General features: G+C 51.6%; 4 protein-coding genes across 4 annotated transcripts; 3 read left to right on the top strand and 1 right to left on the bottom strand.

Moving 5' to 3' along the window:
* The first annotated feature begins 18,619 nt into the window (after positions 1-18,619).
* LOC128274674 (dachshund homolog 2) lies at positions 18,620-36,847 on the top strand. The gene is made up of 12 exons (XM_053012943.1): positions 18,620-19,554; positions 25,838-25,864; positions 28,598-28,728; positions 30,763-30,979; positions 31,099-31,134; positions 31,369-31,445; positions 31,531-31,767; positions 31,839-32,102; positions 33,246-33,329; positions 33,766-33,912; positions 34,031-34,465; positions 36,717-36,847. Exons 1-12 carry the CDS (start codon positions 18,620-18,622, stop codon positions 36,845-36,847), a joined length of 2,721 nt encoding a protein of 906 aa, XP_052868903.1.
* A 2,803-nt stretch (positions 36,848-39,650) lies between these two features.
* LOC128271072 (transmembrane protein 87A) lies at positions 39,651-42,737 on the top strand. Its single transcript, XM_053008506.1, has 9 exons — positions 39,651-39,761; positions 39,902-39,962; positions 40,025-40,134; positions 40,200-40,373; positions 40,434-40,643; positions 40,710-40,993; positions 41,059-41,277; positions 41,346-41,617; positions 41,683-42,737. The coding sequence occupies exons 1-9, from the start codon at positions 39,651-39,653 to the stop codon at positions 41,901-41,903; spliced, it is 1,662 nt and encodes a 553-aa protein (XP_052864466.1). The 3' UTR covers positions 41,904-42,737.
* Positions 42,738-43,714: 977 nt separating this feature from the next.
* Positions 43,715-45,948, bottom strand: LOC128272384 (uncharacterized). The gene is made up of 6 exons (XM_053010185.1): positions 45,685-45,948; positions 45,396-45,607; positions 45,190-45,325; positions 44,849-45,111; positions 44,625-44,760; positions 43,715-44,557 (listed from the first exon to the last, which is right to left on the bottom strand). The coding sequence occupies exons 1-6, from the start codon at positions 45,764-45,766 to the stop codon at positions 44,466-44,468; spliced, it is 921 nt and encodes a 306-aa protein (XP_052866145.1). The 5' UTR covers positions 45,767-45,948; the 3' UTR covers positions 43,715-44,465.
* Positions 45,949-53,817: 7,869 nt separating this feature from the next.
* LOC128275764 (uncharacterized) lies at positions 53,818-57,357 on the top strand. The gene is made up of 6 exons (XM_053014378.1): positions 53,818-53,929; positions 54,508-54,716; positions 54,820-54,955; positions 55,060-55,325; positions 55,501-55,633; positions 55,728-57,357. The coding sequence occupies exons 1-6, from the start codon at positions 53,818-53,820 to the stop codon at positions 55,889-55,891; spliced, it is 1,020 nt and encodes a 339-aa protein (XP_052870338.1). The 3' UTR covers positions 55,892-57,357.
* Positions 57,358-70,240: the final 12,883 nt, after the last annotated feature.

Here is a 70,240-nt window from a genome sequence, read left to right on the forward strand (position 1 = left end):
AGAAGGCGGTTCCCGCCAGCGAAAGGATTGGCCCGCCTAATGCCTGGGTTGGCGTCTGTCGCCCCCCCACCGGCCGCACCCGACCGTTTGATCGCGCGTTGGGACACGCGGAACTGACACGCGGATATCAAAGGCGGCAGCCGAGTGGCATCATCCTCCTCTGCAAATCGAAATAATAACAAATTAAAGAAAGTCAAGAACCTTTAATCATGCTCTAGGGAGGCAGGGAGGGAGGGCGGGCGGCCTAGGTCTGGTCGGGCCACGAAGAAGAAATTCGAACATGCCGCTCGCTCCCCGCGTGCGCCTGGTGCTGATTCATTTGCTTCCTGGCGCCACCGGTGCCGGCTCCGAGGGTAATAAAAAGAAGTCTAAAATCAATCTCGCCGACTGCCGCCGGATCCCGCCAGAAGCCGTCCCGACCCGCCAGGCCGTCCGCCCCACCGACTGTGGCATTCCGTCAACATAGCTCAGCTTCCATAGGCCACACTGTGTGGGGGGAGAGTGGGGCAGCTCCGGTCCCCGAACCGGATGGCGTCGGCAGCCACCCGCGCAACAAAGTTAAAGATTTAATTTATGTTTGCTTTTAAATATTTAATCCGAATCATTGATTTTCTGATTTAGATTGAGGAAGATGTGTTTTTTCGACATCCCTTCCGCGTGCCTGCCCCGCCGCGCCGCCGGCCGCGTTTGTTGCGCTTTTAATTTTGATTGATAGTGCCAGGAATCGAATTAGTAGAAGAATGTTTTCGAAGACATTCGCTACATTTAGCAACCAATTTTCCGTACGTCCCAGGCCAGGGCTCTCGCTTAAGGGAACCCGGCTTCCGGTGATGGTGGGTGATGGCTTTCCTTTTGATGCTTCCGAGGGCTCCCGGGCCAGTCGGATCCGGATTGGGTCGCCGTGAGAGAAAGAGAGAGAGAGAGCAAGAGCCACCGCAGCAGCATGGCAGTAACATGGCTGCTGCCAGTGTGTGTTAACCCTTGAGTGTTGGTCGGGCCTGGGGAGAATGTGGTGTCCTCTCTGTGATGTTGCTGTGAGGCTTTTGATGTCGGCATTTTTACGTACGAAATATAAAAACCGTAAATACCGTGCCTGTCGGAGCCACTCGAAGGTAAGACAGTTTGGAAAACATGCCAAAAGTGCAGCGATTGCGAAGGACGTTTGCTCGTTCGTTGTTTCTGAGCCAACACAGCACAATAGGAGTCTAATAACTGAGATGAAACCCTCCTTTTTTCGCTTATCAGTAAGTAATTAAAAGGTTAAGCGAAAATAAAGCTTAAAAATAATTAACTGAACTGTTAACTCTAAGCCTTGAAATAATCCGATATCTATACAATTATAACTTTTATACATTTGGGAATGTTGTACCGAATTCTGTCTCTCAAACCCGCCTATTTAAATAGAAAGATAAGAAATGTAATTAAAAATAAAAGACTTTATGCAAAATAAAGTTCCTCATACTCCGTTGGTGAGTTGGTTCTCAATCTCATTCTCATTACCGCTCATCTCATCAGCATTCAGCAGCGATCAGAGCCTTCTTCAATTACCTGAGAATCGATCCAAATGCCGGACGGGTGCCGCAGCCGCCGGAGGAGACTGGTTACTGGACTGTCAATGAGCGTCTGTTTAGCTCTAAATGGCCTGCCCGTTACCATAATTGCTACGGGCAGAGCCGAGATTGCTCTGACCTGGGGTGGCTCTACGCGAAAGGCATGTAATCGTGGGGCACGGCGACGGACGCGGTTCGAATGCCGTACTCTACTTGGGCGCGTTTATCGAGCAATGATTGGCGATGTGTTTTGTGTTGCTTCGGTGACGTTAAGCGGCCGACGCATTTTGTTGATGTAACAAAGTCCATTTTTGCCAGCTGTAGAGGCTGCCGGATGTCATCTGAGAATTCTTCGAGGCGTCTTCGAGGGCTCAGGCAGTTTTATGCGCTCTGTGAACGCTTTACTTCAACAAAATGAGTTGCCGAGAGCGGCGAACAGCTGAAGAGGCTGTTGAACTATCCGCAACATCGAGAGCAGCGCATCCTCTCACCTGGACCGTGATTTTAACATCGTTTCACACTCCTTCCCACACACACACACACGCCCGTGTGTGTGTGTGCGCCCGCGCAATGCTTCTGCGGGTTTTGCCGCCGGAACCCCGATAACCTGGAGGTGCGCACCGCCATCGTCTCGAGAGTCTCCATAGTGTTCCGGGCATGGGCAAATAAATGGATACTGATAGTGAACCGCAACCGCAACGTCCCGCAAAGGCGCAGCACCCAACAACCCGCCGGAGAGGATTCCGTGGCCGGCGCATCAGGGCGCAAAACGGTGAAATTGATTTTCGATGTAGCATTGTAAGAATGCTTATGTTTGATTATAAATCGATTATTGCTTTCCCGGGATGTTTTGCGCCCGTCGGGACCGGGTCGTTTTTTAAAAGCCTTCCTCCAAAGCCTTCCCGTGTGTCCGTGTGGAATGCAGAATCCTGCGCTGCGTTAGGTGCCGGTATTATCATTTACCGGCTGACACCCGACGGCGAAGGAGAGCCCACCTGAGGCCGATTCCGCACAGGCGAAGCGGCGCAAATACATTCTCCACTTACCACCGGGGTCGGGGTTTTTTTGCGCTGCGGTGTTGGCGGCGCAACAACAACATGCAACAAATATGGCCGAGAAATGGTTCCAGAGTTCCCCGCCGCTCGCTGGCCGGGATTCGGTCTGCAGCGCCCGGGCCAGCGGCAAAAGGGTGTATTACGCATCGCCAAGATTTCCGAGCTCCGATCACAGAAACACAGCTCCGGGCGTAATGTGAACCTCTTCAGTTTTTGGGTTATTATTTTCCTAGCCAGAAGGAGCCGCACCACCCCGTGCCCGAGACGCAACTGTTGCCGCCGTAAGCGGGACCGGGGTAGACTTTTGCCGCAACCCGCGCCCGTTCCTGGGCCCCGTAATTCCAAAGTAAATAAACAACGCAGCGCAACAGCCAGCGAGCCAGAGAGCCGGCCGGAGTAGCGCAAGTACACTTCTTAACCCCTTGATATTTATTATGTTCACGCTTGGTGAAATAATTGAATTATAGAATTTTACCTGCAGGCCATCTTTAGCGTCGCGCGGTGGCCGGAGAGCCGGGGCCCAGGATCCGCGGCCATAGGAACCACCTCGGGGGCTCGGAGAACAAAATTGTAATTGAAGCCGAAAACCCCGGCTCCGTCCTTCGGACGCTCCGACGCATAACGAGCTGGGCCCAGGCCGGGCGCGAATTCGTTAAGGAAGCTCCCGCGCTGGAATGTCTTGTCACATGAGCGAGAGAGAGAGAGAGCGACAGGACGAGACGATGTCCCGATTTAGTTGGCCCGCAACGATGTTAAGAAAATAATCGATCTAGAGATCGTCGTCGTCGTCCAGCCCCGGCACCGGGGACTGGCCAAGAGTTATCGCATTTAATTACTTTAGGACAACTGTCCAACAAGACAATACCGTACCGTGCCACCGTGTCGCCGCCACCACCGCAGCCTCCGCCGCCACCACTGACCATGGGAGCTCCGGTCTTGTCGCCGGTCTTGTTTAACAACTTAATAAAGTCGAATGCGCGTGATTTCGGTTCTTCGGGTGTTGTTCCCGCAAACATAGCGTTGCGGAGCACACGCGTGGCCAGGGAAAAAAACGCAGGAGAACGGAGAACAATGCCCCAGAGTGGGACGACGACGACGACCGGGCCGTCGGGGCGTGTGCATTCTTGTGGTGCGATCATTAAAATTGTTCCGTTTGTTTATCTTGTCTTTCGAAGACCGGGCCAAGAACTACGCCACGGCCCACGGAGAGGTAGCCTTTTATCCGATTATAAAGGTGGCTTACCGTGTGGCTGCAGCGGCGGCCGAGATACGGAAGATGTCTTGTCTCGTGGGCGCCCGCGAAAGGCGCACGAGGCGCGACAAACTGAACTCGTATCGTCCGCGCCGGGCTGTGTCCGCGCGCCCGGGTCCTTATCGCGCATCGCCCGAGCGTCCGCGAATTCCGCGATACGTTCGTTTGATTATTTAAATTAGCCCCCCAGAGTCCAGTTCGCGACGGCGGTCAACTTCTGCATAAGTCGCCCGGCCAAGCCGGTCAAGGATCGATATATCGATACATGTAGATGACATTGGCGAGTTTTGAGGTCCGCGATCTGGGTTCAGCGGGGAGGGGTGTACCTGGAACCGGGGGACCTGGATAATTATGTCACATGTGGTGCCTGCCTGCGCTCCCTCGCTGCGTGCCCGCCGCACAGTGACCGCAAAATAGCACTAATTTAGTCAAACGGTGTCCTAGCTGCCGACGGGCTGACCGGGACCCCGGGTGACCATTTATCACATGTACTGCGGGCGGGCAGGCGGACCGGGGTGGACCGCAAGCGTTAATCGCATCGGAAAACCGCAAGAACGTAAAATGTGTTCCGGCCCAAAGTGACCGAGAAATGTTTTACGGTGGATTTTATTTACACACACCCGCGCGGCGGCGGCCGCGTCCTCGCAAACAGGTTCGCTGCGCGTTTCCCCGGGCAGCGGAATTCGGAAATTCGGAGGGGACCGAACCGGGCATCGGTTACGGGAGGCACTCCCTCGCACGGCACACGCTTCGGACGGACGGACACACAAAAACTGGTCCCTTGGTCCCGGACCGGGGCCGGGCTGGTTAACATTTGATTTGTTGCACAATGTCCGGATGATGATACTCATTTAGTGCCTGTCTTGTCTATTTGGTGCGCCTTCCGCAAACACACACACACGGGGGCGCGAAGCGAGACAGAAAACGGAAGAATAATAAACACACGGTGAAGTTCATCACGGCAATCCGCCATTGTGGCCATCCCCATCCCGGGCCGCGTGGTGTAATTAATAAGAGAGTGTTTAACACGTGCGCCACCCTGTGGCCAAGACACGCCGGGGCCGGGACCGGGCCGGGGGCCGACCGCAAAAGCCTACTGAGAGAGCTTAAAAAAAGCCGACCCCAGGGTAACCCGATAGTGTTCGGAAAGACGCGCGCGGCAAACGGCGGTGGCCAGTCTGTGGTTCCTTGCGGGGGAGGGCATGCAGGGACGCTGGTTGGAGCGGTTTGACAAAGGTGCGAAAGGTGCGAAAGGTGGCCGAATATCTCGCCAGTGTGAACCGCGATCGCCCCCCTTTAAGGTGCCGCGTAACAGGTGGGATAATAAGCCGTTAAGCTAAGCTCCGGTGTTAATAGCATGTGGACTTTGTGGGAATCGAACGTCAGGCGGGGCAGTCCTGGTCAGTGGTGGAGTTAAGGGGTTCTTGTGCCTCAAGAAACTGGCTGGCCAGCATTTAGAGCATCATCGGTGCTCATCGTCCAGTTGAAATAGCTCGACGGAACGCACGGACACGAAACACAACTCCGCGAACGGCCAAGTGGATGTGATAAGCAAACGGGGCCACATGTAATCTGTAACTTCATCTGAGGTGCGATTTGTTGCTGACGGGTTTTACACGTAGGGTTCTATACAAGCCTCACATCAATAGGTTGCTGAGTGTTGTGTCAAAAATACTTTTTCACTGAATGATTATGGACTCCAATATAACCCACAACAAAGAATTGTGCTACCAAACGTTTCTTTCTCTCCTTTCTGATGGTAACAAATGTGGAAACAGTAGATTAAATCCTTGTGGAAAACTGTAAACAGTACAGATATACAGCATAAGCCTTTTTATATGCTCAAGAGACAAGCCTACTAGACCAAAGCGTTCTTGCGAATTGTCGTTTGATAATTTTGTCATACTACAGGGTGAGCAAATTAAACATTGTTTCCCATAAAAAATGTAGTGAATTAGCATTTCAAATAAAAGTTCAAGCATCGCAAAATATTCAGCCCTTTTTATTATAACCAAATGAAAAAGTACATGTGAATTTGCTCACCCTGTACTTTGGCTGGCGGTTTGGTGCATCATGAATTCCCTCCAAACCGACCGAACTGGTAAACAAAGAATACTCTTTTTTAGTGTGGTGAAGATTTCTTTTTCTTGGTCCACCTTCCTCGTGATGGTCAGTCAATAGTTGTAATATTAGTCAATAGTTGTAACATTTTGCCGATTCGACCTTTGAGGTCACACTATCCCATTCTAGTCGTTTTATGGTCAAAGCTTTGCTTCAAATGCATTAATTGTTGTCGATGGGATTGTCTATTAATAATTTCATTAGCTTTTAAAAGCTCACAGAACACCAAACCTTTCGTATCCCACCATATGCACAGCACAACCTTTGCGCAGTGAATATTTCGTTTTGGTTGTGATGGACCTGGTTCACCAAGCTGTATCTAGGCCTTTTCGGGTTTAGAGTTCTTGTGATAACTCCTCTTTTCATCACCGGTGACGATTCGGTACAAGAGCTCCTTTCTATCCTGCCATGCCAGCAGTAATGAAGTAGTACGCTTCGCAAAAACACTTTATCAGGAATAAAACATTTTCCGACATTTTCAGATGCTTAAAACAGGTGTTTTTACTCTGTGAGCAAACAATCTATACTGCGTTAGATGCGTAATGATAGTAGGTGTCAAACACATATTTTACAATAAAAGATTTGTGACATTTGTGAAGAATATATTGAAGGCTATTCTTGAAAACAACTTAGCCACAGGTCTATTGCTCAGAGTAGGAATAGCTTAAAGGGTGATGACATAGATTTAGAAGAATAAAAAAAGAATTTTCGAGTAATAAGCGAACTACCGATATTTTCTGGCCACAGTAGTAGACCATCGGGATCAAAAGCCGTTGGTTGTTAAAAAAACTAAAACAAAGCGCCATGCAGAAAGTATGCTTCAGTCCATATGCCGAAGGATGTGACGAGAGATGACAGATACCGTCCTTGACGCCACCGCCACCGCCGGCTTCGATGGGCGCAGAGCTTCCTTGCTGGTGCCCGAGTGCTTCAATACAAACGAATAATGGAGTGCCAACGCCAACCCCGTAGGATGTGTAGAGTTCCCCGTAGTGCTGCCTGCTTATCTACTTATTGACCGGCCTGTTATTGGTTCGCGCGGGCCCGGTACATTTGGCACACAATATCACGGTCAAACGCAATCATCACCACGGACCGGGACCGGGAACCCTTCGCGTAAAAAGGCGTCGTCGTCCCCCGCATTTCGTCGAGAGCGTTGATTGCCGGGCCGGGGCTCTAAACGGTTCGGTTCGGTGGCGGCCCCTCTTCATTTCTAGAGCAATTTGAATATTTGTAAACGCAGCAAACCCCCGGCGGATTGCCGGCGGCATGTTTGGGCATGAAGCAGCGTTTTAAAAATCGCTCAGTAGTCGGCGGATACACTCTCTCGTCACACTTGATCGCCGGGGCGTCTGGACCGGGACGTGGGCCACCGTATGCATGACCTTGTTTTGTTTCCATTTTATTCCCTCCCTCCCTCACCGGGTGGGGTGGTGGGCGCTGCGTCACCGCCGGCGCCGCGCGCTATCAACTCCAAAACAGTTGGCTTTTTGTTGACTTGTTGTTTGCGCACTTTTCCCGGCGCCCCACGCGACATACGACGGCGACTTGCGACACACGACGGCTGTCCTCCGCAGCTCCCGACCCGGCCAACAATAGGCCAACACCGCGTCCGTGCGTGTGTGTGTATATGTGTGTGTGGCTGTCCACCGAAGAAGAAAGGGTTTTAAAAGGTTTTAATTAAATACTCATTGGGCGATTGTTACACGAAGTCGCCGGAGTGCCGGTTTTTAAATCCCCATTTATGCAAATGTAGTTCGAAATGACTTTTGAGTTGCCACTTTCAGGACATCTTTTCCAGGGGGTGGGGGAGGGAAACAATCCCTCCTGGTTTCCGGTGTCGACACCGCAACAAAGAGAGCGCTCGCCGAGAGAGTGTTGTGTTACCGGCTGACATGCCACGTGGTGGTCAGTGTGTGTGGACGGACGTGTCATCCGAGGAAGATCCGAGATCAAAGAGCGCCTTTTCGGGGCGATTTCGGACGAAAATATCAAATGCAGATTTTGATTGTTACAGTTCCCTTGCGTCAAACACACACAGTGAGCGTGGAATGGGCGGCCCATTAACACCCAGAGCCTGGTGCTGGTGTCGATGGGAGTATATGTTTTGTTTGCAATCATAAACGGAACGATCGCTTCGGTTGGGGCCCCGTGAGAGAGTGAGAGAGTCGGGGCCGGTGAAAAGTCCACCCGAAGAAGAAGGTGTTGGCTGCTTAGGTGTGTAGATTGAGCGCCGGCGCCGTAAGGAGGGACAGCGCCCGTCACGGTGAACTATCTTGATGATGGTGGACCCGCCAACGCCAACCTCCGCCCCGCCGCCGTCGTCGTGCATACGTGATAAGGACACGGGAACAAGCGACCGTAATAAAATCAAATAAAAGGATCACTCGCTCGAGATAGTGTGTGGCGCTCGTTCGCGTGACAATCCTTTCTCCTTCGGTTAGCTCTTCCAAGGATCTTCCGGGCGAAGAAACGGTGCCGTGGCGTGTTTGTCGGAATAAATTAAAATCTTGTCCCGAGATCTTATTAAAGATTCAATCTTGCTCGCTCATGCACACACACACCCACACACAGAGAGCGACATTAACCGAAGCCAGCAAAGTGTAAAATATTGTTTGGAATTATTATTACATTCTCAGGGACGATTATTTTCTTGAATGCTCGCTTTCCGGGGCCGCGCCCCGCGCACACGCAGGACACGGTCGGTCGGTCGGCCGGTCGGGCCGGGTCCGGGGCGCGGCGCAAATGGAGAAACTTCAGATTTGTGTGTAATAAAAACATGAAACAAAAAGGGCACACGCACACGCGCGGCCGGGCGGCCCACGGATGGCGGGCCCTTCCCGTTTATTAGGTATTCAAATAATTTATATCCGCTCCGCCGCCAACGCCCGCCATGGGCCTCGGGCCCCGGGCCCAGAAAAAGGGGTGAACGTTTCGATTTTCGGCGAAGAAAGTTGGGAAAGGATTATTTCACGATTTTTCGGGGCCCGGGCCTCGGGGTAGGGGGGCGGCCCAAGAAGAAGTTTTGCGGACCAAAACCGAACGTCGACGGAAAATTGGGGTGTTCCGGCCGTTCCGGTTCCGGGGGTGGTAGGAAACGTAAAACCAGAACACCGCACGGTTGTACGCATTCATTGTAAAAACACGGGCGGCTCCGGGAAGTGTCCTGTCGGGGAAGCGGCGGCAAGAGTTGGAAATAGAAATAATATTATCTAACGCCCAAAACCTTAACCTGTTGATGATGGTTGTGCGGTGTGTATTTGCGAGTGGTTTTCCCGAAGGCGAAGGCCGAAGTAGGCATCTCCCGTCTAATACCCATCACGGGGGCGCACTGGATCTAAGGCTACTTGGGCCTTGTGTATTAAGGAGCAACAGGCTTTAGCCGTGCCGTAAGACAGCGCTGCGAAGGGACAGGACCGGGCCTATTAGGGAGCGTGAGGGATGTTTTAAGCGTGTCCGAATACCAGATTTTACGGATTGCGGGTTGGGCCACGCTGGGAAGAGGTTAGGCAACCCGTTTGCGGGATGTTGCTGTGGCGGCCGGGTTACCTGGGCCCGTGGCCAAGGAGCAGAAAATTGAAATACTCTTTCTTCCCGGCAGCAAACGCTCGGCCGCTCGGTCCCCTTGCGGAATGAATTATTAATTGCTGAGCTGAGCTACAGGTTTTCGCTGGACCGGGTCGGGGACGGGTCGAAGCGGGGGCCCCCCACCCGCTGGTTGCGCCGTTTGCGAAATGTCATTTGAATTTTTGCCAACGATTTGCAAATGTAATCATACTTTGCATACTTCACAAAACGAGACGCCAGACGGGAGTAAACACCACATTTGAATTCCTCCGTGTCCTCCGCGAGGGATCCCTTCTCACAAACGCGGTTGGCAAATCAAATAGTGTTTTTTCAATTACCCGGTCCACACGGCGGCGGCACGTGGTCCGGAGCGCGGTGGTTCCTCAAAAATGCATGGATATGAATCTTTTCAAGTATTTCTATTTGCACACGAAGCATAAAGGGCCACCCAGCGCCCCCGGGGGCGATTGCATTGCAGGATTCGGTTATGAATTGCATGCGTAGAAGGGAGAGACCGGGACACTCGGTGAAGAATTCAATTCCGAAGTTTATTTTTCATCAAATCCAGGGGAGCGTTGATGACGGTGGCCGGCCCTCTTGGCCGGTGTTTCGGTTAATTTTACGACGCCCGAGCAGGAAACCCAGACCCGGCCGGAAATATTGATTTTCGCCCCCCTCCACGGGGGTGCGCGGGGTGCATTATGATGAAAACAAAAACGGCCAACAACTTGTCGGGCGAAAAAAAAACCCAGGAAACTCGAGATAAAAAAGACAGCCTCTTCGTTGGAGGTATGACGCCCGGCCGAAGTGTGTGTGTGTGTGTGTGTGTCGTGGTCAGTGTAAGTGGGCCGATGAAACAGAAGAAGAACAACAGAAGCAAAGTAAAATACGGTCCAATACGGGAAAGAAAATCCATTCAGGGCCAGGGCCCCCCAGCAGAAGGAAAAAATCCGGCGTGGGGATCGGAAATTTAATCTAACATTATTGGTTAAGCAACAAGAGAAGAGAGGAGCGAACGGGGGGCAAAAAAAGCTGCCAACCACCGAAAAAAAGAGGCTCAAAAAGAACCACATTGAAGCTACTTTTTTTTGCCTCCTTCGATCGGTCGCCTCTATCGACAATGCACAGAATGACAACATCGCCCGTCCGCCCCATCCACCGTCGCCTCCTAAGAAAAGACGGCGGCCGAAACGTCATTGATGCGGGCGCCCCGGGTCCTGCGTGTGTGTGTGTGTGCTAGTTATTAAATGACAGGTAGCCCGCGTTTTTTTGTTTTCACCGGGATGTGGGCCTCCCGAAGATTATTTTTCAGTTCGTCCGGCCCGCTCCAGATCCAGGTCCCCCGGCTCCGTGCCTGCCAGGGCCTGTGGTAATGCGTCCTGACAGATGCACGGCGGGCGCTGTCGACTGCCTGCTAAGAAGATGCTGCCCGGGCCGGGCCGGTGGTCCCGTACCGCGTAAGAGTATACCAGCCCCGAACCTCTTTTTTTTGCCTTCCGTTCAAACGATTTCCGGCGCCCCGGTGCCTAATTCGGCGGGCAAATTTGAATATCGGCTTTCATTCGAATGAATTTCTGGAGTGTGATATTTGATCTCATCAAACATATACCTCGGGACGGTTGGCAGGCTGGCTGGCTGGCGGTACTGTATCCTGTGCCCAATATCTTACCGGACAGGTTCTTGAATTAGCCGGCAGGTTTACAGTCGCATCCGTCTGTCGCTCCTGGTGGCCCCGCTAATTGGGAGATGGACGCCTCCTCTCATCGATTGCGCAGTACCGAGTGCCGTTATTGTTTGTTGTTTTTTGTCTCAGATGTGGTTCTCTCTCGGGGGGGACTTGTCGGTGGACGATTGCATAATTAGACCGAGGGGAATTGATTGCAACACTTGCAAAGGCGCCAAAGTCGCAGCCACTAATGGGCAAGACGCTGTCTGTTGTGTTCTCTAGTTACCCTCTAGCCGGGTCTTCCTAGTGTCTAGTGACCGAAGACGGACCGAAGAATTAGGAGGCCATTTGCATCCTAAAACTTAGCCCCAGCATGTACCGGGCATCCGGCTTCCCGGAGTGTGGCGCATGCTAATTCGGCGGGGATTCTAATAATGCCGGACCATATGTTGAGGCTTGGCCCCGATGAGTTATTGAACTAATAAACTTGTGCATACAAAACTTCACCAGGGCAGGGACGGGGCCTTTTGTGCCGGATGGCCGGAATCCTCGGCAGTGCTGAGAAAGAGATTGGAAATAAGAAGAATTTAATTTGCATTTAACATCGGCTAACAGGAAGGCAGGTGGGCCCAGAGAACGGGACGCATATGGGAGTGTGTGTGTGTGGTCAGGATTGTGTCTATTGTTGTGTCCGGATAAGAACCATAAGCCCAGGTCGGGCGGGGTGGGGTTGGGGCCGTAAAAAGTCGCAGACCAAGATTGCCCGTAAGATGCACGAGAGAAGAGAGCGGGTTCGAGCGGGTCCATCCGGGGGTATCGGGGGTCGGGTCCGGATCCGGTGATTCTGATTCTGCGCACCGGACGCCTCGTCATCACGCTGTAAGGCGTGTTTTTGCAATGTGACGCACACGTACATATACCTGGCGGGGAGCCCGTTTGGGGATGACGACGACGCCCGGGCGGCTGCTTCCGGAGCTCGCGAGCTATGTTGTGCTGATTCGCATACATAGATTAGAGGGCCATCGAGGTGACGACGACGACGGACGACTTGTGCATTCCCGGTGAGTTGCCGGTGTAAAGATTCGGCGCCCCCCAGAAGAGCTGCATCCTTCGGCGATAGCGTGTGCCACGCGGGAGTTCTCCCGCCCCACAAAAGTAATCCTCTGCCGAATCGGGGGGTGCACTGTGACTTCATATACCGCACCGGGTGAGGGTGAGGGTGATAATCGATTGATTTCCTTCGGAAATGAACACCCGCACCCGCACCCTTCTGGGGCCGCGCGCGTTCGAGCGATTCCGAACTGATCCTTTATTATTGCGCTTTTATTGCAGTTGTGAGGCACCGGGAGATAATAAAGTGGCCGGGGCCGCAGTGGACCCTGTGCTGTGAGTAGTACACGGGCGAGGATGATAAAACATAAAATATGTGGATGATACGACGGCAATTCGGGCCACTACTTCGGGGGTATAATAACCGCCGCCCCGTGGGAGAGAGAGATTACGCAACAACCTTTGTCGAATTATTTGATTCGAGGCACTTCATCATAAATTGGCACGCGATAAGCAGTAACGGAATCGACGGTACACACGTTTGATTACGCCCAGCCTGACAACGGCGACGACGACGACGAGTAGCAATCAAAACTTTGATCCTTACGCAATTTTTCTTCTAAGCTCCCCGGCTTAGAGTGTGCCCGAGCTGGCTGATGGCTTATGCCTGCCTGCCGAAGGTGTTGCCGCTGTATTAGCCGGCAATAAGCATAACGCTTCTCGCATACATAAGCAGCCGAACGGACGGACAGCAGCTTTTACGATCTCATCTTGCCCCGTTGCCATCTTGCAGAGCCATATTGGCGCGCGCTTTTTTTTTGTTTTTTGGGGAGCCGTGGAAAACATGGAAACTGTGCGTGTTTTTCTCGGTGCGAACGAGCGTGATTCCCACACCGAACGAAAAATGGCTTATCATCGTTTGCATCGCTGGCCACTTCACCAGATCCGGACCAGATCTCTTTCGCTCTCCCCGGGCAAGAGATATCAATTTAAGGAATCTGACAGATCGGTTAGTTCAACGGCAGCGCCACGCATCCGAAAGGCTTCGTCATTGTATAGACAATTAAATCGCCGGCACCGATTTCGGTCCAAATTGAATTACATTACATCACGCGCGGGGTTGCCAGTCGCCGGGGGCCGAGGGTTTTAAAATCCTTCCCCCGGGGGCCGCCCGGGTGCGCTTTGAATGATAAAAATGGCCTCAGATAAGGGACGAGTATGTGCAATAAAAAATAATAAATAGTCATCGTTTCCTTCTGCTCCGATCCGGTTGCTTGCGGTGTGTGCCGGCCAAGAAGCCGCTCGCTCGGTGCCGTGTGAAAGGATAATGGTAAAACGGATAACGGTTCCATCATTACGGTGGTGACATACGAAAAGCGATATTAAATTTATGTTTCAGCCGAGGGCCGAAAGGGAGCCGAGAGCCGAAGAAAGCGCTGAAGCGCTGAAAAGCCATCGAACGGCATCGGCATCGGCGGGAAATATGAATATTGCGACATTTTACCCGCCAGCCAGCCAGCCAGCGCAATGGTTTGATAAATATCGGTGGCGACGGTGACACACAACAAAGGGCAGGACAACGGCAACGCCAAACGGCGCAGAAAGAAGAAAAAAACGGGCAATCCTGTAGGCCATCAAGAGACCGTGACGGGCCACGCGGGAAGGTGATCGGAAAATGGGAAATCGTTCACGCGCGCACCCTTTTCTATTATTTTTCTGCCCCGGCTCCCAAAAAATGGTGAAGAAAACCGAGAATCGAGAATGACATTTCACATTTTTGGCTTTTATGGCCCTTGATGGTGGCCGCGGTGGTGGCGGCGGTGGCGGTGGCGGCGACCTGGGGAATGAGTATTGACAAAAGCATTTTGAAATAACATTTATCACACGCGGGCCACACGACACGATGAGGTTGCAAATGCACCCAGATATCAGATACAGATATCCTGTTACACTTGGTGGGCGCCCCTCGGTCGGTTGGTGGCGCGCGCGGTCCGCGGTCCACGGATTCGCACCAGCTTCACTTTACGGCACTCCGGTTTTTTTATGCGCAATCGCAAACGTTTCAATCACGGTCCGGAGAGAGGGGCAGCGAGCGGGCGACCCGCGAAATGAAAATTGGATAAATTAAGACTTCTTAAAAGCGCGATGACACAAAATTGAGGCTAAACATAATCGAGTTGGGGTTTCATTATGGGATCTTCTTTTTTTCCCGTGGTTTTTCGCTGCGCATAAATAACATTACTGCTCCGGCCCGGCCAGTGGGTCCGGCGGGAGCGCCTATTAAACAAAGTGATGGATTTAAATTGCGAGCGGTATTTTGTGCACCGGGCACACGGGTTGCCACTTTTAGGTGAAGTTTTGGGGAAAAGATATTCAGCCGGAACAAATACAGAGTTATTTATTTTCTAGTTTCACAAAGAACTTTAAAATGCACATGAACAATTAGTTATCAATATCAGTACAATATCGTTCATATGGCTCGGGATCCTAGCCTTAACTCCCGATACTGTAACAGATAGCTACGTGTAATTTTGGTTTCGTTGAAACGTTTCGGTTATTTTTTAGGTTAAAGATGCACCTCGCACAGACAAACCCGTTATCGAAAACGTCGATAAAATCACAGAAATAATCAAAGCATCGGCCAGGAGCTCAAGATTAACCATCAAACAGTTTTAAGTCATTTGCGCAAAGCTGGATTCACAAAGAAGCTCGATGTTTGGGCGCCTCATCAATTGACACCAAAAACATGATGGCTCGAATTTCCATCTACAAAGTTGTGGCCAAATGGAACGAAATCGACCCATTTCTTTAACGGATGGGTACTGGGGATGAGAAATGGGATAAATACGACAATACTGTGTGAAAATGATCGTGGTCTAAGCGTGGTGAAGCAGCTTAACCGGTGATCAAACCAGGACTAGGGCGGCTAGGAAGGTTCTACTGGGTATAGGGTGGGACTTGAAAGGAACTGTTTATTATGAGTTGCTTCCGTGTAGCCAAACACTAAATTCAGATCTCTACTGTCAACAATTGCACTGTTCGAAGCTAGCAATTGACCAGAAACGGCCAGAATCAGCCAACGGAAGAGGTTTTGTGTTCCACCAGGACAACAAACACGTTTTTAGTGACTCGCCAGACAGTCCGGGAGCTTGGTTGGGATGTTTTAATGCATCCATCGTATAGTCCGGACCTAGCACCAAGCGATGCGATTGTGAGAAAAGATTGCTAGAATGTTTCGCCAATAACGACCAAGACTTTTATGAGACAGGCGTTCTGAAGGTTACCTTTAAAAAGGCAACACATTTTCCAACAAAACGTTGCATGTTTGACATAAATCGGACCATTGAAAGTATGTTAAATATAATTTTGACGCAAACACGCAAAAATAATGAATTTCTTTTTAGACTAGCTTATATACCGGCCTCTTTTCAATCGATGGAGAGTTTTCAGTGCCCGATGCGGCAATTTTGCTGCAAAAATTAGCATTTGTGGCCTGTTGCTCAGCAACCCAATTTTCATATTGTCTTCATTGTTGATGCTCAGTAGGCGTTTCATTTTCTAAAATAGTAACTTTAGACTTCGAATTTATTGCTCTATAAATTCATATTTTTTTGTGAGATCATATAAAATAGCACGAGACGAACATTATTTACAATTAATTCAGGGCCCTTTTTAAGCTCGGCCTTTAACGTTTTTAAAATCGTTTGTTCACCTTTCCTTTGCCCAAATCCTTTAAAAAGCCTCTGCATGTTTTTTTGGGCACGGCCTCGTCACCAACGATCACATTTCGCTCGTTCGCTTTTCGAAATGATCAATCCCAAATTTGGTGACCGTTTGTGAACAATCCTTACGGCCAAACTATGTTAATTTGCAATCGATTAAACGTTTCGAAACGTTTCGAATCACATTCACAAAATGGGCACCATTCCTAAGGCATTTAGGAGCCAAACTGGGCAAATTATAGCCCCCTTGTGCGGGTCGTAAGTGAATCAAACACACGCATCATTAGCAGTGCGTTATTTGGTGGGCCAATCTCTGTGTCGCTCCGTCGAAACATACGTTTTACGCTGTATGATTTCTCGGATGTATAATTTCCGTTTTGCTTTTGCTGATAACTGATCGCGCAAACCGATCGCCGAATTCGCAGCGTTAATCAAACAGCGAATCCGAAGGACACGCCACGGCCGCGGATCGCGTGTTGGCTGCGGGGGGCGCGATGGCTTTCTCGGGACAGAGATCCCGGGAACCGTTTTGTAGCAATTACGCGATACTTTTGTAATTTTGACATTTTGTTGACTGAAATCGTCGCTCTTCGCGCACCATCATTGCTGCTCCGGGTGTTGCTCGGCCGATTATGGCCGGTTGTGTTTATATACATTCACATGTAGATACATAAAGAAAGGGCCTGCAGCAGGCTCCATCGGTAGATGGCCGATTGCGCGTGGACTGGTGTTTCATTTTATTTTTCATCGTGTAAACCGAACGGATAGATGCACACGGTAAAGTGGCAAATAGTGTCCGGGAAGCCGTCTGTGGGAAGCCCGATCTTTTCCCCCGGGGTTCCCGAGCGAGTTCCAGATCGCGGGCACTGGGAATGTAATAAATGTAAAATAAACATTAAATATGCACACATCGCGAGAGGTGCACAATGGCGATTGCGAACTATTTTTGCCGGGTTCGTTCGTTTGCCGATAATAATTTTTCGGATTCGGATTCGGATTTTCGGAACCCGGGAACATTTTCCGTCCGTTGTGCGCGGTAGGTGTGTCTTAGCGTATGCTCCGCCCCCCCGAGGAGTCGTCGTTATGTTTTTATTTACACTCACACACAGAGCGAGCGCACACACAGGCACACGCACACGAATGACGGCGGGAAACATTTAACAACAATTCTTTCGCCCCAACATTTACAGAACCACCTGATGGGGGGAGGGGACAGGAAGGGAAGGGGGCCACATGGGGGGCTGAACTGAGGGCACAAATAAAATATATCCTCCGTTTGTTGTGCGCCAATTCGAATAGTAAACGAAACGGCGGCGGGACCCTTGCCGTGTGTTGCCCCCCAGCCCCCACCAACCGCCCCATCATCATCATCATCACCATCATCATCTGCGTGATCTGGAAGCAGCGACATCGTCAGTAAGCAACAGTAGCAATCGAACGAATACATATCATTTCCTTCGGGGCCATGCTTTGTGAGTGTGGATGTGTTCGGCTAGGTTCGTGGTTCGTTCGGCTCCGATTTGTCGTCCTGCTCGCACCTCTGCGACTGCCGTTTCCCTGCACCCTGGTGCGTACTCTTTCGCGCTTCCATCACCCCCCAGGATGTGTGTGTTAGTGCGCCCGCTAGGAAATGTGCTGTACATATGTATTGACAGTACACGTGTGCGCGTGTGTCTGTGTGTGGGTAATGGAAACACAGCTACAGAAGTTGGCGAGTTGAATTGGAATTGAAAATACAGTTGAAATGAAAACACAGCCCACCTATTTTTGTTTCATTTCAATGCCGTGCCCGATTAAGTGATTCGTTCTTTAATATATATTTTTAAACTGTTATTTATTATTCGTTGTGACTGCGGCCCGTGCACCAGGGGGTCGCCGCCGTTTCTCGCTCGCTCTTCGGGCACACGGACGGACGGACGGGCGTGTGTATCACTCGGAGTGGCCTTTCGGTGGCAGCAACAGCAGCAGCCAGCATAAGCAATCCGATTATAGAATACAGTCGTAACGAGCGTGCGGCAGCAGTCCTGCTGCACACACGGTACTCCGGCCGAGGAGAGAGACAGCATTGGGAATCCGGATTCGGATCCGGATCCGGAGTCGAGTCGTCGTCGTTGGTTGCCGATTGCCGTGTGCCGATTGTGACTGTTGTGTGGTGCTTGCTTCTCGGGAAATAAAATCCGGGCGCCGCGGACGGCAATCAGTCGCTTGGTTGTTGCCGATTGCGCTCGTCGTCGGGCGTTCCGCGCGTTGGAGTGTGGAAGGGCACGGTGTGTGAGAAGTGAACCAGATAACAGAGAACGGGAATTAACGGCCCCGTTCCGAGTGGGGCGATCGGTTCTCAGGTGCAGTTGCGTTCAGGAATCGCGGATCGCGCGCGCGGTGTGAAGGTACTTTTCGTGAGGTGAGTGAGGTGTCCGTCAAGTGATCAGTGAGCTGTCAGCCGGTCTGTTTTTTGAGTGAGTACAAAGTGAAAACAATATCGATCGAAGATGACGCTCGTCGGAAGATCCTAGTTCCGGTGGCTCCTAGTTGGGGCGCAAAAGTGTGTGCGTGTGCGTGTGTGTGTGCGCGATCAGAAGAGATTCGAGATCAGTGAGCAGTGTCAGTGCAGTGAGCAGTGATCGCTGGTGAGAATGATGGATTCCGCGATGGATACGGCCTCGACGGCCAGTGATCACAGTATCGCATCGTCGAACGATTCCCGGGGCGGCCGGGGTGGCGGCAATGTGTCGCCGCCGATTCCGCACAACGGCGGTGGCCATCTGCATCATCAGCACCACCAGCACCACCACCAGCACCCGCTCCACCACCAACAGCAGCAGCAGCATCCTCATCAGCAGGACAAAACGCGTACACCGACCCCGGTCAGCCCGGTGCACAATAGTCACGGGAGCAGCAGTAGTACTGCCACCCCCAGCAACAACAACGGCAACAACGGCAGCAACGGGAGCAGCGCCCTGAACAATCACACTGGCCCCGGACGCGGCCTTTCGACTAGTCCGCTGAGTGCCGGGGCCCAGATGATGGGCCACCTGACCGGTGGCCACCCGCTCAGCCCACCGCACGTGTCCACACCGACCAGCATGGGGATGGTCGTGGGGATGGGCCCCCGCGGGATGGCCCAGAACCTGTCGCACATCCCGCCACATGGTCTGGGGCTGCTAAACTCGTTCATGCACCACGCCAGCCCGCTCGATCTGATGGCCGCGGCGCACCATCACGTGCCGCCCCGATCGTACAACAGTCCCCCGCCGATCTCCAGCTCCGATCCGACGGCCAACGAGTGCAAGCTGGTCGATTACCGGGGCCAGAAGGTGGCCGCGTTCATGATCCAGGGCGAAACGATGCTGTGTCTTCCGCAGGCGTTCGAACTGTTCCTGAAGCACCTGGTCGGGGGTCTGCACACCGTGTACACCAAGTTGAAGCGGCTCGACATTGTGCCGCTCGTTTGCAACGTCGAGCAGGTCCGGATACTGCGTGGGCTCGGTGCCATCCAACCCGGCGTCAACCGCTGCAAGCTGCTGTCCTGCAAGGACTTCGACGTGCTGTACCGGGATTGCACCACGGCTAGGTGAGTGCTTTGGGGCTTTGGGGCTATACTCTGATGTACACGCATATATATACACGTCGGGGGAGAGAGCAATCAATTGTTGCGTGGGATAAGCGTGTCCTTGCACTGCATCGTATGTGTTGTAGTTCTTTGTTTGGTCGTATTTGTTTGTTGTGTGTTTACTCTGCATGCATCTGCATCTGTGTGTTGTGTTGCTGTAGAATTGCCGTATTTACCCCCTTCAGATCTGTGTCCTGGCATTGTCATTTCCCCGGTCTAATGCCACCACAAACCAACGCACTCACTGCCTACTTAGATGCCATCGGGATCTGGATGGGCCGCTCCGATATGTCCGCTATTAAACCTCAGGCGCCCGAACATTCCGCTTTTTTTCGCGCCCGCGGCCCGCTCTACAAACGGTTATTGGCAATTAAACTTTCGTCTTTTTTGTGCTGTGGCCAGAGGCAGCCCTCCGCAGCGGCAGTACTTTCACGAGATGCATCTGTCGTTTGCCGTGAGCGTTTACAGGACGAACGGCGGGCACCAAACAAAAAAAAAACCCACCAACATCAAATTACTATGGAGGCTCAAAACTCATTGAAGCGCAAAATCTTCCTATCTTTTAATCCCTTGTTTATGCCCGGCAGGAAGCCATTGCTCCGAACCGGTTGCCGCACCGCGCCGATCCGGGGTTCGTGTTTAGGAGGGAAAAAGGAAACAGTTGCCAAGCGCCGTTGCCATCGAGTGGTTTGGGAACCGATTTTCAAACCCACAAAATAGTTTTTGTGTGGTTATGACAGCGGTCCCTCTAATGCACCACCGCACCGTCCGTCGTCCGCCGCCGCCGGAGAAGATTGGATTTCGATGAACCGGGGGAACCCGGGGATGCTCGGGAATGTTGGCAATGGGCTGGCCAACAATGTTCTCTGGCCAAATACTTGTAATTCCTATTTCGCCCCCCGCCCATGATTGTGTGTGTGTGTCGTCAGCAATCAGCGTCACTGGCACGATAAGGAAGATGATCAACGGATCGCCGATAGCGACCGATCACAATGGGCGTTGGTGGCCATGAGGCGGCGTTGGGGAGGGAGGCGGCGGGGCCGTTATAGAGCGTGAACCCCTCGGGGCGGCGGCTCTACTCGGGCTGAAGTGTAATTTCAATCCAATCCCGGGCTCGCCCGGTAACTGATACTGAGCGTATATAGTTGCTCCGGTGCTCTGGTTTGATCGATCGAGAGGAGTCCCGACGAGGACGCAGGAAGTGGCGTTTTGTTCTTCGGTGCGATTTAGGTGGCACCCGAGCAGACAGAAGCCCTCACGGGAACCGGGGAAGATGCGAGATCCCTCCATACACTCCATTCGATGTGGCTCATCTCCAGCGTTGGCCGCGCTGGGCATACATTGTGTAATTATCGTTAACCTGCGCGTTAAGAAACGCGCAGATATGATTGATGGATTTTCCTCTGAATCGACACTGTAATGAACAGCGGCGGCAGCGGCGGCAGCGGCGGCAGCGGCGGCAGCGGCGGCAGCGGCGGCGATCGGCAGCGATCGGTCCTAAATTACGACTACTGTCAGAGTCGTAAATCAGTGGCTAGAGGAGCCCGACAGAGAGAGAGTGGGGAGAGTCTAAAAGGGCAAAAACGGGTGTTCTTGTGTGCGCGCAATAACAGTGCTGATTGAAATCTTCGTTTCGAATTTAGGCATTAGTTCCAGTTAATTTAAAAGGTTCGGATTGTAATTAAATCGCAGGCAAGAAATGGTAATCAGTGAGTTTGAGTCCACCGACGACTCCTAAGCCCCTTTTCCAAGCCTGCATGCGCCGGGGAATGCGTTATTTTAATGATGTTCGAACACGGCGGATCGTAATGGATGTTTTTGTGTGTCTGTCGATGGCGTCGATGGATAGTTAATTGCCGCCGGAGTCGCCACCCCCGGCCGCCACCCGCCCGGGCCGCCCAGGCCGCGGGCGCATCGTTAGTGTCTACCCTTCTGGTCGTAATGTGTGATACATTGTGCGGCCCCAGTGTTTGGATGAATGCCGAGGAGAATTTGAATACAGCAGCAGCAGGCACCGTGCAGCAGCAGCACCGTGAACCGTGCGAAACGGAAAATTGGAAACATTCGATTCCTGCTCCTTGTGGCTCCGTTTGATGTGGCGTAAACTCCCGCCTCGCGGGAAGACAGGCAACGTAAACGAAAATATTAACCCCCCGCTGGGAACTGTACTGGGAAGGTGTAAAGAGGGTCATTTAGAGCGCCACCGCCGAATGGCGTTCTTCGGTTTGGCGCTTCACCCCTCTCCCGGGGATGAGTGTGAATTATCGGAATAGCCACCAGGGCGAGAAGAAAGTTCCGCGATCGAACCGTTACGCACTCATTCTGTATTGCTATATTGAGGAGTCTTGTGATCCACGAGATGCCGTTGCATGATAGCCCTTTTTTTGGTTAAATGTCCCTATGTTCTTTAAAATTTTTTCTTTTCACGAAACAGTGCCACGGTCACGTGGCGGCGAGACTATTTAAACGCAAGCATAATTTACTGATAAAAATTCGGAGCATAAATTCGGAGCCTCGATAAGAAAAACACACTTGTTCCAAGGAGACTCCAATTTATAAATTCCATCCCTGAAGTGAAAAACTGGTGAAAAAATACGCTTCCGCAGCTGTTATGAAGTCATCAGTTGATGGTCTAGAGTATTTTATGATTTTTAAATGCTCTTCTGATGCATTGCCCTGATGAAAAAGGATGTTTTTCTTCTTTAAACCGGATCGGTTTTTTTCACGAATTTTCTCTTTCAATTGGTCCAAAAGGTTACAACAGTAATCAAAATTTATTGTTTTATCGGTTTGCAAGTAATCCTCTAACAACATTCCATTCGCATCCCAAAAAACTAATGCTTACACCGTTTTGGGCGATTTCTGGACACGAGCTCGTTTCGGAACCGAAAAACCAGGTTCACACCACTGTTTAGCCACTTGTTTTGATTCAGGATCACAGTGATAGACGCAAGTCTCATCCACAGTGACGATTCGATGCACAAAATCCACTTTATCCTATTGAAAACACTCTAAATGTTGCGAAGAAAGTTGCATTCGAATGCGTTTTTGTTCCATTTTTAGAGAATGCGGCAACCATTCTGCAAACAGCTTTCTGAAACCCAATACTTCAGTCAAAATATTGGTTATATTGCTCAATGAGATGGCTTGGCCTTATACTAAATTTCGTTCAGTCATTCGACGACTTTCCAATACGATATTGTGTATTTTTTCTACGATTTCAGGTGTTGTGTCTGTTTTTGGACGTTTTTGACGTGGATCGCCTTGAAGGCGTGTACGACCACGTTTAAATTCAGAAACCTCCCTTTTAATGTATTAATTGAAGGCGAAGAGTCCTTTTACACTTTCATCATTCGTTCAAAAATGTCCTTTCAAATCTTCCAAAAATAAAAATTCAATCACTGCAGGATACTAGATTTTTTCCGTTGTAAAAATACTGTGACACGTCGATACTAAATGGCTTGTACAAAAGGAGCACCCCGTTGTTATCGAGGCTCCGAATTTAATGAACAATCCAGTATTCGATCCTTCTAGAGCAAACAAATATATATAAAAATATCTAACCATATTCTGTTGCCAAAATTAACGACATGTTATTCTGTTCACTATCTGGACCACCAACAACCTTGTAGTTTTGTGGCTCGTTCGTAGATCATCCGTCTCGCTGCACCGATTAAACGGTTTCTATGCCAAAGGCGACTTAAGAACTTAAGAGCAAACCTTTAAGTTGATGTTTAATATTATCGGTTCTAATAATAATAAAAAATAAAATAATAATAACCATGTTGTTTCGAAGAAACCTTTGCTTTTACTCTCGTACAGACTCTTCTTCTTCGATGTTGAATTGCATTGCGATCTGTGGATTCGAATTATTTTCCATTCTTTTGCATTAAACTCTGCCTCTGCTCGAAGTCGGCTTTAGTTTACGAAATTGATCATCGTCCAATTCTTGAACGATAAAAATCCCGCATAGATATCGCTACTCGTTACTGCGAAACAACGATCCGATTTCGGAACCTTACGGGACCCACTTGTCTAGTACGCTTGCCGAAGACCAACCCATGGCCATGGAAATGGAAATTTTCTTCGCAGTCACTGCAAAAGTTTGATATGTTGCCTAATAAGGGTGATATCTATTTTATATATCTATAGCTCCCCAGCAGACGAACTAATTCCGGCCCAAACATGCATCACCGTCTCGTGGTGGTGTTGAAAGAATGCAAAAAAACATTAAAAACATGGGGGCTGATGGCGCCCCAGGGACGAACATTTACATGCACTTTGTCTCTACCATCCCCCAGGCCCCCCCGCAGTGTGCCCGGGTGTGGTGTTGATAGGGCCGCTCTAGTTTCCCGCTGGAGGTTTCTTTTTGCATAATTGGTCAGCGGAGTAATTTATTCTTAAAATCCGGGGATGAACGCGAGCGCAAGAATCGCAAGGCGATTATGACCGGAGAACGGATACGGAAAAACAGTGGCTTGACGACGATGACGACGACGACGACGCAACGACGGGTTGCAGTGTTTCGAGTGCGGATCGCAGTGTGCCTTTTTTCTTTCGCCTGCTTGTGCTTTAGATTTATGATTGAATGCATGAAACTCTCATTACATTCGCACCATTCCGAGAGAGTGTAATTCGAAGTGGCCGCCCGGCACGTCAGGTAGCCGCACCGGCAGCAGCAGGATTGGTGGTAGAAATTTGTTTCCCAATTGATATGGAATGAAATTATTCATAATAACTCCAAGGGCCCCCGGCCCGTGTACGTACATAAACATTGTTGGTCGTTGCGCATGTTGCTCGTAGTTTGGCCGGCAAGCGGGCGATAAAATGTGCAACGTGAAACCGGGTTGTTACCGAGGCCCCGCGTGAGGCCGTTCATTAAGGGACGCAGAACGATCAAATTTTCGTAGCGTGTCTAGCGGGGCTTTAATTCCCCCGGCCAGGCCGAGCCGAGCTGCGGTAGTAATGTGTCGCGAAAGTGCACGACCAACCGGAAGGAACCCGGACCACTATCGCCGGGTGGCACTAGAATTCGTTCGAGTGTGCCGTGGCCGTAACATGGCCCAAAAACCGGGGGGCTAGGCGATTGTCTGGCGATTCGTATGATGGCTTTTGATGTTACCATTCACCACAGTGTGTGACTTGTGTGTTTCGGCAGGACTTTTCTCCGTCCCGCCGGGACATTAGTAGCTAATTCTATTAGGGAGAGACTCCGCAAAACACACCGGCAACGGGCGCCTGAGACCGGGAGGGGTGGAAACCGAAATCACGGGGAAGGCGCCGAACCTGACAAAGAATCGTTTAACATCCTGGTGTCTGGCTGGTTCCCCCTCGGCCGGCGATTTCGGCGTGTTTTATTGCGAATTGATATTGAGGCAACAAAAGCAACAGCCCGGGATTGGTGTCCCGGGCCCGGCCACATAACCTGTTTGGCGAACACGAGCCAAAGAACAGGACGCGAAAGGGAAGAAAAGGGGCCCGCAACGGAGCGGAGGGCTGCTGCTACTCACTGACAGCAGGGCTAAGCGACGCCGACTTGGACCGACACCACCAGCGACGGCACCGCCAGCAAAAGGACGACCGGCGCGGCCAAGGATCCACCGCATCGCATCGTGCTGTCACCGGCACGCTCTGCGCGCTCTGCCCTGGGAAAGCGGCTCCGTTTCTACGCAACAACCACAGCCTACGCCGCCCGCTTTGTGGTTTTACACCTTCCACCCGGCGTAGGGCCCCGGCTTCGGTTGGCTTCTTCTTGGCGTCGCCAAAGCTTTCGGAGCGGATTACGGCAGCCGGCGAGCCGATAGCAATTGATATGCATTTATGATCCTAATAATCAACCAGCGTGCGTGCGTGCGTGCGTGCGTGCGCTGTGCCCGTTGTAGCGCCCGTGTTCGTGTTATTATGTTTTTGTAGCAAAGTACAGCATAACATCGCCCTCGGTCCCAGTTGCGTGATGTGCGCATTCGTTTCGTGTGATGTGCCTGTAACCTTTGCCTGCGTTCTCTGTTCAGCTTTTGTTGTTTTTTCGGAATGTTATGTGTGTTTATATGATATATGTGACTGTGTGTTGCGTTCCCCTTCTCTCTCTCTCTCTCTGCCTGATCTGATTGTTTTTCCGTATCCGTATGACCAATTGTATGACCACCATTTACCATCCCCAAAACAACCAACACACAACTCCCTTAGCTAGTTTGCCTAACAACTTCACTCAATGAATGGATGATTTTTCTTTTTTTACTTTCAGATGCTTGTCCATAAAGCCACCTGAGAGGTATGCCTTCCGAAAGTGTGTGTGTGTGTGTGTGTGATTGTGTGCCTCTAATTGTAGTGCCGCTAGAACTAGAGAGTCAGAGAGTCAGAAACATTAACCCGGGGAAACAGAACAAGCAAGGACGAGAGTGCAACCAGGGGGCCTGGCTTCTTCGGAGGCGCCTACTGTATTGCGGGTCCGTGTGTGTAGGTATCCTGCCACACTTATGCACCGACACGAAGTGTGCATTCCGCACCTTGACGGTGGAGCCCAGCTAGGACTCCGGGAGGAATTTTACACTCTCAAGCACACACTTTGATGGTTGCACCGCCGCCGAGGTTGTCCCCCCGGCGGAGTATGGCAGCGCAGCGCATGGGAATCATCCATTCGACAGTGGCATATTTTGTGGTTGGCAACAAAATCCCGGGAGAAGTTGCCATTCCCTCGGTTGCAGCACAACTTCCCTCGGTATCTCTGCACCACTTGTGCGCGCGCGACGAAGCTCAAAGACACACGCCCGTACTTTGCTAACATTCTGCCTCAGGGGGAAATAGAACTTTATGGCCATAACTTCATCGCGAATCTATCGAAAGCGAATCCTTTGTGAAAGTTAATATTATTCTTTGTTTAAATGTTTGATTCCTTTTGTTAAATTTCTTTTATTGAAAGGCTCAACATACCGACCGATTGTCGATTACAATTGGCTTCAAATAAAAATCGGAAATGAATGAAAAGCTTAAAAATTAAATTTCCTGGCTTAAAAAGCTGAAGGAAACGGTTCTTTTATGTTTTATGATTATTATGTTTTTGTCTTAATTAGCGTTGAAAGTCTACGGTATTTCTCCCCCATACGCACTGTTTATTGGTTCTAAAACATAAAACTATCTTAAGGTTTACCCCTTCGCGCAAGAAGCCTCATTCTGATGGCACTGGCTCAACTTGCTGGGGAACTGCTAAATCTTATCCCGGACTTATTCGGTTGATTTATGCATAAGGACATATAAATTGGAACATAGTTTTCAACATTATTCCAAGATGTTTAATCCACAAAAATGTTGCGATGGGCGATAAAACAGTTGAACTTGAAAGCTATGCAATTATTAGCATAGTTTATGGACCTTGCTATCTATTTCGTCTCGAACTCACCCAAACGATCTGGTAGCTCCTTTGAAATGGGCCATCTTTCATCGGACGAGGATTTATTTAATTGACATCATTGTTTACGATTGTGCTGCGCAACGAAAGTCTATTGTACAGTGTACCGTAATTGTTTTGATTTGGTACGCATTAAACATGTCACCTCAAACACGACAGGCACCGGGTAAGAGATTCCTCCGCCAGATTTCTATAATGACGGTGATTGATCTCTCAATTAGAGAAGCAAGACTTCGGTGCTCCGGCATTCTGCTGCATCATCGTCCGGGGCAAACCTTCGTCGACCGCGTCGGGTTATAGGTTTACCGGCTTACCTCTCACATACGCCCACAGCAGCGGTGAAATGAGAAAAATCCTGCCACCATCAAAGGGATACTCAGCCGGGCTTCGGCTGGGTTCCGGCTCGCTAGCCACCATTTGACGGGAGAGGCCTTCGCCTGCCTTCTTCGCCAAACTTCTGGGCCGACGGGACCGACGGTTCGTACGCCGCACGTCATTAGCGCGATCTTATCGGAGCAAAAGTATGTTTAATTCGTTTACATTTGGCTTCCATTTGGCAACATCGATCTGTGCTCGGCTTCGCGAGGGCGCGAGGGCGCGAGGGGCCTGTGGGGGAGCTACCGAGAGGGAGTGTAATGGAAAATTTATGCTCGAAAATTAATTTGTAGAAAATATAATTATTATTTTACTGAAACCTCGCGATATAAATCACGACTATCACTGGAGTGAGCGCATTCTTCGCAATACGATAAGTTACGGATAATGCCCCGACTCTGGCCGGGGGAACTCCCGGTCCCGGTCCCGGTACCCCAGGCCTGGACTTTTCTTCGTCTTGGCCAACCCGGCCGAAGAAAGAAAGGCATCGGAAGGCAATCTGTGTAATAAAAATAAAGATAATAAAATGCATAAATCAATTTTCAACCTACAATTACAAGTACTTGCCAGGCTCTCGGCCAACGGCAACACTAGCGCCCCGTTCCCGTTCCCCGTTCCATCACTGGTGGCATGGCACGGCGCAAACGAGGACCGCACACTCCGCGCACTCCTCGAAATCATAAATCGTTCCCGGATGTTAGTGGTCCCGCTGTTTTAGAGAAAGAAGGCTCCCGCTTCTTAATGCCCGTTTCACGAATGCTCATGCGAGGAAGCGAGAAACACCGGTCTTTTTTAATTTAAACTTGCGCAAACTGAAAAAAGCGGTTCCGCAAACCACAAACCGGGCGTTGGAGGCGCCCGAAATCGCCGAGGACGGGGGGGGTCGGCATGCCAGAATGTGTACATCACTCCGCCCGGCCCGGCCTAGAGCTCCGTATCCGGAGCGCATCTGCGTGGTTCGGCGAAGTTTTGAGATTTATTTTGCCAGGCACCGCATCGATGGTGCCGTGGCCGGGGATTTCTGTGTGGCCGATGTGCATGTGCGATAGTCGGCACTGTCGTTAACGCCTGTGCCTTGGCAAGTCTAGGATGCGAGACGGCACGGCCTACTACCTAACTACTGACGAGGCTGACCAAATAAGCGCATAAAAACCACCGCCAAATTTCTTACTAACAAACTCCCAGTCTTAACTCCAGTAACTCTCTGCTATCGCACAGTTCCAGACCTGGACGGCCACCGAAGCGAGGTCCGGTAGGACTTTCCATGCCAGCGTCCCACATGCCGCATCACGCGCAGCTGAAGAAGCACCGCCTGGACAACGGAGAGTTCGTGTACGAGAATGGGCATCTAAGCGGTAAGTCACCCTTGATAATAATGCTGCGGGAGATACACCGACGCTCCCAGCAGGACCTGCCCCGGAACTATACATGTACATTTATCTTACTGCCCATCGGGAAGCGCATAGCCCTCGCAATTTGCCTCGTATGGGATAGGCTGAGGCAATGATTATTTATTATATGTGTACAATTATTTAACATATCATACTTTAACATATTATAAAAAAACGGTCAGAATTTAGCATCCGATTGCCATTATTTACGCCGATTATGTCTTTCGAATTCTATTTCGAATTTCGAAAGCATCAAACCGTGAGTAGTCTCAAAGACTACTTTGTTGTTGAAAAATACCGATACGATACGCTATCAATACGTTTAAAAATCTTCCTATTTCAAACCCTGTTCAAAATTACTGTTGAGCGCCTATTTTATGGGAAAATTTATGTTTTTAACGAGTATTTTCAGGAGCATAACGATCGGTCTGAAGGGTTGAATTCAATTGGTTTTTGAATATGAATTAGAATGCATATACCACAAAGAGGGGTTTGCTGTGCAAACACTAGCCTAGTGATGCAGCATAATGAAACATAATCCTTATCGTTATGGATAAAACAATAGATATAGCACACAATGATGCAAACGGAATGCGGAAAACAACCCGATAGAATGTATGCGCTTATTCGAATGTGATTATTTTCCAATATTCCAATTTTCCAATTACAAATGCATAAGCCGATCGTTGTGTTTATGCATCGGAGATCGTAATCATCATCGTAATAAACCAGTTCATAATAGAATAGGCGCTCTTCGTTTGAAATCATTATGTCGAAGGCAATAGGGCTCCCTTCAGACTGGAAAATCTGGATAGCAACCAAAATGGAGTGCAGAAGAACCAAGAGTGAGTCCAAATGCACTATACTCAAATTGGAATAACTTGAACGGCCAGAATCGGAAGGATTATGCGGTGCTCTGGATACAGGATTAGGAGGAGCTGGTCCCAGTAGCGTTTGCAGGGGAACGATATGGGAACCGCTGAAATGAAATCGATTAGAGCAGCTTACGGGAACATACTATTAACACAAAAAGGGCCTCGATTTTCGCAACCCAAAAAATTCACAACTGTCGAAGGCAAAGAAATCGTTCGCTCGCTTTGAAAGAGTGTGTAATAACAGTGCATTAATGAATTATGTATGTCGTAGTTCGAATGCATCAGCGATTGATAATGGCCGCTGCCCGGTCTGCCCTGTGCGGTCCTGGCCTTTAGGCCAACTGTTTGCCTGCCCCACAACATTGTCTGGTCTTGTCAGACGGAGCGACTCACAGTTTGTGAAATATGTGCCTGGCCCCGAAAGCGCCCAAAGTGATGCGGGATGTTGAGACCCCGTCAGTGATCGGTACGCATATATTTTATTTATGCGTGGTATACTTATAATTTGCATAATCAAAAAAAAAGAGTCGTTTTTATCGTGTCCCGAGCTCCGGGGAGTGGGGGTTGGAAAAACGAAAACAAAAATCCCCGTAATAATTATCCGTGCGATGAGGCATGGCCGTCGTCGTCGTCCTTTTCGATCACCTATTCTTTTAGATGGTGTGGTGGTGCAAAATATTTATGTTAATAGATTTGGGTGCGCGGAGGGGCCAGGGCAGACACACATCAATCGCACGCATTCCGTGGCAGTGGCCGGACAGCGATCGGACTCATATGGATCCCGCGTCCGGGCGGTTTAGAGGCCGCGCACACACACACCTCTTGGTGCAGCGCGCGAAAGCGAAAGAAAGCGATGCGATCCGCGCTGCAGATGCAGGGCAAAAGGAAGCACGTAATAATAAATAACAGCTGGAACCGTTTAAAATGATTATACATGGAATATGGAGAGCAGAAAGGAGGAGAGCGCAGATCCGAGCCGTGCAGAATGTGTGTCCGGGGCATCCGCGCGCGATCCGCGGTTTAGCGAGCGAGCGCCGCGGCTTGGGATTTGGGCGCGGTGTGTGCACATTTTATTAAATGGTCCTGGTTGGCCCCGTTTTTTCCCGTCTCCCCATTCCTGCAGACCTGCCGCGGCTAGACAAGTCACCCCTGCTGGCGAACGGGTACAATGCACCGCCGACGCACCTGAACCACATACCGTTCATGCAGATGAATCCGCACCCGGGCGCCGGCCACCACCCGCTGATGAGCCCGGGCGTCGTCAACCCGCACGGCATCCCGCGGCCGGACGGGTCCATCATCAAGGGCCAGAACATCCCGGGCATGGAGGCGATCGCAAGGTGCGTTGTGTCGTATTTAGCTCTCGCCCCGTAGCGCCCCGGCGCGTCAAAAAGCCCGTTGAACCCAGTCCCCGGTTGCTCATCCACAGGTCTCACTCCGGTATTTGGGCAAATTGCAGAGCCGCGTACGAGGATATCGTGAAGCACCTCGAACGGTGAGTAGTGGTAGTGCGGTAGTGCGACCCCATCTTTCGGACCCTCACCCCTTGTTGCCCTTTCGGGTGACGCGATAAACATCAAAACGCATGGACGGACGCATCGACGGACGGACGGACGAACTGAATGTGTCTCTTTTGCTGTTGCTGCTGCGTCTCGGACCGGAGCAGTTGCTGTTGTTGCAGTTGCAGAGTATAATTTAAGGGCCCCCCTTTTTTCTCTCCCGTCCGCAGACTGCGCGAGGAGCGGGGTGATGACAGGACACCGGGCGTGGACCACAAGCCGCGCGATCTGAGCTCCCAGGGCAGCGGTAAGTGTACGACCGACTACTCTTTCGCCCGACATTTTCCCGAAGCCACCGCTCACCGGGAACCGGGGGTCCTCCTCCTCCGTAGGTCCACCGCTGGCCGAATCGCCGAACGGGCAGAGCCCGGCACTGAACCTGTCCAAGTCGTCGGTCACCGACCACCACGCGGGTGGCGGGGCCGGTTGCGTCGGTGGGGCAGCGAGCAGCGTGGCGCTGAGTGAACGGAGCAACCCGATTTCACCGGAACCGTCCGTGCACGAGGAGGACGAAAACATGAGCGAAGCCAACATATCGGACACGGAAGAGCCGAACGAGAAGGACGAAGGTATGTGCCGTCCGGTGGACCTTTCGTCCCTCACCTCCATTGCTAATTCTTGCTCTCCCCCCACCGGACAGATATCAGCGACTGTGAGAGAGACATTAGCTCACCGGTGCCGGTGTCCGGCCCGGGTGGTGTCGGTGGGCCGCAGGACCTCGAGAGCCGGGCGCAGGCGTTGAACTACTCCAGTCTAGCGGCCGTCGCGGTCGGTGGTGTCCCGCCCGGCCAGGACCCGACCATCATCTCGTCCACGGAGACGCTACTGCGGAACATCCAGGGTCTGCTGAAGGTGGCCGCCGACAATGCCCGCCAGCAGGAACGGCAAACGTCGTACGAAAAAGGTAAGCCGAGCGAGAGACCCGGGACAAATCCGCGGACTTATCGATCGATTGATCTCTCTCGGGCAATCCCCTTCGGCGGCGGTCGGGCGATCCCTCCGTCACTTCTATCACTTCTGGAAATCGACCCCAAAACAGACAAACGGACACACCGAAAAATGATTCGCGGGGCTCCCCCATTTCGGGAACGCGGGGCCCCATCAATCCGTTGATTACGTCGTCGTCCTGGCGTCCTGACGTCCATGATGCCCGGGATGCCGTTCTCGTCCCGTCTGTCCGTCTGCATTAATATGAATGTAGATAAACGATTTCACTTTGCAGGTCCATAATTAAAGATAATTGTTATCGATTTTGCGCCTTCCCGTGGACCGGGGCCACATTCTCGGCGCAGCCCGGTTTTCGAGGAAACGCATTCCGAGCGCTTGCCTCTCTCTGTCCGGCTCTTTACATGTTTGATTTCAATTCCACTTGTGCCCGGCCCTGTGTGCACTTTTCCATACGGTTTCGGAATCCGGCCAACCGACCGACCGATCGGTGTCGGTCTTAGAATGGCCATGGCCGTGGCCGCGCGGACATGTTGCACGTATAAGTGGTTGTTTCGGAAATTTTCATCAATTTATTATTTTTATTCGCATCCTCCAGGGTGCCAGGCCCCCGTCTCGGCCTTAGCCTCAGCCTCGGCCAGGATCGGACACACGGTAATAATGATCTTTGCCCGGGTGTGTTATTCGTAAAAAGCAATGTTTACGTGAATTAACCTATCATTTCGGTTCGGGCGGACGGCAGTTTTTTTCTTGGCCCCTTTGCCCCCTTTTCGATTATGCTTTGGACCGGCCTTACGGAACGCTCTCCCCGGCCGGTGGATCGAGTCCGGGTGATGATCGATATGATATTCCGATTAGTGTTTGAATTTGATTTTCAGAACCCATACCATAAAAGCATATTGATGGATGGGCGACGAGAGAGAGACGAATTGCCCGGCGCAATCGTACAGCCTTCGGGGCTTCGGAGTTTTCCAGGGAAAATGGGCAACGACGATCTTGGCGGCCGTCATTTTTCGGGGAGGATTTTAATTATATTTCACTCACATAAAATGCATATATTTTTCCGTTTCCGAAACTCGCCCCGCCGTGCCGCCGACCGCAGCCGAGCTGAAGATGGACGTCATCCGCGAACGGGAGGTGAAGGACTCCTTCGAACGTCAGTTGGCCGACGAAAAGCGACTGCGAGGTAAGTGGTGCTCGACTGCGCGGCTCAAGAGGACTCTCTCGTCGTCCAGTGCACTCCACACAGAGAGAGAGAGGCGCGATACATGTCCGGGCCCGGGCCCGAAGCTGCGTTCTTTCGCGCCGTCCCTTGTCGGGGTGTCTTCTGCCCGGGTCCGGGCCCGGGCGTTTATCCACCGAGAGATCTCGTTTAGAGATTATAGGACCGTTCGCTAAATTAGTCCGGCCGAAGACGTTTTGTGTGAAATCGATACGCCGCGGCCCTCCACACGTTCTGTGGTTTTTTTTTTCTGGTGACCGCCAAACGCGCCTTGTGGCAGCCAAAGAAAAAACAAAAAATGATTGATGAAATTCGTCAACGATTTAGCATCATAAATCACGTAATTGTGGAGTTTGGGACTTAATCAAATTGTAACCCTCTGTCTGTAATCTCGGCGCAGCCCTGTACCAGAAGCGGCTCAAGAAGGAGCGCCGATTGCGGATCCAGATCCAGGAGCGGCTCGACGGGGAGCGCAAGCGGCGGGTGCAGCTGGAGGACATCATCAAGGCATCGGGTGCGCCGGCCGAAGCGCTGCGGATCATAGCAGGTACGCGGTGCGCTGAGAATCTCTCGAGCCAGGACTTGGGTTTGGTTTGTGGTTCTGTCTCCTTATCTGCTGCTTTGTTTCGGCCTCGTTCCGTTGTTTTGTTTTTTTTGCACAATAGAAAACATAAGTAGCGAACAGCAGCAGCGCGAGAAGGAACGCGAGCGGGACGCGGAGAAGGAGCGCGAAAAGGACGCCCGGCACCCGGGACGTGATAAAGGACAGGAACGTGAACGAGAGCCGTTGGATCGTAATCGGGATCGGATCGGCATCGGGGGCGGTGCCGGCGGCGGCGGCGGTGTCCTCGGGGAACCGGACGCGATCCACCAACACCGGCCGGACCGGCACCGGGAGATCGAGCGCGAACGGAGGGCATCCTCGTCCGAGCGCTACTCGAAGGAGGGCAGCCCGGTGCCGACGCTCGTCGCCGGCCCGGCACGGCCCGGAAGCCAGGAAGTGTCACCTCAGTCGCAGCCCCAAATTAGCGACGGCAAAACGTGGAACTACCCCGGGCTCGACCTCATGGCCACCGGAGCCTTCTGGCAGAATTACTCCGGTAAGTACCCTCCGCGTGGGGCGTAATGTGACATTCGATATGCAAATGTTGCACGAAGCCGAGAGCGAGCGAGCGAAGAAGAAGATGAAACCACCGCCGAAATTGCATTATCAGCGCTATTGAAAACCGGTGAAGCCTGCAATTGGCTGCGAACAGTCGGCCAAACCGAACCGAGGGTTGAGCACGGCAAATGGCCCATTTCATGACAATTCCAAGACGGTCGCCCGTGCCCGGGGACGGCGCACGCAATAATGATGTCAATCGTGACGTGTAACGAAGTTAGATCCATTTTCATAATCATTTTGCAATTTTACATCAATCTATTTATTTTATTTCGCTTCGGTTCCGACGGTTGCTCGTCGGAGTGAAGTGGCCCGGAGCGTCGCCCCGGACACTAATCGCTTTTCTTTGGGGGCGTTTGGTGCGTACTTTTCCGGACGTAAAAAAAGAAAGTCCTCTCCCGGTTCCGTCTCGTTTGTCATTCGAGGACCCGGCAGCCCATTGCTGGCAAAAGCATTGTGAGCGATGAGCATTTTTAGTCGATGAAAAATTTAAATATATATTAAAAGTAAAACAAAAGCAAATTGGTGTTTCCTGTTTCCTGCCTTTTCTGCTGTGTTCGGGGCCCCCTTTTTCTAAGGCTCCGGCGCTTCCGCTAGCCGCCATTGTTGGGCGCGTAATGCGTAGGCCCCATAAATGGTTCTCCGCGGGTACTTTCCGGGCCCGGGCTCTACTTGTATTTGTATTAAATGTTTTTCATAAACATAATCCAATTTATTCCCATCTTCTCTCTCGGTCACCGGCTTCGGCACCGGGGCCAACGTTATTATATTCAGATAATGGTTATGGTTTCTCTCTCTCTCTCTCTATCGCTTTCGCCGAAAATGGCTCGCTTTCGGGCAAATAATTTTCCCTAAGGGGTGGCTAACGGCGGGGGGTGGAAAGCAGGTCAAAGGGAACCGGGAGAAACCCTGGCGTGGAAGAAGTGAAAAGCCGGCCCGGAGTGTACGCACCGAGTAAATTCATGCATTTCTAAGTGCTTCGCCCGCGTCCGCGCGTGTATCCTTTTTTATTTTCCGTGGATAAGTTGAAAATCTCCGAAAATCACATGCCAAGACGACGGTGCCGTCGTGCAGGTGCCGTAAGGAGCGTAGCATAGCTAATCCCGGGCCCCGAGAGGGGAGGCCCGACGGCGTTGAAGTGTGGCAGAGCCACCGGCGGAAAGAAAAGGCGGCCGAGGACTTTCTTTCATTTTTGACGTTTTATGCAAACCTTTCACATTGCGGTGATGGCGGTAGGCCGCGCGGTGGTGGGGCTACGGAGCAGCAGCAGCAGCAGGCTATGATATGGCAAGTGAGACATCATAAACACGGAACAAAAAGTTGATTCAATTTCACGCTACGCGCGCGCCCGCTCCGGGATGATCCATTTACTTTTGCTGGGCTGCTACAGTCCACGTCAGCGAATTGTGTGGCCCCCCCCGCCCGGATTATGCTTCACCCGGGGGGTGGCGAGGGTCGGCGTGTTTTTTTTTGCCCCGGTGTGCCTTAGTTTCTTTTTTATCGCTATCTGTTGCCCCGGAGTGTTGACGGTGCTGCCGACGACTTGCTTGCTCTGTCCCTACTTTTAATTTCTTAATACACGTGGCCCGGGCCAGTAGCACAGAGAGACACATCTTTTTCTTTTTGTGACTGCCAAGGGGCACCTTCACGGTTTCTGCGCTATCACCTGCCCGTCCCGGGCGCACCGGGCGAAAATCCTTGGTGAGCTTATTTCGGATTTACAAGAGGATTTTCCGCACAATGTCGCCGTTCCCGGGGGCGGAACGACCTGGTGGGGGAGAGGAAAAATGACTCTCCCTCCGGGGCCTCCTCCGTGGCGGGTGTATGTAGCAAATCAGTTTAATTCTCTAGGCGATAATCGTCTCGCAGAAGCGTTTAAAATCGTACCACATTCCGGATTCCATTCCGCCGTCGACACCGCCACACGCCACTCGGATATAAAGAATTCATGGCCATAGGGGATGGTTGGGCGGGGAGGAAATTTATAAAAAGGACACACCGAAAAAAATTGCCGAACCCGCGGTTTGCCTGAGGGTGCCCGCGGAAGGACCTGATCCCCCCTGGACCCGGTGAAACTAATTTTGCATGCTTTCTTTTCTACATCGAACCCCGACGACTTTCTTTTGTGACGCATTTTGCGGCCAACGATTGTTTGCGTTTAACAATACGTTTCCCCTTCGTTCGGACAGAATCACTCGCCCAGGAGCTGGAGCTGGAACGGAAGGCGCGCCAGCAGGCGGTGGAAGGGGATGTGAAGGGGCCGCTCCAGGACCGCTCGAACTACTACAAAAACTCCGTACTGTACACTAGTGCCACTTAGTTCAAATTAATGCTAATCTGCTGCAGACCCGGCGAAGACCGAGTGCGACATGACGGGCGGACGGGCGGTGTATAGCGTATAACACATGTGCAATTATACTTAACACACACACATACATACACACACACACACTCACGAAACATTCAAATCACGGCGCATCAACGCATCATCAAGTATTATAAACCACAAGAAATGGATCGGAGCCGGACCCGGGCCGCATGGCTCGGTTAGTGTAAATTAAATTGGTAGAGGGCAGCCTTGCGAGGAGGTGGCCTTTACGCACAAGAACGCATACGGACACAAACACACGCGCAACTACATTTTACTACAAAATAAACCTTTTTATAGAGTTTCACTCATAATACATTAATACATACCTGTATGAAGCCGCGGACACACACAGACAGTATTCGCAATAGTAAGAAACGATTCAAATGGCGCCGGCCAGAAGGTGTCCTTCTCGTTTAAACTCGATCACGGTGTGATCTCAATTCGGTTCCGGACACAAAACACTATCAACACCTATGCATCGAATGGGTCGACTTTGGGGGGAAGGAGCCACACGCCAAGTAGGCCACGGAATAGTTTCTCCCGGAAGCAGATTAATTTCCTTTGGTGCTGTCCATTTGAGGCTCATTTGAGTTCAACTGCAACCCCCTTTTAATCAAACTACTGGCAGAGTGTAGATCATTCGTCCGGAAGGGCCATAGGACGCGCCATGGAGGGTTGCCGGCGGTCGATTTCGCACCACGTGTCCGTTAACGTGGTATTGTACGTTCCACAGAAGTGTCCACTGTGAGGGTAAAAATCATTAAACAATAAACAGGCGCACACACACAGAGAGAGACAGGTACACCGCACTTGATACTGTATAGGGGACTAGGTGTTTTTTCCAAGGCCGTATGTGTAGGCGAGTGTGTAGCGTAATTTGCAGATACTGGGAGTACGGCAGAGGCTAAACCAGAACAAACAGAAAAAATCATACATGTACGAATGATAGCGGTGGGCTTAATAATAGTATTTATTAAGAATTTCGAATTTCTGAAGCATAATATTTAGATCTGTAAAAAGGAGCAGCCGGATGGAGCAGGTGACTACGAATGGGGCACGCTGTAGTAACCCAAGCCACATGGAGCACTAGATTGTGGCAGTAATTGCCGCAGCAGCAGCAGCCAACATCTTATCGCGCGCCGCAGGGAAGTTACACAAGATCAGCAGAAAAATACATTTTTATAAGCGTAAATGTTTGTGTTTCGGGAGGCTGGCTTCGAACGAAGAAGAGGGTCTAAGGGCGCAGGGTAAGTTTAGGAACAACCCACAGTTTTTGAGGAGGTGTACAAAACACGCGGCCAGGGGAACAACATTGGTGAGCAACCTTTTCTCTTCGTTTTTGTTGCGTGTGCAGGACTTAGTTTGCATTTAACAAAAAAAAAGGAACGCGTACGACTGTCGGAGGTCGGGTCGGTGGTGGCCAACCTGCCGCCCGAGCTAAATGAGTTCACAGATTATTTATTTTAAAGTGACGTTTTATTTATCATTTTTAGCCGATTCAATGCGCTCCGCGGGTGATGAGACACAAAAAAACACACACACACTGTTAGTATTGTTCGTAACGAATGATTTTACGTCTAAATTATGCTTTACAGTTTATTGTTATGAGCTAGGTTTAACTGACTGTATTTTAATGACACAATATGAACATGTGGTATGTGCTACAAACACAAAATAAACCTGTATCAATTAGCATCCCGGTCGTTTGGCTTGCATTTCCATCCGTCTGTTCCGAAATGCATCCTGCATTATAGCGCAAGTTGGTGAGAGGTAAGTAGAAAAACAGAGCAAATACGCGAGAAAATATGCTAATTTATTGATTAATTTATTATGACGATTTGTTTATTGATTCGAACGAAAATATCTTGATCAATGCGGGTTTCCCGTTGCACAATAACGCGTTATTCGTTCTCTGTAGCCGATTGAGGTGAAACTGTACAGTTAGACTAGACTCTTTTAATGCCCGCGAAGAGATGACGAAAGAAATAGTCCGTTTCTAATAGTTGAGGTGACGAGATACTTAATACATTTACAACTTTTAACATACACATTGTAAAGATGGGCTATAAAGCATTTAAATGATTTATGTTTTCCAGCCATAAATGTATGGTAAGTAGTTTTTTACATTCAGATAAGGTTTCTACACAAGTAAAAACGTTTCAGAAGGACGGCTGAAGACGGTGTTTTAAAATTAATAATGGTCATGTTTGTTTGTTACTCGTGCTCCGAGAAGGCCATGTGGGTTCTTTTTATTGGAACAAAAAAAATATTATTTTCTTTTTTTCTATTTACAATTGTAGTGGTTTGTATTGTATTGTAGCAATTGTATTGTAGTGGTTTTTATGAGATTATCAGCGCTACCCGCTACCCGTCAAACGGCTTTTTTGAAATTTAACTGTGTATCGCTTACTGACAGCATTACAGGGTTGCTGAACACTTGTGACAGCGCGTGCTGGCAGTTTTGACAGCAGCTTGCTTTTTTCTCATTTGCTCATGCAAGAAAATATGGCTAATTCTGCTCATGCATAATATGGCTCTTTCTGCTCATGCAAAATATGGCTAATATTTCTGGATAGTGGACTTTTTGGTTTGGTGCAAGGTTCAGTTTCGTTTCAATCGCAACGTTCAATTTGAATCTTTTGAATTTAGTTGATGAAACGTCAAACGTCAAACGTCAAAGTACGAGTGCGTGCTAAAAAAAAACAAAAAAAGGTTTGTTATTTATTTAGTTGTGCCGTAGTCGAACCCGAAAATGAGTGATCCGAAATTGGCGAAATATTTGCGAATATTCTGTGCAATACTCTGTTCCACCGGTGTATTGGCCTTCCCGGAGCAGGGAAAATGGGATTTTGTGCTAACGAAGGTATGCACTGGCGGAGGGGCGCAAATCTGGGTGGCTAGGTGCCAGCTGGTCACAAAACTCCCCCACACTAAAAAGCTGCGTACCGAACGGCTGTTAAAACAAATGACCAAATAGGTGTTACTCATTTCTTATCGCTTCAGCGGAATACGTATATTCCCATTCCCAAGTCCCTTTACGATGGCTTTAGCATCTACGTTCAGGGTGAGTAGTGCGTCATGCGGTGTGTGTTCGGTCCCTATCACGCCACGCTCCCTTCGTTTCAGTAACATGCGAACCGGCCCAAGCGCAGCCACCGGCCAGCAACCACGATGTGCATGTGAACATTTCCTGGACGCTGCGAGAGCTAAAGTGTTGGCAAGAGTATGTCAGCTATGTGAGTATGGCTTCCTTGTTTGCGGTCCACTCCGACCGTACTGACCGAGTCCGGTCCGGTTTTAGTCTTACTTTCTGCAAGACGAACGCTTTCCCGTGAGGAACAACATTACCCAGATTGAGTCCGGCGTGTACCCGAACGTGTGCAGCAACGATCGTCACATCATCATTCCGGAACTCAAGTTCGTTGCCCCCAGAACGGAGCCTCCAAAACTTCCCGCAACGAGAAGCGTTGCATCGGTAAGCCGTTGGACACGGATTCGAGTTGCAACGCAGATTACCTATTGGATTGAATTCCAGATTTCTGGTGGAGAGCAGCAGCAACCAGTCTTTACGGTGACCAAGGATGGGCTGTACATTTTCATCATCCGCATCGAACCGGGAGGCAAGGAACCGCTACGCGCGAGTGACAGCGACCTGGACACTCTGGGCGATTACATAGCGAACGTGCACGTCGAAATACGGCGAGATAATGGCTACCTGTCGGCCGTCGATTGGCCACTGCTTCCGGTAAGAACCGGGGAATTCGAGCTGCAGCTTCAAGTATTTACCATCCGATCGATTCTAATTTTCCAGTTCTACGGAGCGATGTGTCTGGTGTACGTTTTGCTCGGGATCGTCTGGCTCACGGTTTCGTTTCTGCAGTGGCGTGATTTGCTGCGAATCCAGTTCTGGATTGGTGGCGTAATCCTGCTCGGGATGCTGGAGAAGGCCATGTTCTACGGCGAGTACCAGAGCATCAATTCAACCGGTGTGTCCGTCAAGGGTATGGTGCTACTGGCCGAATGGGTTTCGTGTGGCAAAAGAACCCTCGCCCGGATGCTCGTCATAATTGTGTCGCTCGGCTTCGGTATCGTTAAGTAAGTGGTAACTGGGTTATTGGCCGTTTGGTTATGCGAATTAACACCACTCTGCCCTCTTGTAGACCCCGGCTAGGACCAATGTTGCACCGCGTGGTAGGAACCGGGGTGCTGTACCTTGTGTTGGCCTGCGTGGAGAGCTTCCTGCGTATCATGCACACGAAGAACGATCCGAGCAATCAGATTCTGGTTGCCAGCATACCACTGGCCGTGCTCGATTCGGCCATTTGCTGGTGGATTTTCACGTCCCTCGTGCAAACGACGCGCACCCTGCGCCTGCGAAGGTTCGTTCCAGTGTGTGTGACCGGAACGTGGACACCGTGTCGCTAAATTGAGCTTTCTATTTCCCCAGAAACATGGTCAAGTTGTCGCTGTACCGACATTTTACGAACACGCTCATATTTGCGGTGCTTGCATCGGTTGTGTTCATGCTGTACTCGATCAAGGTCCATCGTTTCGCCGACTGTCTGACGGATTGGAGGGAGCTGTGGGTCGATGATGCTTTCTGGCACGTCCTCTTCTCGACCCTGCTGCTGGTCATTATGATCCTGTGGCGGCCTACGAACAACAACCAACGCTATGCGTTCACTCCGCTGCTCGATAACCCGGAGGACGAGGACGACGGTACGTTGGAGAACAATAGGCTGGTACCTCCGTGACTAACACTTCATGTGGTTACACTTTTACAGAGGAAGAGGAACAGTTTGTGTCGGATGCGTACGGAGTGAAGATGCGAGGCGCCAGGAGCGGCTCACCGAAACCGTCCGCCAAGAGTGTGACCACCGACGAGGACAACCTCAAGTGGGTCGAGGATAATATTCCTGCCGCCATCGCTGACGCGGCCCTTCCCGTGCTAGACTCGGACGAGGAAATTATTAACACCAAGTTCGAGGTCTCCAAGATGCAGTAGGGAGCCACTCGCGCGTATGTCCTACACTATACATTATTTAACTAACAGAAGATTGCCCGCACGCGCACGCACGTCCGCGCAGTATCGTATTCTGATCGGTTCCTGACCGTGTTCCGGTCCATCCACGCGCTCGCTTTCGTCCACTGCACTGCGCAACGGGTGGGAGCTGGTCGTTGATAACAAGTGATAGTACTATTTCGAACGGCACTAGTCAAACGTTATAATTTACTCTAACGGCCTGATCGATCAGGGCAATGGAATGAAACTATTTGTGCGACGGTACCGTTCAGTAAGACCGTTGGGTGGCGAGTGTTGACTGGATTATTTGTTTGCGATGTGATTTCGGTATGTGTTTTAATTCTAGTATATAGCAATCTTCTTCCTGGTTCCGCACCAAAAGCCTCCAGGACACCACAGCCTCCAGGGGTCACAATCCGCTCACAAAATTCGACCCACTTTACAGACAACGAGCTGGATGGCAAAGTTGCGAATGGTGCGTCACTTTTCTTTGCCATTGCTGGCCATCCTTCTTCCTATTGCTAGCGAATGTGCACACCGTAAGCTAGAAACGTATCGCACGTTTCCGGACCAGTTTATGATAGTAGCTCTTCTATGGTACACTAGAAATAGGTAAACACGGAAACAAAACCATTGACACCATGAATGACCATGAACAGAGGATTGAGAGGAGCGGGGAGGTAAACTAAGATAGTCCTTATATATTAGAGACGGTTCGCGCTATGAGTACTTCTAGTATATAGACCCAAAAAAGCTACAAATATGAATTGTAAAATTTTGAATTCAAAAGCTTTCGAAATAAAGTTCGAAATTGGAAGCCGAGAGCGGAGACAAACACCTTTAGTCTTGCAACCAACCAAGGATATGCTGCCGGAAACGAAAGGACCTAGCTTTTCGGATGACGCTTTCTTGCATGAAATTAATTCACAAAAACCCGTAAACAAGTTGCATTTTAAACTTTCTGTTTCTGTTTCCAATTTAACGGTTTTTGGTTGTAACCCCAATTTGCTCGGCAGCGTTGAAACAGTGAGCAAAGACGAAGGGGGTCCAAAACGCATCCGAAACCGAACAAGTGCTTCTTTTCCTTCAGCTTCAATTTCTTTTAGCGTAAGCGTTTATTTCTATAGCGCAGCCCCTTCTTAATCGTTTCCGTTTAATTTCTCTTCCTGTTGTGGTTTGATGCTCTTTTGCTGGGAACTATTATGGTTGTATCACTTAACGGCATGAAGGGGTTTGCCATGGAGTAGTATTAAGTTACAACTTCTACTTCACCCTTTAAAGCACAACAATATGGCGCAAACTAAGTAAAAGAAGGTAAACACGGACCAAAGAACGAAATATTATTTGTTTCTATTGCTTTCTGTGTGAGCCACAATGGACACATCAGCTGCATATTGTTCTGTTTCTTATCCTTACTCGCTAATACGAGGGAAAGAGAAGGAAAAGTGTAGCTATTCGCCACCTTGATGCGATGCGCCCTCTAGTGGCGGGTGATGGTAAGTAATTTTTGAATTTTACAACCGGAAGCGCCCGTTTTTTCTACTCAACAGCTCACACAGTTGGCCTTGATGGAAGATTTAAAACCGTAACAACATAACGTTGATAAGGAGCACCTTCATTTGAAGATGTTAAGAGAAGTGTTGGACCATTACCTACCCGTCAAACGCGTGGTCAATTGGAGAAAAACAGCCGAAAAAACAAAAACCACTGGATTGGATTGAAATTTATTATTAGAACTATTCCTGTAGCGTTGTATAACAAATTTGGATTTTGATTTGGAGCTTCTGCCAGCTTTCTCTCTTACACGGTTTTGTTTTACAAAATCTACGAGTGCTATACAGTCAATAAATGTGTGGGAATGGAGGGGCATAACTGTTTTTGTGTACAAATTGTGTTGGCAATTTGATGTAAGGCTCGAACCGAACAGCTTCATGTTGTGTGGTGCTGATTTTGTATTTATTTGCTCGACGATAAAGACGATAAACAACAACAGACGGTTGGTTTATGTAATGTACATAGCTTCAACGTCTCGTTCATTAAAATACTATACTCTTATGCGTGTAAATTTTGCTTTTTTGGCATTGTGATGGCAAGTTTTAAGTCTCGCTTGTGTGAAGCCTTTGAATTGTTCTCAGTCCATCTTAGTATTTACTTTTAACGTGTGACACAACCAAAGTATCCTTCTTCAACAATCGCGCTCCCTTCGACGGAACGTCTGAAGCTTCCCGTGCGCTGCTCTCCACAGCTTACGTATCGTTTGATCGTTTGATCGATCGTTTGATCTTCCGTTTAACCTACAAACCAATATGGTACACGTTCATATATACAAATTCTGTGTGAGAAGCTATAGATATGTGCTTTTCTCGTTCCCTTTTGCTACACATTTTAATTTAAAAACAGACTCAAAAGATTTACAAAAATCGTTGCTTCGCATCTCTGCTAAGAAGGAACTGCCCCCGATCGGTCGTCGGTGTCGGTGATACCGAATCTTCTCAACCAGGAGCCGCAGTTTGTGCTGGTTTGTGGTGCGTGCCATCGGTACAGTTACCGCAGTGAAAGGATGATTCGAAGGGCGAGGGCGAAGAGAAGGACAAGATGCGGCACACCGGAGACGACACTGCGGGCACCGCTCTCTGCTGCAATAGAGGGAATATTTATCACAAAACGGTTGTCCTTGGACCCGGGGGTGCGAGGATGCCGTACCGTGTACCCGGTCCGCTCGCGTAACCGACGATAGTCCTGATTTGCGTGACTCAAGTATTGGCGCTTTTTGAGGTTTGTCAAGCTCCACGCTCTCCTCGTTGCTCTTCCAGTACACGGTCGAGATGGTGGCCAGGCACTGGTTGGGGAGGGGGGACGAAAGAATGATTCGGTATTCGCTACAAAAAAAATTTCCGGTTGTTGGGTTGACATTCCACTGGCCGTACCTTGAGTTTCATATCGCCCCGCCGGAAGTGCTTCGGTTTGACACGAAACTCTAGCCCCAGAATGGACGTTTCGAGCTGATCGGGCATCGAGACGATCGTAGGATAGCGGCGCACCAGCATCGGATCGGCCAGTTCGCTGTTGATGTACCACGTGAGTTGTGCGGCTGGCCGAGCTCTCACAGAAGTGCAGTTTACGCGCACGTGGTCATTTATCTGATACCGCGGTTTGCCCCCCGTAATAATGGGATCTTCCTCCGGAAGAACTGACGGTTGAAGAAAGCGAAATTCCAAGACGTTTGTGAACGAACGTTCGACCACCACGAGAACTCCTTGTGGCTTACCGACAACCAGCATCATATCGTGTTGCGAAACGGTCTGGAAGTAGGGTGCTTCACCCGACACTTCACAGATGTACTTCCCGCTCGAGCCGGGGCCAATAGAATCCAGCGTGATGTGATTGTTGGACGAGTTGTGCACCTGCCAGAAGGATGGGATGGGATGTGAATGGCCGGTGGGGCGACAAAAGGGCGATCGTCGCCGCACTTACGTTCACCGAGACACCTCGCAGCTCAAGGACTTGCACTTCCGGTTTGTCGCGCGGCACGTACCGGTAAAATTCGTGCCCGTCCTTGTACCAGCGGACCGAGTACAGCTCATCGCCCTCCATTTCGTACGGACATTCCAGTCGCACCGATTGCCCCTGAATGGCGTGCTTTGGGACGACCACTTCCTTGAGCTTGACGGCGCCGCCCGCGGGGACTAGAAGAACACAGAATTGTTGAGCTCCATTTCACACTTTTCTTCACCACACACACGTCGCCGATCGCCAAGCTCACCTTGTACGAACGAAAGCAGCAGCGGAAGTAGCAACAGAATCAACATGGCATGTTTTCTTCGATCACCCACCACGAGAACCATTTGGCGACGGGACACACGGGACGAATCCGCGAAGGGACACCAGCAAGTACACACCGTATCACCACCACACCATCCGACAGACCGTGGCCGGGTGATCCATCACTTTCGAAGCGCACATCCCCCGCGGTACTTATCGCACACGCTGCTGGCCGGCCTCGCTTATCACTAATCCGCGCCCGACACTTGGCCTCCCCAAACGCCAAACGGCCACGGCCAAATTCAAAAGCATAATACAGGGCCGCCTCCGTCTATTTAATGGCCGGTTTTTGTGTTCCTAACTCCTAAAGGAACGATGCGGTGGTTGGTCCCGGCACACTTCACTCTCTATTGAGGGCCGCAGTAATTAAAAGCGCAACCTGCGGACAGGATGCACACGATGCACGATGGTACATACACACACCCCAGAAGGGACACGATGAGAAACTGGAGACCCCGAACCGGAACCGTGTGGACGTGCGTTCGGATCCAGCGCCGATGGTGGACTGCCGCAGTCGGGCTGGAAGTGAGCATGGGATTGCCGTGAACTCCCACATCCACGCACAACAACATGCTGCGCGCGGCGGCGGCAGCTGACGGCGAGCGGCGACGGCAGGGTGAGTGCTCCGTCGCGGTCCCTTTCGGTCGGAACCGTTCGTGCGATCGTGTGTCAGCCGAAGCGGAACAAGCGCGTCCGTCGTGCCCGTGCCGGGACCGGGGCTTACACGGATAACGACGACGATTCGACGTTCGACGCTCGGCGAAGCCACGCAAAGGCGCGACACAAACACAAAGTGTAGCCGCAACCACCCTGCTTCCCTTCCCACCGAAAGGATGCATCCGGGGCCGGACCACTTTTTGCGGGGACTTCACGAGGGCTCAGCTTATGATTCACTAAATTATGTATTTTTGACAAATACGCGGACATAACCCCGGGGAGCATGCGTCATGCGGCGCGGCGCGGCTCGGTGGTGGGGAACGCGAGCGCCATCGGAACGCCTAGTGGTCGGAAGTGGCAGATCGAACCGAGAACTTCGTCTTCGACTACATAGTCGCCGCCGACGGCAGTACGTCATCGCCGGGGGGCAAAACTTGACTCCATTTATGGCCCTGCTGAGCTCTGAGCTGAGCTGAGCCGAGCAGTCGTTGGCGAGAGAAGCGCAAATAATCGATTAGACACGCATTATGCGACCATGTGAGGGCGGCGGCCACCCAATTATGTCCGCTAGAGGGTGGCCACTCTATTTTTACTACACACTCCCGACGACGCGACGATCGAGCTGCTGCTGCCGCCGATGATGATGATGATGTCATCGACCTTCGGACGAGTCCCAAAACACGAGCACGCACTTCGATGACGCCTCAAGGGTTGACCTCCCGGCTCACGCGAATGGATTAATATCCCGGTCGTAGGGGACCAAACAGCATTCAAATATCGGCCCCGTCGTCGGGGGCCAATGTTGCGCGGGTGCGTTAGGGCGTGTAAAACATTGTAAACAACGGCCCCAATCAATGGCCAAAGTACTCCAGCACGATCGACGGGGCGGGTCGTCAACAATGGTCAGTGCGACGGGCGTCAAGCGGCCTACTTGATCGGGTTGTCGGTTCGCTCTGAGTGCGCAATTAATTATGCACCGGTTCTCTAAGCACCAAGTAGGCTTCGCTTTGCAATTCGTTATGTTTTGTTGCGCTCCGTGGCGTATCAACATCACACACCCGGCCGGGCCGGCCGCCCTTTTTGCATACACCCGGCCAAGGCGGGCCAAGGAACGGTGGAACTGCCAGTGCGCAAACACAGCGTCGTGTGCAGCGTCGTCGGGGGCGCGTCATGTAAACAGGGATATTTTCAATTACCAACAACAGCCGACCAGCCGACCCGGAGAAGGAACCGCCGAAAAAGAAACCCTCGGCGTTGAAAGCCGCGTCGGGCGGGAAAATGTTATTTATGGCCAATTCCTCGCCCATACGGCACGGCGCACATTTGGCGACCCACCACCACCAATCCGTGCGGTAAATCAATAACCCGAGGAACCAGAAGGATGCGGCCGGCCGGCCGCCCGGGGGTTCGTCACAAGAGGTGGTACTTCTGGTAACGTGAGTGGCCGCCGCCTTTCTGGAGCTCCGGAGAAAACAAAGCAAAGCGTTTTCAAATTGTGGTTCTTTCTAACCCGGGCGGGGGTTCTTCGTTTCAGGAAGAACATCTCGGTGGAATGGAAATAAATTTCCGAGAACGGAACACGCATGAAGGAACGTACTCTACAATGTCTCACTGGATGGTGCGGCCTCTATCGCGTGTGTGGCGGATTGAACACAGGGTCACTGCGGCACTAATCCGGTAATCGAAAACGATTAGCGGATGGCCGCCCGAGCGCAGTTCGAGACCAATCATCGATTAATCGTCACCGCGTCCGCTGAAGGGTGTAACGTTACACTTTTACTCGGGGCGGCGGGGATGACTGACGTGACCCCGGAGCCGGCTCCGGGAGTGCTGTTTTCTCGATTCCGAGAGATAAAAAACCGGGCGTCGGCGGCGAGGGGCGAACGACATCTGCGAAGCGTTAAGTGGTCGTGGGACACACTCTCTTCGGGTGTGGGAGCGCAAGACCCATTTTCGGTCGCACTTGGCCGGGTATGGTGAACGCATCTCGAGCCGGCAAGTTGAGAGGAAATAATAAGGAGAACAAATTGCTGCTTCCCGGGCGCGAGGGTGCGCGCAATAATCGATGGTGATTGGATTGGTGCAGCCGCCGCCGCCGCCGAGTGCGTCGTAATTCCCTTTTTCCGGGGACTTTGGGCCTGATATTCAATCTACCGATTTGACTCCCGACGGCAGCGGCAGCGGCGTAGGGTTCGCTGGATCGCGCCGGGCATCATAAAGAAGCTGTTCTTTAGCTCACGGAACACGGGCCGGCCCCGGAGTGAAGTGCCCAAAAGACATTATTTCATTTTATGAAGTGTTTGAAGCGGCGCACTGCTTGCGACGTAGATCGTAGATCGTACTCACGATCGCGGGCGTAAATGGATCGCGCGTCAGTGAAATGCATTAGCGCGATGGTGTGAACGATCGCAAGATCGTGTTTAACAACCCTTTTCCGCCTTCTTTTTAGTGTTTTAACTCAGTCCACACAGTCCCTCGAAAGGATCAAGAAACCTTTCCGAGCCCTGCAACAGCGAGATCGAACCAGGAGGACACTCCCGACTCCGATCGGTGATCAATGTCTGAACACGTATCACTTTTCGCCAAAAACACTGAGCCGCGGAAACGCTCACGGAAGGACGGGCCTGGGTCTGTCGCCCAAATGTGCACGACACCGCGCACACACACACACACACACCCTTCCTAATTGAAACCATATGGCGACCCATATGATGGCAGGCGGACCTCAGTTTTACGCATTATCGGGAAGCCCCGGTCCACATGACGCTTCGCAGTTGCGCGTGGTTCCCGGGTTTTTTTCGGGGCAGATGGGATCGCCGAAGAGCCCTTCGAAACCCGTTCGAAGAGATCCACTTCTCGGGTGCGAATCCCGCGCCAAGTCGATCCGCGCGTACTTCGAGAGCTTCCGTGTGTGGTTCCGGGTGATCCGGGTGACCCGTGGGGCGTGTGTTTTTTGGCCGACCGGCCAGCCGGCCGGTCCGGGGATTGGGTGTCATTAATCACAGCGGTGGGTGCGTGCGTGCGTGATTTACGGCTTTCGGACCGGGCACCGGGCGTGGTGCATGTGGATTGTAAACAGCGCTACAAATACGGTTCTCGTAAACAAGAAAAAGTCGGGCAAGAACTCGGGCTCTTTAAACGCCTGCGCCCCGACTTAGGGTGGGGTGTCCCGTTTTTTTTTTTCGTTGTTGTTGGCTTTGACTTACAATTGACTGTTTATCACGGCGGGATGCGTGCTGCAGTTTCCATTAGTCCGCAATAAAATCGATCGATCGCGTGGCTCGGCCCGCTCGGCGGGGGTGCCACGGGTCAACAATTGCTCGATATCTGTCCATTAGCTGCAAGGTATTTGGATGTAGGTTAATAGGCACCGGGAGGTTCTTGTTTTCGTTCGATGTACAGACCCTCGGCACACTGTTTGCTTTGCATCCTGCACCGGGGCCCCTACCGAAACATAATCCGCCGGCCGCCGGCCGCCATCTCCCTGGCATTGTCCGCGTAAGTGGGGTGAAAAGTGCAAGTCAAAGGTGTTTGGTGGACGCGCGCGCCGGACCTTCCACACACAAAGCCCAAACTGGCGGCTTCGTCACGCCGCATGACTCATGTGCGGCTCGGGAAACGATTCGGGAAATGTATTTATCATGATGCCGACCACCGATTACTCACCAATTGGGACACGGACCGGCCCCGAGAAAGGTGCCAACAGCTGTCATTAGGACGCGAACACAAACAGCAAATAGGGCCCGGGCCCCTTTTTGTGAGGGCTTCGGACCACCGGACCGGAGTTTAATATTACAGACACAGCGTCGTCCCCGGCACAGAGCACGATTCACGTGTGCATTAATGGTGATATTTTATTAAGTTACTTATTAAAAGAAAAAGGTGGCCCCGGACGGACGGATCAAATGATATTGCATTATCGTGGTTGCGGCAAGGACGACCCGGCGTGGCCGACGTCGTCGTCGTCCGCGCAGAAGGACACCCCGGCGGACACACTCGGACGAAACAAAAGGGGCCGCGGTCGTTCCAAAGGAACCAAAGGAGTGGGCCGCCTTCTTTTGTCTCCGGTCACGTACATCAGCAATGCACTAACTAGGTGAAAAAGAGTTGTCTCCATCAGAATTACGTGACGCTGCTGGCGGCGACGACGACGACGACGACGGCGACGACGGCATCCTCTCATTGTTTCATTACTCGAGAACATCCTTGTCCTTGTGCGCGGGCCACTGCAGACGAACGTCTCCTCGGTGTGGGGTTACACGTCCGAACAGTGTGCGAAGTAACGACCACCAGGGCAGGGCGCCTTCGTGTGGCTCACAGGATTTGATTGCACCGAATTTTATCACATCCGCACGATCATATGCTGTGTGGAGCCTGTGGCCGGTGAATGCACTTTTCCACTTAAAGCCCTCCCCAGGGGGCGAGTTGGTTGTTCGAGATCCTCAAGGAATGATTAGAACCCGGCTGGCCAAAAACGGTTGTCGAAGGCGATTAGACGGCTATGGCGCGGCGTCGGGATGGCCCGTTTTAGGCAGCCGGCAGCCCTAATTGGAATCAATTTATTCTTTGCCAACATTTAATTGTTTAATTGGGGTTGACTCTCTGCGACTCCGAGCGACAGAGAGAGAGAGAGAGCGCGCGACGAATGAGACACGAGCACCATAATTTTGCAGAATTCAATGTGACACTGAGTAAGAGGAATTCTTAAAGAAATTAACATTCTCCCGAAAACCCTGGAGCCTGCCACGGTCACGACCATAAAGTGTGTTGACGAATGACTCCAATTCCAGTATTCCGTTCTCGCTTCATTCCATTTCTGAGAGAAACAACTCTTCGGTCGGCACTGTCACGGCGACTTAACCACTTATTGACCCACCGACTAGGTTGTCGCCAGGACTTTTTGTCTCGCAGGGTCTTTAAAACAATGCGCCAAATAATGGCAAATGTAAACATGCACCAAAACCCATCAACCGCAGCAGCAGCAGCCGGTGGCCGGTTAAGCCGGTGGCCGCAGCCACCCGGGGTCTCGTGCCACCCGCCCGACGTCACCCGCACCCGCCCGGTATCTGTTGTTTCGATAATGGAGAAATAATGGATTAATCAGTGAACCGTGCTGTGGCCTCACGAAGCGCGGAGACCTCTTAAAGCCGGTCCAACCAGCCAGCCAACCAGCCGACATCCGGCGCCATTTTGCTGCAGCATGGACAAAAATGTTGTGCGCGTTACACGTTATCATAAATCACCCGCGTCTGATCGTCGGGCGCCCGGCACCACTCGGTGGGGTCACCGAGGGAAGCGGGGAGGAAAAAAGTCCCGACGGCCATCGTGTATCGAGTGCTCGCTCTTCACGCGATTCACCACTTCGCACTGTTGCGTGATAGGTCGGTTCGCGGTCGCCCCGGTCGTCCTGGATCCGCTTCTATTTTACGCATCGAGCGCGCACCGAAAAGAAAGGCGCTCCGTTTGTGGAGCCAATATATTTAATCCTTCGTTGAACTGGAAAAATCGATTCCGTTGCACTTGCATTTTTTATGGTCCGCCTGGCCGGTCCGCGCAAAAAAACGTCCTGCCCCCGTTGGGCATCCCCGGAAGTACCCGGGGAGCGGGAACGAAAAAAAGCCCTACAAAAAGCGCGCCCCACAGAACCGATGGACCAATGACGATGATGATGATGAGGAGGAGGAGAGCAACAAAAAACGGCCACCGGAGTCCTGGTTCCGGTGAAGGATTCAATGCGGTTTTGTGCACACGACGGCGACGCGCGCGCCAGTTGATTACAGCCAGTCGGTAATATTTGTGGCAAATGTTGAGAACCGTCACGGCGGGGGGTGGCGGGCGGATTCGTCCCCCGGGGGGTTTGCGGGCGCCGTGCCGTGAACAAGAGATAAACTCTGGCACCCCTCTCGGGTTTCTCTGATGCGCACGGATCATAAATTTGATTTTTAAAGCCAATCATGTGTGCCATCGTGTTTCGGGGTTTTTTCGGTTTTTGTGAGGCATTGAAATGAGGCCCCCGTGCAATGGAACGCCACGGAAGGCGTAGAAATCAATGGGAAAACAATAAATTTGTTGGCCACACCTAGCGGCAGCGATGGCTTAATTTACGCGCGATCGCCAACAACCCATCGATCGCGCCTTGTTTCGCCGCCGTGTTCCGTTTTCTTCCGAACACACGAATGGACGGACGGCATAATAAATGTCACAACCACTTGATTGACTACTTTTTCGGGGCGGGGGTGCGGTCGCTGGGACCGAACGGTTGGGTGGACACGGTCTACGATCGTTTAATTTATGATGAAGGTTTTGATTCAATTCTCCGCGTCCGCGTGAGTCAGTGGTCCCCCCGCGTGCGCGATCGGCGCCATCCGTTCCGCTCCTTGGGTCCGCGGTCCGGGAAGAGCTAATTGATTGATAAAGCATTTACATTCCATCGTCGTCGTCGTCGTCGCGGTCGGATACTTAGAAACGGCCACTACCTACCCCGGCGCCAGGGTTTGACCGACGGTTGGTACCGACACCGTCCACCAGGGTACGCTGCGAGCGGGCGCATGCGCTCCGCTGGCGGAATGTTCGTTCGCTGCGTGCTCTTCATCTCGTGTCACTTTGAAGCCCACTTTAAAACGGCCCCCAAACGGTACCAGCCACACAGCAATGCCTCCGGCGACCGAAGGCCATTGGTTTTCGTATCATTTTCTCATCTTGTGAACCGAAATTAATGAAACCAACGGACAGTATCGCTCGCACGAGCACTAGCAAGCGGTTTGAAGCGCACCCGTAGCAACGAATCCGGCCCTTTAGACGGACGATCGCTCGTGCAGCATTCCCGAACACACGATGGCCACGCGAACCACGACGACGACGAAGGACAACACCACCACAGAATGCGATGGGAAATGGGAAATCAGTCGCCAAAGAACTTTCGGACAAAGGCCCGCGCTGCGTGTTCGGGTTGTGAATATTGTGGAACAACACAGTGTGGTGTGTGGGCGGCGGGGACCGTGCGTGCGTGTGTGATGAAAGTGAAATGATCCGAACCCACGACTGTAAACGCACGCCAGAGTGACGCACAAACGATCGCTCGGAGTGATAACAACAGCGCCCAACACGGATTGGATACGCCTCTGGAGCCGTGATTTGATACTGTTGTTGTTGTTGTTGTTCTTGTTGATGCAGACCAACCCGTCCCCCGACATGCTTCGGAGGGCGGCCGCGACATGTGCAGTGGCTCTGAGTGCATAAAATAGGTGACAAATACACACTGCTGAGGTGCGCCCGAATCGATCAAATACCTCGGGTGGACGAGAATGCGTGATGCGTACGCCTTAGACAAAGGCATCGCGGCAGGCCGGCCATCGGATTGTTCTTCGGGCGTGTAACGGCACAATAGTATGCTAGCGTGGCCCACTGCTGCTAACCAATGACACGATATGAGCACGTATGCGTACACAGCTCGCAGCTGCAGGGAAAAACGAAAACAATGCACGAGATGTGGTGTTGGATAGTGTTACTCAGTTTGTTGTTAGTCAAAGGTAAGTGGAACTGGGTCTGTAGGTCCTCATTTTACCCCCGGAATGTCCGACAAGACCGCGCTTCAACTGGGGGGGCAGACGAAGCCCGAAAAAAAACGATTTGACATTAATCTTTAACGTCAAATTGTTTATGAGTTCGCGAATTCATATACGATTTGACATAAGCGCGATCGATTTGACATTTTTACGCACGGATTTACGCTTCGTGTGGCCCCCCCAGTAAGAATGGCGATCCTTTTTCTTGATTCCGTTGTCCGTGCACTTTCAAAACAACTCACCATTACACCATAATTTCCGTCCCCCGGGCAATCACAGCAGCCATAGGCTCCCCCATTAGTATTCCTCCCCGACGAAGGTCCGAATTTTCCCGGTTTTCCCGGTTTTCCCGGTTCTTTAATTACGCGACCGCGCAGCGGCATACTTTGTTTGCCGGGAAGTTTTGGCAACTCAAACGAAACGAAAACATCACCAAAATGGCGTGGCCCTGGAATTAATGTGGTGAATTTCATTTGCCCCATCTGCTCTCTCTCTCTTCCTCCCTCGTTCTTTCTTTCGCTGGCGGCGGCCGAATTTGGCAGAATTCGCGTCAGGTATTATGCTAACGGAGGTCCGGGTGCCGAAGCACACGATAAAGGGCCACTCGGTGCGGCTCGAGTGCCACTACGACATGGAAGGGGAAGCGCTCTACTCGGTGAAGTGGTACAAGGATGGCCGGGAATTTTATCGATATGTGCCAAGAGACGATCCTCCCGGGACGCTGTTCCCGCAGCCGGGCACCGCGGTGGACGTAAGTTGTCTTCTCCGTCTCTTATGTCGTCCGCCGTTTCCCTTACGAGCCTACATTTGACCTCCTCCCGTGTCGTAATGTCACCTCCCTCCCCCCCCGGCAGCTGCTTAATTCGACCAGCGAGCAAGTGGTGCTGGATCCGATCGATCTCGCCTCCAGTGGCAAATATCGATGCGAGGTATCGGCCGAGGCGCCCTCCTTCCAGACGGTCTCGGACCACGGCGAAATGCTGGTAGTCGGTGAGTAGCCACGCGCGGCGGCTTACGTTGGCCCCCCCAGAGGGGAACTGCAATGCCATTCTGCTGTGTGTTTGTTTGTATGCGCCGGCGGGGTGCTGTTCCAGTGCTTCCCGAGGAGGATCCGTACATTACGGGCGGCAAGCCGCGGTACCAGATTGGCGATATCGTGCGCGTGAACTGCACATCTGGCCGCTCGAAGCCGGCCGTCCATCTGACCTGGTACATCAACGGCGAGGCGGCGGACAGTGCGCTGGTGCGGCGCTTCGAGCCCATCGTGTCCGGAGGGCCGGACAAGCTGGAAACGTCCGTGCTGGGGTTGGAATTCCGTGTTAAGGCGAAACATTTCAAGCGAGGCGATATGAAACTGAAGGTAGGAGAAGGTGTGCCCCTCGCCGCGCGGCGCAGCGCGGCGCGTCGTGGCCCTATAAAGGGCGCGTGTGGCCGCGCAAAGAGAGCGAAATATCTAAAACATGCAAATTTCTGTGTTCCTTTCTGCTTTGCTTTTTCGGCCCCGGCGCGGCCCCACCAACACACGCCGCGCGCAGTGCCTCGCGACCATCTCGACCGTGTACTGGAAGAGCAACGAGGAGAGCGTGGAGGGCGAAAAGATCCAAAAAGCGCCAATGCTCGAGTCCCGCCGGGCCGTTTCCACCGACACGCGAGCGGACCGAGTTCAAGGTAAGTTTCTTTATGGCGCACAAGAATCCGCGACCAGCTGGGGGTGCTCCTTCCTTACGTCTGCCCTTCCTCCACTTTCGGTGCCCAATTTCAGCGGCGAGCAATGATGCACTGGCGAATAAATATTCATCGGGGCTGAATTTTGCATTACGCGTGCTCGGATTGCTGCTGGTCGTGAGCGGCGTCGGCGGCCTCGGATCCGTCTGGCCCTCGCCCGGCACCACGGTGGCGGCCGGTCCGTGGCTGCACGGCTCCTAAACCCGCTGCAACCGCTGCCGAACTACGTGAACATGGCGAACGGCGCGCACTCTTCAGCTGTAACAATTTTATTATCATTCACTATAATACATTCCGTCCCGTCAAGAAGCGCGGGGATCGACCCTTTTCGACCCCTCCGAGCAGCGACTCCAGCAGCGTGACCGAACGAGCGGTGGTGAAGCGCACTGGTGGTGGTGAGCGTCGTGGATTGCGCCTGGAAGCCTGCACACCGAGGACGACGACTTACTCCCGCCAGCAGCTGTCTGTCAGCGGAAGGAAGCACCGAATTAGAGGCCCGAGCCCCGGACATGTGGGGAATCCTCGAGTCCTGCGTCCGGACGGACTACTGCTGCTGATGATGATGCATATCACGCCACCGCCACGACTGAAATGCAGACCTGAACCGCGCGAACACACCCCAAAGAAACACCACCGTTTCGAGGGGTATTCGGTGGCGCAGACTGGCTCTCTATTCCCCCGTCCCCCTCGCCCGCCTGGCAACACTAATGATCTCATCGACACGAACACACTTCTCAATTAATGAGGGGCCACAGAAGCCCAAAGGAAGGACTTTTCCGCGGAACCGGGAACCGATTAGGATGTACAATCGGCGCCCAACTCGCCCAATGGCCGCGCGTGTATTTCCCACACGAAACGAGACGCCAAAAAAGGATTAAACAAACGAAATCATATCAACGTACACGACCACCACACAACGACACAATGAAGTAATATCTCGATGTGCTTTTTCACTGTTTTCACTCTCCACACCACTCCCAAAAACAAACCAAAATGGAGGACAAAAAAAAGATGGCGCCAAAAAACGAGGAAGGACGAACGCGAATCGAAAACATAAAACATATCACTCCAGTGAATATTTGAAAATTTAAACGAAACCAAACGAAAAAACAAAACGGAAAACGGAAAACACTTTTCGCTCTTTTATCATCGTGGATAAGTCTGTCTGTCTGTCTGTGTGTGTGCGTGCGTGCGTCTGTGAGTGAGTGTGTCACCGCGAACCCCGTGCCACACACGTCGTGCTCGCCGATTCTCTCCTGCGTGTAAATAATGTTTGTACATATTGTAAAACTGATGGGTCCGGCGCCCGGCCGGTTGGCTGGTTGGTGGCCCCCCTCGAGACTCTCGTTGGCAAACTGTTTTTTCCTTATATTTTCCTTGTCATGTGCAATTTTAGATAAAACAAACGTCTGAAAGCAGCAAAAAGTCAGTCAAACCCCAACACACAAAAACACACACACACGAAACACAGTACACGCACACATTACGCAGCAAACGACTACGAACTACTAACTACTAAAACCTACTGCAAACCTAATATAACAACTACTCGGCCGTACTCGGTAAATACTCTTCTAGTGAAAATTGTTACTTCTCCGGGGGGGGCGTACGGTGCACGGGGTGCGCCGTATGCGCCCCGCAGGAACGATGAACGGGGTGAATGAATGGTACGCGATGGTGACTGATGAATAAAGAATACTTTTATCCATTACACGAGATTACACGCGCGAGATGACCCGTTTCATTTTTTGCGCCCTTTTCAGCGTTTATATCACCGAATCGCAGACTCTCGTTGAACACTACCGATGGCCTGGACCACGGATCATTCTAACTGTGGTTAGATTCGCTCCGTGCCATCGAACGAACAGACACACCGACAGATGGTCCATTTTATCGAAGTTTTTGGCACCGAACCATCTGTGATCGATCTGACAGCGCGCCGTTAGTTGGTCACTTCCGGGTCGCCGGGTCGACGTTTGTTTTGTTTCTAATTGTTTGTGGCTTAGGCATCATGAATGTTTCCGAATTGGTGAAAACTACGAAAAGGAAGGCTTGTAGAAGGTAAGTAGAAGCTACGTTGTGTTGTTGGTTTTTGTTTGAACTTGGATCGGCAAGCTCTGTGTCGTCGCCATGGCTACAGCTATGAACTTAAACCTCAAACGTGAACGAGACTGAACATTAATTTTATGCACAAACCATGTCGATATCGCGGCCGTGTCCAACGTAAGAATTGTGACCGATGCCTGAATGTGGTGGTGGCGGCCAAAATGGTAGCAAATTAATAAACGTCCGAGAGAAGTCCGAGACCGGCCCGGAAGCTGCGTGTAATTGATGCGTGACAGTTAATGGGGCGTGCAGGAACCGCGTCGCACGGCGGCGGCGACGGCGACGGTAGGAATCCTTCTTGGCTGGGTGCCACCTCGACTCGGGGGAATTATCAATCAATTACTTTATTTGCCAAATAAATGTCAAATATCTTTCACATCGTTCCGGCCACCGACACCGACCAGCACCATCAACAAAACGGACGACGACGACGACGACGTGTGACACTGGATCACCCGGACCCAGACACAGGACCACGTGGCACGTGGTCCTGGTCGAGAGAACCTGGTCAAGAAAGTGTCCCCCCCACCCCCGGTTGGACGCACCGGGTGTCGGAATGCTGTCCACGCACTGACGGGGCGGAGGCTAAAGGGCCGCCGCCGGGGCCCTGGCGAAGAACGGTGGGCGAAAGCGTAGAATAAAAGCCGGACCGGCGGCGGCAGCAGCAGCAAATAATGTCATTTTATTTATGTGGTGACTTTGTGGTGGTCCCCCGCCGCTACCGCGACGTCCACTGCCCCCAGGAGAAGTCATACTCCAAAAGCCCAGGTTAAATATCGGACTAAGGGGAGGATCGTATCCTGCCGTAGAGAAAAGTGCCCCCGGGCTCTTTTTTTTTTTTTGCTGCCGACGACACCACCACACGCTGCTCCATTATGTGTCGGTGTGTGTGTGTGTGGGGCCGGGCCCAGGCACACTTCTTTCCCCCATTGTGTGCCATCCTCCGATGGCAATATCCAAGATTTATGGTTTCTGTAATCATACCCGCAGAAGTGAAAGTACAAACGACCTGCTACGTGTCTGGTTTTCCGGATGTTTACGCCATTTGATGACGCTGCTCTCTCTCTGGCGCTCTCTCTCTCTCTCTAGGGTCCGGTGTTGTAGCGGCGGCCCCCTGGGGGCAGCGTCCGACGTGTAGTTTACTTTCTGTCGCCGTAGGTCGGGGCAATAGGAAAAGTTGTGTCATTTTTCATGCAGTTAGCAGGATGCTTATACAGTTATTTTAGGTGCGGTGCTCTCCCGCAGCCGATGGTTCCGGGTGCGTCGCCTTTGCCGCCGTCCATCACACCGAAGAGGAGCGCCTCGGAATTCGGATAAACGCCGTGCCCCGATGGGAGATGATCGATGGATTACAAGCCATCGGAAAAGTGTTATTTGATTTACTGCGGGAATTTCCCGCTCGATTTGACCCAAAGTGTGCGTGTATGTGTGAGGTGGGTCCTTATGCTTCTCCGGTTCTCTCCGGTCTTTCGAGCTCAAACTGGCCCAACAGTACCGTCACCGTACCATCAACGGTGCCTGAGGACAATTAAGAGGCAATGAGTTTCTTCCTATACGAAGGAACCGCCAGGAAGCTGCGCCCAACACCGCGCCACCAGCAGTCGCGCCAGACGATGCGGCCCGACTCCGAAAAATGGCACTGTGAAATGGTTAAAGTTGGACGATCGTCGACTGAAAAAGTGGGAACCATTACAATAGCACCGGAAACTGTTGGTGTCCCCGGTAGTTCCAGTTTCATACCCGGCCCGGTCTACCCCGGTCCGGTTCCGCCGGCTTTTGTCGCCGAGATAAGTTTGCTCAAATGTTATTAAAGTCATTACTCTGCACAACGCCGCCACGCCTCGGTGTCCCATTTCGACCGACCGGGTGGACTCCGGCGGTCTGTGCAGTCCGTTGTCTTTGCTTCTTCGTGTGTCCGGATCACATACCAGCCCTCCGGCCTCGCCCCCCCTCGGTCACGGAGTTTTCCGGTGCCGCCGGCCTTGTTTAGTGTTCCTTGTGTTCCTTTGTGTCCAGCGGCGACGATGGCCCAGGACGGCGACGAAAAGGCGAAACGGGCTAAACTACCGAAGGCAAAGTTATAAAAAGTTTATATATTTTATTATTATATAATTCATCTGTTGAAAGCATTTTTATCACGTTTGCTCCTATCCCCTCGGTCCGGCGGGGTGTTGGTTCTCGCCCTGCACCGGACCGGGTGTCGTCGTCGTCGTCGTCGTTGGCGAAGGAGCCCGCCGGTTCGCCTTTTCTCCGGGGAAAATGAACACGTCAGATAAATAAGTACGCAGGGGCAAAAAATCCTTTTTAGCCCAGAGTAAGGATCCCGACGTGCGGACGAAGGTGGATCCGCGTAGGTTCGCCGGTGCACGCCACAATGCCACCGGTCGGGGCGGCAGGGTGTCAACGCCCGGGTGGGTGTTGACGAGGAAACATGTCCGTCCGTGTCCGGGGTTCCCTTCGCTTCGCTCACTGTGCCCTTCTCGAGCGGACTCTGCGTCATTCTGCGGATTTTGTGTACTTCCCGTTGGCGTGCGCGTCCTTTAAGGCTACGGTTACCTTTTAATAACCGTCACTCCAGCTCAATAGCTCAGCAATATTCTTTTGACTTTTCGAGGGAAAAATGGCACAAGACAAAAACACTCCTCGAGGGGACCTCGAGACACGAGACGAATCCTCGTCGTCCGTCCGATGTAAGCCGGCCCTGATGAGAAACATGATTGCCTTGGGCCGGGCCGGGGCCTAAGCGTTATTCATATACATTTTCTGGCAGAAATCTTTCAGTGGCTTGCCGCGCCCACCGAACCGAGAGTAGCCAAAGTTTCCGTCGTCGTCGTCGTCGTCTCTCGATCTCTCTCCTCCTCTTGAGACAACGTCAACGTACAATGTTAAAGGTTAACTGAAGACAATCGGAGTTCCGAGAAGTTTACGGACGCTACGCCAAAGTTCGCCCCAATAGGCGACCGAAGCCGTGCGGCGAAGGCGAACAAAGTCGTGGTCAATAGACGGCAGTGCGGGGGCAGCCCCTGAATGCAGATATCGGGCCAACTGGTGGAACTTTGCTACAATATCGGAACGGAACGGGGAAGAAATCATGTTGGACAAATGAATGCGCCACGGTCCAAGAACGGGGACCCTCCGAAGAAGACGAGACCAAAGAGAACGTGAGTCGTGAGGCTTCGGGCCGGCCGGCTCTTGTTTCTTGAGATATTTTGAAACATTTATTTTTAATATCCCTCCTTCCGCCAGTTCCGGCCGTTACTGGCCGCTGGCGTCAAGTGGCCGTCCCCGCCCCACTTGACTGCCTTCCGACTAGTGGCCGCCCCCTCGACCTGTAATGAGTCGTTTCGGCCATATGCGAAACGAAATTAAATTTTCCGCATGAAGATTAAATTTAATTAAATGAAGGAGGATCCTCATAGGTAGTCCGGGTCGGCTGGTGGCTGGTGGCTGTGGCGGCGGTTCCGTTATGGAACCCGGTGCTCCCGGTGGTAAGGTGTTATGTGGAGAGGCCGCTTAACCCGAATCCGAATGTTCCGCATCAGCGACTGGCGGGGATAGAGGGACTTGGGACTTTTAATAGTTGTAGTTGGTCTACCCAAGAACGACGGGATATTTCGTTGCCCCCATTCCCGGATAAGGTTCTGCGGTGTCAATCAGTTCTCAGTGACGAGTTAATAAGCGAAACTAGACTGGTGTCCGGGTCTGGCCTAGGCGTTTAAAAAGGGACTAAAAACTCTCTATAACTAATGGGTCGATATCCGGGCGGTCAATAGGAAACAGAACTGTAAATGTAAATTTAATGTTTGGGACATGTTTCCATTTCTCTTTAAAGTACCTGGACTTTTGAGACACCATTTTTGTCAGCTACAAATAAAACTACTGTGAGTTTCAACAGAACCATCGATCACGCTGTCGACAGGCAGATAATCATCGGTTTGATATCTAATTTGCACACCTTATACATTGGATAAAAGAGATAACGAACACACTACACTGCTCACATACCTGCTCATCCATTCGTCGGCCGATCATTTGCCCACAAAAACGGAACAGCTTGGAACAGATCGGCGGCCGAAACCGTGTAATGCTTGGCGCGCACAATAAATAAATGCAAACAAATGATAATGAACGCAGTGCGCGCGCTCCAGAGGTTCGTCTATTTAGCCGAATGTCTTGGCCGAGTGTCCGTGGCCGATGAAAGCCACCACCGGAGTGGCCGCAAATGGACAAGATAGGGGACGGGCGCGCGCGCGCCCGCGCGCTCTATAAAGATAACGACGGTAAATTTGTGGGACATTGAAGCATAAATTTTCATATCTCTCGCACCGAGCGAGTTGTCCGGGTGTCCTCCTGGTGGACCCAAAGTTTTTGCTGGCCGCCCTGCCCTTCCCGGGGCACCGCTTTGTGTGTGAGCGCGCGTTTTTATAGGGCAATTTCACCGTGGCCACCTCTGAAAAACATTGAAAACAAGAATAAAGAACACAAAATTAAGGTTCCTCCATTGTCACACTAAACTAGCCACCGTCCGTGCCATTTACATTTTTCTATCGTTTCGACACACCGGGAACAGGCGACCGGAACACCGGAGATGCCGCCGGAGTGGTCCGGAGATTGTTTCAAGACTTCATCTTCATGACGGTCAACTTGCTGACTGGTGCATTAATCATAATTGAATGTAATCAGGCTGTCGATCTCTCGCGCTCTGCCGGAGTTTCGGGTTCGGCTGGCCAGGTAAATGGTTGATGGTGTCGTTTGCGGCCAACTCCCCCCGGGGCAGGATTCTGGAGAATTCCATCTTCTTCAAGGAATCGGGGCGTCGCCGGACTTTGTGTTCGTTTCATTTAGTTTAGAGACAAATTAGAAACTCGTGGTGATAACAATTAAAAGTTTGGCTTCGGTTTGCGGTTGCGCTGACTCTGCGCAATGACGCCACCTGTACGCCACATATTGGGAACCCGGCCACCATTAGGTCGTGCTTAGGGATCTGTCCGTTCCTTGTGCCTCTCGCAACACATTTAACGCGACGCACGAAAGCCGGCCCACGTGGCCGGCCTCGGGCGATGCGTAGAATCCTCCGACCTCTCGATATCCGCGCCCGGCCGCGGCCTGAAAGCGTAGGAGTCCCTTCAGTTCAACCAAACGACGAAAAAGGAAAAGTTTCTCTAGAGAGTGGATGACGGTGGTGGTCGCGCTGGTCCTGCGCCCTTGTTTTCTTTGGTTAATGGTAATGGACTTTTCAAGTCACAAACGCCTCCATAAAAGTGGAGGGCCAGCGTGAGCGTGTGGTAAAAATTATAAACGCGCCAGCCAGGATTTCTGTCATTTAATTAGCGCCCTCTTCCGGAAAAAAGTTAAAACACGACACGGGCGTTCCGAATCACTCTAAGATCACTTTCTTGTTGGGCGTGTTGAACGAGCACAGCAATTGCAATTAAAGCACAACAATTGTCACCAACTGTGGGCCACCCCATTGTGCCCTGGACAGGATTTGTTTGTTGCATAAAATATTGAAGGTATTTCGAGGGCTGGCAAGTGTGAAATTTGTCTTAAAATTGCCTCCACAGTTGGCCACCACCGCCAGAGAAGAGCGCTTTTAGAATGAAAATTTATGGCCGACAGCCCGGTATCGCACCGACCACAGAAGCAGTAGCAGCACAGGATACGTAAGGCACGTAGTAGTGAAGTTCCAGGCAGGAGGCGATAATATTTCCACTCCTTTATCTCCAGCAACGGCGACGAAGTAAGCGGCGACAAACACACAATGGTCATCGCGTTTGGTGTGCCTGTGTTGTGTTGTTGTGTACTGTGTCCCTGTGTGTGTGTGTCAAGGTGCTGGATCATGGTTGGCCGGCTTTTGTTGTAATCCGAGTAGCCAAGTGTTTCGCGTACCGGCCAAGAAGGAAAAGTTAAAGTGTTTTCAAAATGGCGGCCGGGCGCCTCGGGCGACCAGCGAGGCAGCGAGGCAGCGGCACTTGGCCAACGAAATGGACAAAATGCAATAAGGGCAACTTAGTGGTTTTGACTTCTCGGTTCAACGCTAGCCATTTACTCATCCGACCGCATATTCAGAACTCAGCACACACACAGACCGAGAGCGGGCACACCGTCGGGGGGGGGGGGGGCGCCGCAGTCATCGTCGGGTCGTCGGGAGAGTAGTCGTCGGCACAAAACAGTGCCATATTTTAAGTCCAGTGAATTTCTCTGCAAATCCTTCTCCCCGGAGAGGCGCGCGAGCCACCGTTTTGGAAGCCAGCGAGGTGTGAAGCCGTTGCCAGCACCACCCTGGCTTGCCGTGTGGTGGCGGCGCGTTCCAAGTGTCCTCCGGGAAAGGCTCGGCCAGCGAGAAGGTGGCAAACAGGCGAATTACCGGTCGGGCGCGCGCGCGCGTCATCGTGATTTGCCAGGTTGGTGTTTTACAATTTAGAACACAAACATTTTAGCGGGATCCCGCAGTGGCTTTGGGTGTGCGTGCGAATGTCCGGGGCTGTTTTCTGAAAGGATGATCGCCGTGGCCTAATGAAGGTTTACTGGCAAATGCGGTGGCTTTACTTCGAAGGCGCGTCGTGTCTATTGGATTGGAAGCGCTTGGGCGAAATTGTGGTTCCAAATGTTTTTTACTTAAATGGTTTTGCTTTAACAACACATTTGACACATTTTGTGTCCTTTTCACGACACTCAGGACGACTGTGGGTCACACACAAAGCCACACAGCTCCAAAGTGTGAAAGTGATTAATTTTGAAGTGGTATTAATACTTTTAAAGGCGACCACCGGAAACCCGGTGCCCATCGGCTCGTTGACCCAGGTCCCAGTGTGTTTGGCCCCGCTCCCTCCCTCGCTCGCGGTTGGTATGGTGGAAAAAAATGCAAATTATTCGCATTGCTTCGTTCCACAACGTGCAAAAGTAAACATCCCCCGGGCCGGGCGCGGATTAGCGAAATCCTTTTCATGCTTTTTTAATTACAACGTCACCGAAGCAAACCGCAGGAATTTCCAGCCCGTCGCGCCCCGACTCTGGCTGGTAAGTCCCGGGCGGGCCCTGGCCGCGGAATGAAACTGGCCACGGGATTTGTGGGGCGCGCCCGCGTGGTTGCGCGCCCAACACAAGACCGCGCGACATCCTGGGAAAGTTGCCGTCTGCTGCTTGCTACCCAGCCGCCCAGATTGGGCCCAGAGTTCATCTGTCTCTCGGGTGGATGTGGAGTATTTTGGTTTGCATACTTTACCCATCTTTCCCCACCCCGCCCCCCTCCAACCCGGGGTTACGCATGTGGATGGTGTGGTGCCCGGAATGTCGGGCGTCGGAAGCTCCCACAAAAAAGGGGCCCCTGAAAGTGACGGCTATTTGGCCCAAAATGCTTCTGAATCGAAAAACTTTGCCTTTCGCCGATAATTTGATAACGATCGCAGAGGGCGAGAGGGCCGTCGAGCGAGAGGTCCGTCGGGCGAGAGGTCCGTCGGGGCAATCTATCGATCTAGTTACATAAAAATTAATCCATTTTTTCGTGACTGGAAGTTCGGGTCAGAAACCATACGGCAGACGATAAAACCTGAACGATAAAAAAGAAAGTTTAGTAAAGAATGTTCCACTTGCGATATGATGTCTGGATGGTTTTAGGCCCGTGGCTTACTGCGATGTGTTCGGCAGGAAGCTAAGTTGGTTTGATTAATTCTGTGGTCTTTCCCACGTTTTTGATACATTTCGATAGAGTTTTTGTAAAAAGGACCTAGCGGACAAGCTAGAAAGATGTGTTCCGTGCATTCTGACTTCCCCAATGAAGAACTGTAAACCTGACGTGGAAAGTAAACTCTGTTTGTGGGGGCCTACTACGAAGCTGGTGTGTCTTTTCCAGGCAACTGTCAATCGGAATGTCATTCTCACCGGATCTGAAAGTTGTTCCTTATCGAGCAAAGCACTGCTCCAGAGGCCTACTGGGATTTATGCGTTGTCTTTTCGGAATGAAACGGAAACTCTTTTTCACTTTCAAGAGGATACGATATTCGGGCCATTGTTACGGTCCTGGTCTTACGTGAAATTTATCTTCCATCGGACTCCATCGGGGGCTGCTCTAATGTCCACGCGATTAAGCCATGTGCCCCGAACCACCGCTCCCGAATCGAACAGCTCATTTGCGGAACCCGAATTACGAAAGGACCTTTCGCCAGGACATTGATCATTGTTTGGTCCGGAGCGCCGACGTATGGGCGGGGAGGGGGGTGTCTACCCAATAAAATACCGCGAAAGAGAAAGCTCTTTCGCGTGGCACCACATTAGCAATCTGCCGCGGCGGCCACCGAACACAAATAGTAAATCGGTTTCGAATTGGTCCAAATTTAGAGCGACCATTCGCGTGGCGGCCACCACGGTTCCGCTCCGGGGACCGGACAGCGAGAGGCACTCTGCAACATTGGATAATTTGGCATGGCGCGCAATCACCACGAGCGATTCAACGCGGGCGCGAGCAGTCATAAATTGCGAGCCGCCCCCCACCCCTTCGCAGGACGAGTGTGCTAAGCCGCGCGTTTCAGTGCCGGGCGGATGGAAAACGGGGAAAATTATGGACTCGATTGGTTCGGGGAAGGGTGGCCGCCAACGCCAACGAGCGACAACACAAAGCGGTTCAATTGAGCGATAATTTAACGTGTGCCGAAAATGCGATGCGTCGTCGCCGCCGCCGCCACCGATCGTGGTCACAATGGGCGTCACAATAAAGGCGGCCGAGGCAGCCGATTGTGTGGTTTCGTTAGGCCCGCGTCCGCGGAAAAAAGGAAATTCGCGACGCCAAATTTGTAAAAGTTTGCGCCGGGAGATGAATTATTTCGCGGCGCTCTTCGAATCCGCACCAGGACACCGGTGGCCCCACCGATTGTTCGCTACATATGTTCGCCCCCCCCGTGTGTGTGGTGGTTCTGGTTGTTTTTGTCTCAAAGTGGTGTACTTTCGCCGTACGTGCTTAACGGCGTCTTGAGTTACACCTCGCGTGCCCGCGTCGGACTCCTCGGAGAAAGAGGGATTATTGGGAAGCATGAAACTCGGAGCGCGCGCTACAACTGCGTACGTGACCACCCCACCTTGGGCTCTGGGTGGGTGTTGTGATTCGAGCTGTAAACGGATCCGTGTCGTGTCGCGTTTCACAAAAGGGAAAATAGTTTCACACGTCTGGAATGTGTGCTGCAACCTTTCGACTCGTTTCGCTTTTTTGCCCAAATAGTACCCGCCACCCGAATCCTCGGCCGCGGCTTGTTACGGGGAACCCCTTTCTTTATAGCACCGCTGCACGCTTCACCCGGGGAGTGCACCCGGGAATGTGCACCCGAGAACCCGGAACGGGAACCCGGGGGCCGGGGCCAAGAATGCTATCAAAATGCTTTATCGCGTAATCTCGTTTACAAGGAATGACACATAAGCGTGGCGCGGCTAATAACGGAGGTCCCCGGGTGGGTCCCCGCGAGATATGCTATCAATGTTGACTCGTTCTGTCGCCGCTTTTGCAGATGTCCCGTGCCCGTCCGCTGTATTTGAAGAATTCGTTCGACTTGCCACCTGGCACCTGGACCCTGGATTTGGCAGCTGCTGGTGCGGCGCTAGGATTACCTTGCACCTTGTCGGACCTCGCCCTGGAATGGGTTGTTTATTTGGGCAGCTTCGAAGGACTCGAATGTTTGGGCAGCGGGGCTTATGCAGATAATGTTGACAAATGCACGGCCCAGCCGGGCTCTGGCCCGGTGTTCGGGCCACCTACAAAAAGGGAACCAAAAAAGGCCCGGTGCTGGCGACGATTACCTAATTGCAACGAGCGTTTCTATTATATTCGCCGTGTTGTCGTTAAGCCTATTACAGTTTATCGAATTATATCAGAATGTTCTATTTTCATTACAGAGCGCGCCGTGTGGTCGCGCGCGCGCCCTGCTAATCTCCGGGTCCTGCTCGGCCGGAAGTTTTTCTTCGCGACTCTCGACTTCCCGACGTTCACACCACGGGCACCCAGGTCTCCCCATTGGTAAATGGGCCATTAGATTGGAGCCGAGAAACAACGAAAAATGAGATTGGATTATCACAATAGCGGCGGTCGGGCCGGGCGGGCGGGCGGCGATTTTCCTTGTAGGCCGAATGGTGTAATTAGGCGTGTAAGTGAGGTTTCTAATGAGACGGAGAGAGCGAAAAAGCAGCCGAAAAGCTGGCCGGCCCGGTGGCCACCACAACCACCAGCAGAGTACAGTATCATTAATTATTTAGCCATTCGTATGCTTCGCTCGTGCGCTTTCGTGGGGCGATATCAATTATAGGATAAAAATATTCGAACAAATTTATGCCAGATTTGCTGTGGTCCGTGCGCCGTGCGCCCTATCGATTGCATGGCGCGTAAACGTGATCGCGCGGGAGCGATTCCTAGAACCCGGTTAATGGACCCGGCCCGGCCCGGCGCCGCAAGGTGAATTTGTTAATCAAAGAAAGATTTCTGTTCCCCCCCCGCAGTCGGGCGGCAGCTGGTGAACTCTCAGGCCAGGTTGTGGTCCGCGAACCCGAACGGGGCCAAAACTTCACACTACGACATGATAAATTATTGACACGGGCCAAGGGGCACCGTTTGGCCTCGGAGAGCAGTGGCCACCCCGGTGCAGATACCCCGGTGCCTTTTCTTTTGAGATGTGGTGGCCGCAAACTTTTTCGGGGCCAGTTTTGGGAAAGCGCCGCACGTACCGTTCGCGTTCTCTAAAGGCGTTCCGGCGTTTTTTTCTTGCGCTTTATCCAGAAAATGGATTCGGGAAGTTTTGGAGTTTTTCGCTCACGGTTTTAGTTTTCTCCTACCCGGGAGGAAATGTGGACTTAACCTTACTCGCGCGGCTCCTTCTTCGGCTGGTGGCGTGAAAAGTCACACCAAAGTTTGAGGTTGTAAAAATTATCTTTCCACTCGCCGACGTCGTCGTGGTCGTTGTGCGCAATGGCGTAATTCTTTTCCTGGTCCATTCCACTGTGGTCCACCTGGCCGGACCGAGAGGTGCCACCGGTTCCGCCGTAGCCAAAGGGTTCCCGCGTGCTGCGTAGTTGCGTTTCATCCTGTCGCGGTGGGCGATTTGGAGACTGGAAAACTTTAAAATTGTAAATTAGTTTCGACTGCGCCTTAAGTGCATTTTGCCGTTTGTCCTGCTTTATGACCAATCAACGTCCGGGCGTCCTTCCCGCCTTCCGGGACGAACCGGGAGGAAATGAAAATTAAATTAAAACTTTTAATTTATGGTTTTACCACCAAGCAACCAGACTCTCGTCACACACACCGCAATCGTAGCCCGATTGGTCGGTGGTTGTTAATTAGAATTCATAACACAAAGTGACCGATAAAGAAGGCAGGCTTCCGGGAACCGGAAGCTAGCAATTGAGCAACACGAATTTCCAAAGATTCTGTTGTTGTTGATCATTAATCTATCGCGGCGTGCGACAACGTTGCGCATCCACGGGAATCAGGATCGGAGCTCCCAAACTCCGGTCTATTAGCATATTGGCGATCGCCTACACAATCGGCCCGATCTCTCTGCCCCCCCGAAGGAAAAGCGTTTGAATCGAACGATTTGTGAGCAAAGTTGGGCAAGCTGCTGAACTCTGCAAGCGCAAGACTCTTCATTTCGGGAGCCCATTAACATTACAATGGCCAAGCACTGTGTCTGTGTGTGTGTGTGTGTGGTGGAAGTTTTCACAATTTTCCACCCCGTGCTTGGAGAAGAAAGTTTTAAGTGACAAATAAACTCCGATCCGACCGACCGACCGACCGACCGAGGGACAGCAATTGTTCGGTGTCGGCATCTTTTCCGGTGTTTCCGTCGGTGGCGGCGGCATCTTAACGCATTTAGAACGCGCGGTGCCGGTAGCTTGTCGGTGGTTTACGGTACGGTGGTGGTGGCCGCTGCTAAAAACCCTGTGTGTAACTAGCACGTGGCACTTATCCGTAATCCATTTCGTACTATCGGAGCGTAAATTTACCGAGCACTTCGGTGCCTGGACCAACTCTCCTGCATCGGGGAGATGCGGAGCGCAATTTGCTGCTGGAACGGGAATTGCTTTATCATCTTCTATTTGGAGTGCACTTATCTGTGGTTTGGCGCCGATCGGAATTACTAGGAAGAGGATGCCCGGTGTAACCGGTGTCGGTGGCGCTACTGCGTCCTAGCAGTAGCAGTTGAAATGCTCAAAAATTGGCAAATAGATTGCAACCGATGCAGAATTCATCAAATAAAGAGTGCCAATGTATGCATGCCGTAGCGAGGCACGAAGCGGCAACGGTACGGTAATGGATTTCTCATGGACAGCTGAACGATTAATAACCGAACGGAGATCGGGTGTTGAACCGACACTATGAATTGGAGATTCAGGCGAAACATATCAAAGTATGCTATTTAAAGTACGTCCGACTGCGAGTTAAACATTTATGCTACCTTTTGGGCCATGTAA

Source organism: Anopheles cruzii, chromosome 3, assembly GCF_943734635.1.
Source record: "Anopheles cruzii chromosome 3, idAnoCruzAS_RS32_06, whole genome shotgun sequence".
Classification (NCBI taxonomy): domain Eukaryota; kingdom Metazoa; phylum Arthropoda; class Insecta; order Diptera; family Culicidae; genus Anopheles; species Anopheles cruzii.

Bases quoted from the DNA above. Each gene is read 5' to 3' on its own strand.
- LOC128274674 (XM_053012943.1), top strand. From the start codon at position 18,620: ATGGATTCCGCGATGGATACGGCCTCGACGGCCAGTGATCACAGTATC. The intron at 30,980-31,098 runs GTGCGTTGTGTC...GGCAAATTGCAG, and splicing joins GGCATGGAGGCGATCGCAAG to AGCCGCGTACGAGGATATCG. The intron at 31,446-31,530 runs GTAAGTGTACGA...CCTCCTCCGTAG, and splicing joins TCTGAGCTCCCAGGGCAGCG to GTCCACCGCTGGCCGAATCG.
- LOC128271072 (XM_053008506.1), top strand. From the start codon at position 39,651: ATGAGTGATCCGAAATTGGCGAAATATTTGCGAATATTCTGTGCAATA. The intron at 39,762-39,901 runs GTATGCACTGGC...TTATCGCTTCAG, and splicing joins GGGATTTTGTGCTAACGAAG to CGGAATACGTATATTCCCAT. The intron at 39,963-40,024 runs GTGAGTAGTGCG...CCTTCGTTTCAG, and splicing joins CTTTAGCATCTACGTTCAGG to TAACATGCGAACCGGCCCAA.
- LOC128272384 (XM_053010185.1), bottom strand. From the start codon at position 45,766: ATGGTTCTCGTGGTGGGTGATCGAAGAAAACATGCCATGTTGATTCTG. The intron at 45,608-45,684 runs GTGAGCTTGGCG...GTGTTCTTCTAG, and splicing joins GCTGCTTTCGTTCGTACAAG to TCCCCGCGGGCGGCGCCGTC. The intron at 45,326-45,395 runs GTAAGTGCGGCG...TCCTTCTGGCAG, and splicing joins TGCGAGGTGTCTCGGTGAAC to GTGCACAACTCGTCCAACAA.
- LOC128275764 (XM_053014378.1), top strand. From the start codon at position 53,818: ATGACACGATATGAGCACGTATGCGTACACAGCTCGCAGCTGCAGGGA. The intron at 54,956-55,059 runs GTGAGTAGCCAC...GTGCTGTTCCAG, and splicing joins CGGCGAAATGCTGGTAGTCG to TGCTTCCCGAGGAGGATCCG. The intron at 55,634-55,727 runs GTAAGTTTCTTT...GCCCAATTTCAG, and splicing joins GCGAGCGGACCGAGTTCAAG to CGGCGAGCAATGATGCACTG.